The sequence below is a fragment of the Pongo abelii genome, chromosome X (genome assembly GCF_028885655.2).
Source record: "Pongo abelii isolate AG06213 chromosome X, NHGRI_mPonAbe1-v2.0_pri, whole genome shotgun sequence".
NCBI lineage: Eukaryota > Metazoa > Chordata > Mammalia > Primates > Hominidae > Pongo > Pongo abelii.
The window spans coordinates 130,103,594-130,175,682 of NC_072008.2; the positions used below are offsets into that span (position 1 = coordinate 130,103,594).

Genomic DNA, 72,089 nt, shown 5'->3' on the forward strand with positions numbered 1-72,089 from the left:
TTCTGTCTTTTCTTTCTTTCTCTTTTTCTCTCTCTTTCTCTCTCTCTTCTCTCTCCTTCACTCTTTCTCCCTTTCTCTCTGTCTCTCCTTCTCTCTCTTTTTCTCTCTCTCCTTCTCTTTTTCTCTTTCTTTCTTCTTTTCTTCTCTTCTCTTTCTTTCCTTTTCTTTCTTCTTTTCTGCAGGGTCTCACTCTGTCACCCAGGCTGGAGTGCAGTGGCAGAATCATAGCTCCCTGCAGCCTTCAACTCCTGGGCTCAAGCAATCCTCCCATCTCAGCCTCCTGAGTAGCTAGGACTACAGGCACATGGCACCATGCCCTGTTAATTAAACTTTTTTTGTTTTTTGGTAGAGATGGGGTCTTGCTATGTTGCCCAGGCTGGTCTCAAACTTCTGGGCTCAAGCTATCCTCCTGCCTTAGCCTCCAGTGCTTTTGAGATTCATCCATGTGTTAGTTCATTCCTTTGTATTGCCAGGTAATATTCCATTGTATGGATGTGTCACAATTTGTTTATCCATTCGCCAGCTGATGGACATTTGGGTTGTTCCCAGCTTTGAGTGATAATTAGTAAAGCTGCTATAGACATTTACTTACAGGCTTTTGTGTGAATGTGTATCTTCATTTCTCTTGGGTAAATAGCTAGACATTGGGTTACTGGGTCATATGGTAAGTGTATCTCTAGCTTTATAAAAAACTGCTAATGGGGTTCAGTACACGCTACTTCAAAATATGGCATCTTTGCATTTGAGAAAAAGCAGAAGCAGGAAAGTCACTCCCACCTTCCCCCTGCCCTTCTCCTCTGAAGCAGGTCAGAAAACCCAGGAAGGAAATCCAAAGTTGTAGGTCCTCCAACTTTGTTCTTTTGAACAAAATCCTTCCTAGGTTTTCTGCTCTTCCCCTGAAATAGGTCATAGGACCTTCATGTGAGAGGTGTCTTCCGTATACCTGGAGGAAAGGAACAGCGTTATCTCTGAAGACAAAGGGACACAGAATGAAATCTGAACAAACAGGCCTTGCTAAGTTTCCCCCAGTTTATTACCATTAGATCATACCCTTTTGTCTTTCTATCATATTTCTCCATGATTGTCCACTCTTCATCAAACCTACTATGAAATATACTCGGGTTTAACTATTTCTTTGGGTCTTCATTTCTTGATGAAGCCTTCCTTGTCATGTACAACTTATATTAAATAAACTTGTTTGCTTTTCTCTTGTTAATCTGGCTTTTGCTACAGGGGTCTCAGCCATGAAACTAGAATTGGTAGAGAAAGAGATTATTTTTCCTCCTCTATACTGTTAAACAGTTTCCAAAGCAGCTGTACTGTTATGAACTCCTACAAGCAATGCATAAAAATTCTAGTTGCTCTTCATCCTTGCTAATACTTGGATAATATCACTCCTTTTAATTTTAGCGATTCTAATAGATGTGTATTTTATCTCATTGTAGTTTTACTTTGCATTCTCCTAATGATGAATGACGTGAAGTGTCTTTTCATGTGCTTATTTGTCATCTGTATCTCTTCTTTGGTGAAGTGTCTATTCAAATCTTTTGCCCATTTTTTAAAAGCTTTATTGAGGTATAATAGACATATAAAAACTGCACACGTTTAATGTGTACAACTTGATGAGTTTGCACATGTGCATACTCTCATGATACTATCACCACAATCAAGGTAATAAACATATCCATCACCACCAAAAATTTTCTTGCATTTCCCCCCTTTTTTGTGGTAAGAATGCTTAACATGAGATCTACCATCTTGAGTTTTTAAGTGCAGAATACTGTCTTGTAAACTATAGGCACTATGTTGTACAGCAGATCTCTAGAACTTATTCATCCTTGCTGCCGATTTTTAAACTGGGTTGTTTGTTTTCTTATGATTGAGTTTTGAGAGTTAATTATATATTCTGAATACATGCCTCTTATCAGATATGTGATTTGCAAATATTTTCTTCTAGTCTGTGGCTCTCCTTTTCATTTTTCTAGTCTTATCTTTTGAAGAGTTTGTAATTTTCATGAAGCTCAATTTTCTTCCATTGTTCATGCTTTTTGGAGTCATATCTAATAGATCTTTGCCTAACTTGAGGCAAAGAGAGGCAAAGAAACAAACTCTTGAAAACAAAGAGTTTTCTCTCATGTTTTATTCTAGAAGCTTTATAGTGTTAGATTTACACTCATGTCTATGAGCCATTTTGAGTTAATTTTGTATATGATACAAGGTAAGGGCTGAGGCTCATTTTTTTTTTTTGCATATAGATGTCAAATTGTCACAGTAATATTTGTTGAAAAAACTATCCTTTCTTCACTGAATTGCTTTTGCACCTTTGTCAAAAATCAAGTGACCACATATATATGGGTCTACCTATAGACCTCTATTCTGTTCTGTTGATCTATATATTTAGCCTTATGCCAACACCACGCTGCCTTGTTTATTGCAGATTAGTAATAAGTCTTGAAGTTAAAATGTAGGTCCTCCAACTTTGTTCTTTTGAAAAATTGCCTTGGCTCTTTTATGTCCTTTGCTTTTTCCATAGAAAGTTTAGAATCAGCTTGTCATTTTCTACAAAGCAGCCTGCTGTCTTTTTGGTTGAGATTGTGTTGAATCTATAGACCAATTCGAGAAGAACTGACATTTTGACCCTATTGAGTCTCTGATCCATGAAAACAGAATGCCTCTCCAGTTTTTTTAGGTCCTCTTTATTTCATCAATGTTTTGTAGTTTTCAGCATACACATCTTGCACATATTTTGTAAATTTATTCCTAAGGATTTCATATTTATTATGTTATTATAAATGGTACTGTTATTAAATTTCTGTTTCCAATTGATATGCAATTAATTTTCGTATACTGACTCTGTATCCTATGACTTTGCCAAACTCAGTTCTAGTAGCTTGTTTGTACACTCTGGGATTCTTTAGTTAAATGATCATGATGTCTGTGAATAAAGACAGTTTTATTTCTTCCTTTTCAATATTTATGTCTTCTATTTCCTTTTCCTTGCTTAATTGCTCTGGTTAGAACCTCCAGTACAATGTTGAATAGAAGTGACAAGAGAAGACATCTTGTTCCTCTTCTTAGGGGAAAAAGCTTTCAGTCTTTTACCATTAAGCATGATGTTAGCTGTGGGTTTTTCATAGATGTGCTTGATCAGGTTGAGGATACTTCTTTCTATTCTTAGTTTCCTGAGAGTTTTTTTTTTTAAATCATAAATGGATCTGCATTTTATCAAAAAATTTTAATGCATCAGTTGAGATCATTCCTTGGATAAACACTACTTGATCATAAGGTATTATCCGTTTTTATGTATTGATGGATTTAATTTGCTAACATTTGGTGGGGAGATATTTTCTGTCTGTGTTCATGAAGAATATCGGTCTGTAGTTTTCTTGTGTCTTTGTCTGGTTTGGTATTCATTGGGTTTTGGATTGAAGTTATTTTTTAAGTAGTGGGGCTGAATTCAGGGCTGGTTTGAAGCAACAGTGCTTTATGAAGGCCAAGTTTCTCTTAGGCTTTCCTTTCTTTTGCTTTCCTTTACTTTGTTGGGCCACACTACTGACCTTTCTTCCTGCAACTGCAGATGGCGCTGGACCCTCAAATAGTCCCCCTGCTGCTCAGAGCTCTGGACTTCTATGTCTTTCTTCTTTGCTCCACTTCCAAAACAACAACACAATGCATAAAACAACAGAGACCTGCTTCTTGTGTGTGATAGTCAGCTAATCAGATACATCGAAACTCGTGCTGAAAGACCTGCAGTCATATCTTTCTCTATGCTTGGAGTTGACCTGATTGAGCTCCGAGGCGCCTGCATACACTGTCACCAGGGTCTAAGGGATGATGAGGGGATTACATCCAGTTTGTGAATGGGAGTACTTTCACATTGTCACCTGTACTTTGCAAAGATTTGAGAGTTCTCTGTAGTACGCTGAGTATTTAACAAGCATTCTGATGCTGAGTAATGATTACAGCTGTACATAAAATAGAAAGATTAGCGTCTCAGTTGCCTGCTTAATATGTAAATGTATCCAGTTATGTGTGAGTTCTTTTAATGAAGTAACTTGCACTTCTGCTTCCTACATTGAGAGTGATTGATGGAAAAACAAAACAAAACAAAACAACTCTACAACTCCATCAGAAATTAGTAGCCGGCAGGCTTTTTGGAAGAGCCCTCTGGGGCTGCCTGGCCTGGAGCTAAAAGGCAGTGGGACTGGGGCTTAGCCCTGGTTTTACAATTGATTTCTGCTTCTCTGGGCATTAGGAAGTAGACTTCCTTATCCCCCCATCCGAGCTCAGAGGGTTTTTGATGATGGATTGCAAAATAGCTCCACTCACCTGTTCACTTTGGATTGGTTCTCATTCCAACATACAGATATGGATGATAAAAGTAGAAACTACCAGGCACTGGTGCTGACTGCTTTGCTCATATTACTCCCTTTCATCATCACACCAATCTTGGAAGATATGCATTAATATAGCTCCACTTTACAGGTGGAGAAACTGAGGCACACAGAAGGTAAGTCCCTTGCCTAATCTCACTCTATCAGTTAGTGGTTAGACTGGGATTCAAATTCAGATTTCCATGGCTGTTGCCCCCAAACTCTTCTTATCATGACACTTCACTGTCTTTCTCACTGCTGAGGTTGGTGGCATCTGTCTGTGAGAATTATCTCACTTGCCTGTAACTGGATGAGCTTGAAAAGATAAGAAGTGTTCTGTGCATCTGTGATGAAGAGCTACAACCAGACAGTGGCTAGGGTTGAGCATCTCCTTCTGCACACTGCCACATACACTGCTTTCAGCCTTCCATGACAAGGGTAATGATTTGAACTGCATTTCTCCTAAAGTCTGGCTTAAGAAGAGTGTTAGACTTCTATCTGTTGTCTCTGTAGCAGTGAGAGGCTTCTTTCCCTCTGCAGAGGTCCCACAGTGAGTAGGGAATGTTTCTCCACTGACTGTCTCTAATTGGAAAAGATTTATGTATAGCACTTGTTATATATCAGTACTTCTCTAATCACTTTATAAATAGACACACGTCTGTTAACTCATATGATCCCCACAACCATCCTGTGAGAACTCTTATTATTTCCATTTCACAGATGGTTAAACTGAAGCACAGAGAAGTTAAGTAATTCACCAAAGTCCCCAAGCCAACGAGAGGCAGAATGCGGCTTTGAACCCAGAGAATGTAGTAACCCCAGACCTGTGCTGGTTCATAAGGTAGCCACTAGCTACAGGTGACTATTTAAATTTCAATTTAAATACGTTAAAATGAAATTAAATTAAAAATTCAGTTTCTCAATCACACCAGCCACATTTCAAGTACTTGATAACCACATGTGGCTAGTGGCTACTGTATGGGATGGCGCGTGTATAGAACACTGCCATCATCACAGAGAATTCTTATTGTACAGTGCTGGGCTAGAGTCTGTTCTTTTAATTTACATGGCGTGGCCCTCTCAGAATACAATCTGAGTATATCTCCCTATGTTGTTGAGTTGGTTTCCACTTATCTTTCTCTCCAATTTTCTATCCCTCTTCTTTTTTAACTTGAGTGATAAGATAGAATAGAATTTTTGACCCTTTGAAAACCAGGCTGTAAACTGTGACCTAAGCCTCTTCTACTAACCTACCCCTTCCCCACCACCCGGACCTCAGGCTCCTACTGATACTTTCATGTTCAAAGAGCTACAACCTCTACTCAGGATTTTGCGTTAGCCTTGCAGGCTCCTTCTGGAAGTCCCAAGTCATGGCAGGGAAGGAAAGGGGAAAGGATGCCAAGCGGGTGTAGCCCCCTTGCTATTTCTTTCTCCAGACTTTGCCCCTTATCAAATCAGTCTGATATGTTGTCTAGAAGGAAAGAAAAAAAATAAAGGAGCTTCCAAATAAGCACCACACAATAGAAGTCGACAGCAGTTCTCCTCTGCTACACTAACTTATATCGGCATTACGACAAAATTCCCCAGGGCTGGGACAAACAGACATGTGATTGATGATGATAACCGAAAGAGATTTTTGTGGGGTTTCAGAGGTGTAACAAAGTGGGGTACTCCTTACCAGAAGGTGTCTATAGGGTGGGGTTTTAGGGAAATTGACAAGGCTCTATGCTCCTCCACCCCTCAAATAAATCTCCCTCTAGGCCTTCCAGGAAGTCTGTAATGTCTCCTTCCCTTCAGAGGGAGCGTATGCTGTTTACTTGTTAGCCAACATATCACATCAGAGGGACACAGTATTGTTCATTCTCCCCCTAGGGCTCTGAGCAAGACAAGGGCAGGGTGGGGACATTCTGGATGGGTGGGGAGTCATTTGCTGAAAAGTTGCAGATGTACCAGACACACTTCAGTTAGTTCTTTTGTTGGCCTGTGGCCCTGTCTGCAGGTTCAAATTCAGGAAGGAAGCCTTGCAAAGACTCTCAATCACCACAATGCCCTTAAATTCATGCTTGTCAGGGCACACCAGGACCAGGATCTATCTTTCTTTCTCTTTTCTTTTCTCTTCTCTTCGCTTCTCTTTTCTTCTTTTCTTTTCTTTCTTTCTTCTTTCTTTCTTTCTTTCTTTCTTTCTTTCTTTCTTTCTTTCTTTCTTTCTTTCTTTCTTTCTCTTTCTCTGTCTCTTTCCTTTGTCTTTCTTTCTTTCTCTTTCTTCTCTCTCTCTCTTTCTCTCTTCTTTTTTTTTTCCCACAGGGTCTTACTCTGTCACCCAGGTTGGAGAGTAGTGGCGCAATCACAGCTCACTGTACCCTCTACCTCCTGGCTCAAGTGATTCTCCCACCTCAGCTTCCCGAGTAGCAGGAACTACAGGAGCACACCACCACACCTGGCTCATTTTAAGTTTTTTTTTGTAGAGATGGAGTCTCACCATGTTGCCCAGGCTGGTCTCGAACTCCTGGGTTCAAGCAATCCCTCAGCCTTGGCCTCCCAAAGTGCTGGGATTACAGGCATGAGCCACTGCTCCCGGCAATAATGAGCTTTCAAAAAGAGAAAGGGAGGCCACTGAATGGTTATTTGTCGTTAGGTTTTGGCATTTGTGGTTGATACAGCGGGTGCTTTGCTGCCATATTGCCATATTGACAGGGGGTGTGAAAGAGTGGTAACAAAGACTATTTATTCCACCAAGCACCCAGGCCCTAGGGGAGAGGTGACTTGGACAGCCCATGTCTGAGTTAGTGCTGTCCTTTCTTCTTGTTCCTATTCCTGGAAGCAACCTGTTGCCCTCATGTGTGCTGTTATAAAACTTTTTCTTTTTTTCTTTGGCACGATCTTGGCTCACTGCAACCTCCACCTTCCGGGTTCAAGCAATTCTACTGCCTCAGCCTCCCAAGTAGCTGGGATTACAGGCATGTGCCACCACGCCCAGCTAATTTTTTGTATTATTATTATTATTATTATTATTATTATTATTATTTTTGTAGAGACGGGGTTTCACCATGTTGGTCAGGCTGGTCTTGAACTCCTGACCTCAAGTGATCCACCTGCCTTGGCCTCCTAAAGTGCTTGGATTACAGGAGTGAGCCACTGCGCCCGGCCGTTATGAAACTTTTTCAATATGCTTTTCAGGGTCCATCATAATAGTAATAACAAGTCCTTGTGCTTGAATAGCTGGCTGCAGTTTGTGCAGCATTTTAAAATCCTTGATCACACCTCTCAGGAAAGCAGTATCATCTCCATTTTGATGATGAGATGGAGGCTGAGAGAGACCTCAAGGTTTCTATGCAAGGTAGTGTTTGAGTGGCACCTGACTGGAATCCCGGATATCTGGTTAACCTTCTGCAACCTGAAGCTTCTAGTACCTCATCCTCTGTCTCCTTTGTTGGGCCTTTGGGAGGGAATAGTTTGTTGCCCAGAACGGGAGACACCACAGCCGTCACAATGAGCTCTTTCATGGGGTCGAGTTGTTTAGAGGACTTGATAGTCCTAGCAGCTTCTCTGGCCTTTTTGTGCCTCACTTTTCAGAGCCCAGTGTCGTTCTTTTCTCTGGAGTCAGGAAGCCCCTCCAGAATTTTTTATTTTTTTTCCCACTGACCAAGGTCCAGAACAGGGAGTGTGGACACAGGAATCAAGGAATGTTCTGCAGTGGGCTGTCTTCTAACTTCCTGATATAGACGTCCAGCATGCCTTGCTGATTGATGATGTTCATGGAGATGAAGCCATCCTTTCAGGACCATGGTGTGCCTGAAATGGTAGGTTAACAAGTTTGAATTTTATCTTGTAGGCTGACATTAGCTATGGATGGGTCAGTGTGCTAAGGGTTAGAAGGAAACCCTGGGAACAAGCTGTGTGTTCTGGGATGTTGTTGCAGGAGGACAAGTAGGAAGCAGGGGGAGCTCTGCAGGGCTAAACAAGGTGAAGGAATACTCCTAGATGTGATGTAATAAATACTTTTTTTTTTAAACAGATTAATTGCTATAGCTGGCTTCTCACCTTCTAGCAGATGGTTACAATAAGCTGATCACAGTCCCCAAGTGTGTTGTAATTGTCTGTTTACTTGTCGTCTTTTTTTTTTTTTTTTTTTTGAGACAGAGTTTTACTCTGTCGCCCAGGCTGGAGTGCAGTGGCGCGATCTCGGCTCACTGCAACCTCCGCCTCCTGGGTTCAAGCAATTCTCCTGCCTGAGCTTCCTGAGTAGCTGGGAATACAGGCGTGCACCACCATGCCCGGCTAATTTTTTGTATTTTTAGTAGAGACAGGGTTTCACCATGTTGGCCAGGCTGGCCTCGAACTCCTGACCTCAGATGATCCACCCGCCTCAGCCTTTCAAAGTGCTGGGATTACTGGTGTAAGCCACTGTGCCTGGCCTGTTTATTTATCTTCTTCCCTGTTTTTCTGTGAATGTTAGGGGCAAAGGGGCCTAGTCTTATTTCCCAGTTCCGAGCACAGAAAGACTCAGAGTAAATGCTTGTTTGAATGATAGGAATTTTAGAACTTTGCTCGTGGAAACTGGCAACAAATTCCCAACAAGGACTGCCAATCCTTAGCAGAGTCTTTCCTGCTTGTATATTAGGCACCTGGGTGGAACCACCGGGGTCCTGTTTAGTGTGCTGGAGCAGGCTTTGACTAACTAGAAAGTAGTTGGTTAAATAAAACCCTGGTGGCTGGCAGAGGTAATTTCTCCCTAAGGGCCTGTTAGAGAAAGATTATTGTGACACTTATTAAAATGGTAAGGAAGACTTTCTTTAAGGCTGCTGCAATAAGGGACAGAGACTGAACTCAACTCTAAATACAACAAGGACCAGTGGGGATTTATAGCCAATCCATTTACAGAGTAAAGGGGTCAATGGATGGAAAATTACCAAGAGAAGCTTGATTATATCTGGCACTTGCCATACCACCACCTCCACTTGCACGCTCCATTCATAGGCAGGCACACCTGGTGGAAAGCTGAAGTGGATGCCAGTGTTTGCCCGGTAGAGTTGCCCATTAAAATCACCTGGGAAGCAGCTTGAAAAATACCTATGCCTGGGCTCTTTCCCACACCTAGTAAATGTGAACTAATGAGGAATTGGACAAGGCATCTATATGCTTAACAAGCTCCCTGCTGATTCTTATTATCAGCCAGCTTTGGGACCCACAGCTTTACACTATGGATTGACCGAGAGGACAATAGAGAGGGAATGGGAACTGGGTATTGGGAGGGGATAGAGAGGAGTAGGGAGAAATAGGGGAGGTTGGAGCAGATCCAGTGTCTATTTTGCTCCCTTTCTCCACAGACATGGGTTCCACCCTTGGGGGATGCAGAGAGAAGGCGGTAGGGCTACCAGGACTTGTCTGTCTACTCATAAAAATGGCAAAGTAAGTGAATACTGTCTAGAATATCTACCACCTTTGCTTCTCAGGCCTTCCCCTTCCCTCCCCGCCGTCTTTGGGAACTCTGTGGCCCCTCAGACATCTTTTATTTATTTATTTTTTTGAGACGGAGTTTCACTCTTGTTGCCCAGTCTGGAGTACAATGGTGTGATCTCGGCTCACCGTAACCTCTGCCTCCCAGGTTCAAGCAATTCTCCTGCTTCAGCCTCCCGAGTAGCTGGGATTACAGGCATGTGCCACAATGCCCGGCTAATTTTGTATTTTTAGTAGAGATGAGGTTTCTCCATGTTGGTCAGGCTGGTCTAGAACTTCCGACCTCAGGTGATCCGCCTGCCTCGGCCTCCCAAAGTGCTGGGATTACAGGCGTGAGCCACCACACCTGGCTACCCCTCAGACATCTAAGACCCTCACATTCTCTCTACTCTCTTCTGAACTAAAACTTGCTCTCTGATACAAAGGTATTTGAGGAAATAAAATAACCCCCCAAAAAGTAAAAGCTTTTCTCTTGGAATAGGCTGGTTAAGTATAGGTAAGGTTTGCATTGTTAAGGAAAACTGGCATTTTGAAAACAGACAAATCCAGAAATTAAAAGACTGGATGCCCCAAAGTAGGAATTTCAGGCATCTGAGAGGGGGCCGCAAGGTTGTGTGTGTGTGTGTGTGTGTGTGTGTGCATGCGTGTGCGCCTGTATGGAGGTGGAGGAGGGCTCTCTAGTATCTTACAAATGACACAGACATAGATAGCTTTCTTTGCCTATGCCTAAAGTCGGCTCAGCTACTTTGTTATGCCCCAGATTCCTAGGACTTTCTGGGAGATGTTAAGCAGAGTTCTTTTTCCTAAAAGGACAGAAAAATGAAAGGTTTAAAACTAAACCCTGACTCCCAGGTAAGATGCAACCCTTACTGAAATAGCACTATGTCAGCAAAACATGGTCTCATTGGCTCATTATCAGGCGAGGTCAGGACATTATTTCTGGCAGCTTCTGAAAGCCACAGCCTGTTAGGAAAAAAAAAAAATCTTCTTCCTGAGGGTTTAATACAGCTTGCTCTCAGTTCTCAGGAGCGCTCTCACTCGATCGCTCTCTCTTTTCTTGGGCCTCCTTTTAAAATGCTAATTAAATTTGCTTGATCTCCACTCCGCGCTCCCCCAGCTAATTTTGGAGATCAAGAAAGGGAGCTTGATGTGTATAATAGATGTGCTTGTCTTTCCACCTGAGCTACCTTTGTATTTCATTCCCTTTTATTACAGGAAATTGTGTCGGGGCCCTAAACACTAACATACATAACATTGATTGTATTCTGCATAACAAATTGGATTAGGATAATTACCACACAGATGTTAAAAAATCCTGAATGCAAATCAATGCAATTAGTCATGACTTAATATACTATAATTCACACATTGGAATGTCTTATTGTGATTATACTATTTTAGAACTAAATGCTTTAACAAAAAAAAATTCTTTTGCTCTGTGCTGCACGTGCTCTGAACAAGAAATTGTTTTATGCTAATCTGGAATTCCACCACTCAGAATTCTTATTAACTAATCAGATCCTTCAATTTCTCTTGCCCTCTTTTATATAGAGAAAGCCGCTTCTTTAGCAAGACAATTTCATGCGCAATTCAACTTGAATGCCACCATTATGAACAAAGGAATTTGCATGTGGATGCTTTTGACAAACATGGCTTTAGAAAACTCAGCCTTGGTGGTGGGGGGAAAGCCCTCCCCACTGATGGCCAGACCCCAAAACAAAGCAGATAGAGTGTAAGCAATTGGAATGGGTCCAAGTTAGTCGGCAAAAAGCAGACCTGTCACAAGGGCAGTGGGCTCAGAGCTGCCAGAAAGTGTTGTGCAGCTTGTGCCCAGCTGAGAGGGTGAGTGGGGGCTGAACTCCAGCCTGGAATTCATGCTCCAAGCTGTGCACCAAAAGCAATGCTGTCTCTGACCCCAGGAAAGGGCTCCTTTTCCTAATTCACACAAAAGTGCCTGTGGGTACAAGGCAGGAGTTCGGTCACAGAGGAAAAATAACAGCAGCTGGGACCCCTTGATTCTGAACTGTGAACTCAAATCCAATTCCTAAAGTCTTTTTTGGCTTATCCTACCTCCCAGTGTTCTGTGCTGGCTTAGAATTGCTTAGAGTTCAATGTGCTCATAGAACCTGTGATGTACATGGTACACTCTTTTTGCCTGTGATCTACATGGTACACTCTTTTTGCCTGTGATCTACATGGTACACTCTTTTTGGAATTGTTCTGTATCTGATTTATGTCAAAGCTTTGCAAACCCAACTGATCTGGGGGACCCTTGAGGGCTAGGCTTGTGCCATCATAATCCTCTCTGAAGTCCTCCCACCTAGGGTTACCAGATGTAGCAAATAAAAATACAGAATGCCAGTTAAATGTGAATTTCAGATATATAAAAAATGCTTTTTTGCCTGAGCACGGTGGCTCATGCCTGTAATGCCAGCACTTTGGGAGGCCAAGGCGAGCGGATCACTTGAGTACAGGAGTTCGAGACCAGCCTGGGCAACATAGGGAGACACCATCTTTACAAAAAATAAAAAAATTATCCGGGTGTGGTGGCCTGTGCCTATAGTCCCAGCTACTCAGGGGGATGAGGTGGGAGGATCACTTGAGCCCCGGGGTTGAGGCTGCAGTGATCTGAGATCACGCCACTGCACTCCAGCCTGGGTGACAGAGACACTGTCTCAAAAAGAAAAAAAAAAGCATTTTTAGCATAATTATATCCTATGCAATATTTTGGACATATTATATTAAAAATGGCCATTTATTTGAAATTCAAATTGAATTGGGTGTTCTGTGTTTTATCTGGCAACACCACCCCCACTCTGGCACAAAGCGCAGAGCTTCATGATTAAAATAAAACTAGGCCAGCGGTTCTTACACTTGAGTATGTAATCAGAATCACCTGGAGGTGAGTAAGACCTAGAGTGCTGGGGCCCCACCCCCAGAGTTTCTGATTCAGCAAGTCTGGAGTGTTGCCTGAAAATCTGCATTTCTAAAAAGTACCCAGGTGATGCTGCAGCTGATCTGGGGACCACACTTTGGGAACTGATGCTCTAGTATAAGCTTAATAAATAGATCCAATGGGGATGAGGCTCTTGTTCCTAAGTTGATATTAAGCGAGCAGAATGCTTCACAGACCTCATAGCAGGGTTTGTGGGCTCCCTGGCAATGTTTACTCAAGGTATGCATCTATTTAGCTCTGGTAACCTCAGCTCCCTCCCTGTGTAATCTCTCTTGATTGCATTCACTTGGCAATAGACAAAGTTGTGGTTTGTCTTTGTTGCATCCAGTCTTGTTTTCACTCTGTCAATTTTAACTCTTCTACCCTCCTCCCTGCCTCTTCAGGTGCCAATGACTTTCTAGTCTCTAACTTAGGGATGGCAAACCTACATGTTGTGAGTACTGGTGAAGAAGGACTCTACTTGTTTCCTAAGTAGGGAAGCAAGCTTTTGGAGGTGGTTGGCCACTTTTAGTGAACATATTGATTCCCTTTGAGGCTCTCTTTCTTTGTTCCGGGCAAGTCACCAAAATGGCCTTTTACTGAAATTGAGATCGAGATCCTGAATTTCAGACTGAATTTCTATTTGAGGCCCAAAGTTATTGTAACATGTTGGGATGATCTAGGCTGGTCCTGGCCAATTCCAGGGGTTGGGAAAAAGCAATAAATCTCTTGAGATAGAAGAAGACAGGACCAAGTGGCTGGTCTGTACAATGGGAGTCCTGAGGTGCAGGGAGGATTGAGGGATGTTTCTGCCAAATCTCTGAAGCTGCTGCTACGAGAATCCGCCTCAACACAGCCCCTCCAGTGGGCAGGTTTAAGCCACAAGCAAGGATTCATGTGTGGGAAAGAGTTGGAAAACCTCAGGACGACTTTATCTTGAAACATTTGTTGCAACCACGCCCCAGTATTCCTGTAGTGATAGTCTAGCCCAGGGGCCATGGCTGAGTGGTGGTATCCAGGTGTATATCTGATATCCTGTATTCTAAGGGACCCCAAGATAAAGGCTGAATTTCCCATCAATATGGGTTTGTAAAAACTCAGTCATGCTGGGCGTGGTGGCTCACGCCTGTAAAACTAGGACTTTGGGAGGCTGAGGCTGGTGGATCACCTGAGGTCAGGAGTTCGAGACCAACCTGGCCAACATGGTGAAACACTGTCTCTACTAAAAATACAAAAATTAGCTGGGCATGGTGACGGGCTCCTATAATCCCAGCTACTCGGGAGGCTGAGGCAGGAGAATCACTTGAACCTGGGGGGCGGAGGGTGCAGTGAGCTGAGATCTTGCCACTTCACCCCAGCCTAGGCAAAAGAGCAAAACTCCGTCTCAAAAAAACAAACAAAAAACTCAGTCGTAATAATTTGAACATTAAAAGAAATGTTAAAATATGTGTCCAGGTGATGGGATGCACACTACATGTGATATATATGTTTAAAACCACCTTTGTGAAAATTATAATAGTGAAAGAGATCTGACCTAACCGACTGTTATCTTGCCGTTAACCTCCAACCTGTTCATTCCTGGATATAGGCTGTGCTAACTATAGGAGGAATTTAGTTTATAGTTTAACTTTGAAACAAAGATGATAGCTCTTTGCCCAAACAAAGGCTCTCCTTGTCTGGGGACGAGACTGCCTTTGTAAAACTGACAAATTAGCCACGCGATTAGAAAGTATGGTTTAGGAGTCTTTCATCCAGAGGCCACAAGATTCCTAACCTCCCCAGTTGCTCTTCTGGATAACATCACTATTGTATAATCTAACATTGGTGTTTGGGATACTTTTCAGACACCGCATTCTGTCGGATCAGCTGGCGCCACCCAGACCAGAAATCTGACTCAACTAGTTCAGGAACTGAAGACAGCAAGAACTACCCCTTCACTCCAGGTGATTTCATCCCCAACCCGACCAATCAGTATTCTCCACTTCTTAGCCCCCTGCCTGCCAAATTATTATTATTGCTATTATTATTATTATTTTTTATTTTTATTTTTATTTTTATTTTTGAGACAGAGTCTCTGTCTGTTGCCCAGGCTGGAGTGCAGTGGCATCATCTTGGTTCACTGCAACCTCCGCCTCCTGGGTTCAAGAGATTCTTGGGCCTCAGCCTCCCAAGTTGCTGGGATTACAGGCACCCATCACTACACCCAGCTTATTTTTTGTATTTTTTAGTAGAGATGGCCAGACTGGTCTTGAACTCCTGACCTCAGGCGATCCACCTGCCTTGGCCTCCCAAACTACAGGCTTGAGCCACTGCTCCCGGCCCAAATTATTCCTAAAAAACCCTAGTCTCTGAAATTTCAGCGAGACTGATTTGAGTAATAAAACTCTGTTCTCCAGCCCTGCGTGGTGGCTCACGCCTGTAATCCCAGCACTTTTGGAGGCCAAGGCGGGCGGATCACAAGGTCAGGAGTTCACGACCAGCCTGACCAATATGGTGAAACCCCGTCTCTACTAAAAATACAAAAATTAGCCAGGTGTGGTGGCACGTGCCTGTAGTCCCAGCTGCTCAGGAGGCTGAGACAGGAGAATCCGTTGAACCCGGGAGGCGCAGGTTGCAGTGAGCAGAGATCGCGCCACTGCACTCCAGCCTGGGTGACAGAGCGAGACTCTGTCTCAAACAAAAAACAAAAAACAAACAAACAAAAAAACCCACCACCAACAAAAAACTCTGTTCTCCTGTTTAGTTGGCTGTATGTGTATGATTAAACTCTTTATTGCAATTCTCCTGTCTCAGTAAACCAGCTCTATCTTGGCAGCAGGCAAAAAGATTCTTGTTGTCTCCCTTTTTTGCATCCATAGTGGACACTGTTACTTGTTCATAGCCTTTCCCACGGAGTTTGGGTGTGCCCTTTGAATCCTTCTGTTAGGATATTCTTGGTTGCAAGTAACAGAAAACAAACTTATAGATAAATCCTTACCTAGCATTTACTATGTGCTAGGCAGGGGACTAAAGCCTTTATACACTGACAACATTTACAGATCCTTTTAAACCAGCCATAGAAGGTGGAGTAGTTATCCCAATTTTACATATTAAACAAAAAGGGGATTTGTATTCTTTTTCTATTTTTTTTTTGTTTTGAGACTGAGTCTCACTCTGTTGGCCAGGCTTGATTGCAGTGGTGCAATCTTGGTTCACTGCAACCTCTGCCTCCCGAGTTCAAGCGATTCTCGTGCCTCAGCCTCCCAAGTAGCTGGGATTACAGGTGCCCACCACCACACCTGGCTAATCTTTGTATTTTTAGTAGAGATGGGATTTCACCATGTTGGCCAGGCTAGTCTTGAACTCCTGGCCTCAAGTGATCAGCCCACTTCGGCCTCAAAACGCACTGGGATTATGGGTGTTAGCCACTGAGCCCGATCTTTTTTTTTTTTTTTTTTTCTTTTTAGTAGAGATGCAGGGTGTCTCACAAAACCCAAGTTCCTGAATATAGGTGACCTTCAAAGATAAACTGGACTACAGGATAAACACGATGTGGAGTCTCTCTCTACTGCTTGCTTCTGCACCCCTTTGTTCCTGTGTTTCATTCTTTTTTCTATAGACCAGCTTTTTCTTGTCCATATGGAGAAAAACATGGTAGGTAACATCACCTGGGTTTTACATGTTATGGATTTGACCATCCACAGAGAGAAACTGAGCTTTTTTTTGTTACAGTAGCTTCACAGTATTTTATTTTTTATTTTTTTAAATGGACAAAATTGTATATACTTATGGCATATAACATGATGTTTTGAAATGTGTGTACATTATGGAATGGCTAAATCAAATTAATATATCCATTCCTTCACACACTTATATATTTGAGATGAGTACACTTAAAATCTATTCTCTTAAAACATTTTAAGTATACAATCCATTGTTATTAACTGTAGTCACTGTGTTGTTGTTGTACAATATATCTTTTGAATGTATTCCTCCCATTTAACTGAAATTTTGTATCCTTTGACCAACATCTCCCCAATACCTTACCACCCAGCATGTGGTTACCACCATTCTGCTCTCTGCTTCTATGAGTTTAACTTTTTTAGATTCAACATATAAGTGAGATCAGGTGGTATTTCTCTTCTCAGAGAGAGAGAGAAACTCCCTTCCTTCCTTCCTTCCTTCCTTCCTCCCTCCCTCCCTCCCTCCCTCTCTCCCTCCCTCTCTCCCTCTCTCTCTCTTTCTCTTTCTTTCTTTTCTTTTCTTCCTTCCTTTCTTTCTTTCTCTCTCTCTCTTTCTTTCTTTCTTCCTTCCTTCCTTTCTTTCTTTCTTTCTTTCTTTCTTTCTTTCTTTCTTTCTTTCTTTCTTTCTTTCTTTCTTTCTTTCTTTCTTTCTTTCTTTCTTTCCTTCCTTCCTTCCTTCCTTCCTTCCTTCCTTCCTTCTTTCTTTCTTTTTCTTTCTCTCTTTCTTTTCTTGAGTTTCACTCTTGTCGCCCAGGCTGGAATGCAATGGCATGATCTTGGCTCACTGCAACCTCCGCATCCTGGGTTCAAGCAATTTTCCTGCCTCAGCCTCCCGAGTAGCTGGGATTACAGCCGCGTACCACTATGCCTGGCTAATTTTTGTATTTTTAGAAGAGATGGGGTTTCAGCATGTTGGCCAGGCTAGTCTTGAACTCTTGACCTCAGGTGATTCATCTGCCTCAGCCTCCCAAAGTGCTAGGATTACAGGCGTGAGCCACTGTGCCTGGCTGAAACTTATTTCTTAATTTAAAAATCTCCTGGGAAGAGATTTCTTGGCTCAATTTGTGTTAGGTGTGCAGCCGTGGATGCATTCTCCTAGGGATCAACCTTTACTGACCCAATGCAACTTGTGAGAGAGGGATATAGAAACCATGGACAGAGGGCTGTGAATCTCACTGTAGAAACATGCCGTTCCCTCAGGCACTGAATGGATATAGAAGGGAAGGGAAAAGCCCTTGAAATAAGTATTGGGAATAAAATACCTGCCCACAACACCTTAACACAGCATTCCATCTGGCTTCTGCCAAGTGATCAGAATTGATACACGCTACTATTTGTCATCTCTGCCCTGGCTGCCTCCTATCAGTATAGGAAATTGATGTGGTATTCTCGTTTGTACTGACTGTATTGGTCCAAGGAGAAGATCCTTATATCTGTCCAAGTTGCACACCCCACCCCCAACCCCCTTTCCCTGCCTTTGTAACGCCTTCCTGCTGTTATCCACTACTTCTTGACCTCATCCTGTATCATCCTGTAGGAGAACTCAGTCAACTGATTGCACTTCTAAGAAGCTTTTTCTAGACATGGTGCCAGAGCTGTTGTGGACAAGGAAATTGCCCTTGAGGAAGATGTGGCAGTTACAGGAGTGAGGCAGGATGGCTGTGTCATCAAGAAAGTTTGTCTGACAATTTAGGCAGGACCTCACAGGGTACTGGTTAGATCCAGAAGCTGAATTTTGTCAGAGTTACTTAGTGATCTGTAATCTCCTGGGCATAGACTCATGCTAACCAATGTAAATCACAAGGGATAGAGATATTAATACAAAGCTATAATTCCAACTTATTTTCAGGGGTACAGAGAACTGTTAATCAGGCTGGAGTTGGCATGTCAGCTGGTCAGGCTAGACCTGAAAGAAAAGCTAAATGATAGCAGAAGATTGTTTATGGAGCAAGGAATGAAAACTAGGGGCAGTTCCTTGGATGATCTTAATGGCATCTGCCATTCACCTGTGACAGCCCACCCTTGGGATAGATCAAAGAGGAGAGACAAAATACTCATATTTGTATGTGAAGATAAGCTCTCCTGGACTAGTTGAGCAACATATTGAGAGTTTCTTGTTCTTTGACTCATTTTCTAGATCTCTATCCACACTTGCCTCTACTTTGGTTAACACATCTATCTTAAGCCTCAAATTATCAAGCTATTAGCAGTGTTACCTCAAAACCAGAGTTCTGAGAAAGGAACATTATTCTGCAGGATGATAATTGATGTTTTTCAGTTAAAAATGTCTTTTACATGGTCGACATTGAGTTAAATAGGTTTCTTTCCCACAGGATGTCTGAGAGCCTTTAGTGAACCAATATACACTGTGAATTTCCAAAAGAAGCGTAGAGCCTGCAAATTTATTTGACCACTTAGTTGTATTTTTCAAAAGAAGTTATGCTGAGTGAAACATGCCAGGCACAGAAAGACAAATACTGCATCATTTCACTTACATGTGGAATCTAAAAAAGTTAAGCTCACAGAAGCAGAGAGTAGAATGGTGGTTACCAGAGGTTGGGATAGGGGGCAGGGATAGAGGTTGGGATAGGTTGGCATTAGAATGGGGAGATGTTGGTCAAAGGATACAAAATTTCAGTTGGACAGGAGGAACAAGTTTTCAAGATCTATTGTAAAACCATGGCTATCATAGTCAATAATAAAGCATATTTAAATTGCCAAAAGAATAAATTTTAAATGTTCGCACTACAAAAAAGTATATGAGGTGATAGAAATCCTAACTAGGTTAGTATAATCATTTCACAGTGTATACATATATCAAAGCATCACCTCGTACCCCATAAATATATACAATTGTTATTTGTCAATTAAAAGTAAACATTTTTAAAAAGTAATGAGGGAGAATGTCTTAGTTTCCTATCTCTGCTGCACAAACTTATTGGTTTAAAACACAAATTTGTTATTTTACAGTTCTGTAGTTCAGAAGTCCTGAAATCAAGGAGTCAGCAGAGCTGTGTTCCTTCTGGAGGCTCTGGAGGGGAATCTATTTCCTTGCTCTTCCCAGTTGCTAGGGATTACCCACATTTCTTGGCTTATGGCCCCTTTCTTCATCTTCAAAGCCAGTGACAGCATATCATCTTCAAATCTCTCTCTCTCTCTCTCTCCTCCCCTCACCCCCTCTCTACCTCCCACTTCTCTGCCCCTCCCTTTTGCTCTGTCATCATATCTCTACCTTCTGACTCTGATGCTTCTGCTTCCTTCTGTTATAAGGACTCTTGTGATTACATCTGTCCTACTAGATAATACAGATAATCATCCCACCTCAAGATCTTTAGCTTAATCTCATCTGCAAAGTCCTTTTTGCCATGTAAGGTAACATGTTGATAGGTTTCAGGGATTAGGATGTGAACCTCTTTGGAGAGAGTTATTATTTGACCTACCACAGGGAGCAATGGGAAATACTGGACTATGGTATTAAACATGCTAATACAATCATACTCTTCTAGGATTATGGTAGTGTCAAACTTGATCAGATTTGGGGAGTTCCTGACATTTCTCAGATACCTCTTTAGAGGCTGGAGTTGGCTTCTACACTACCGACAAGATCTAATGTTCTCTACTGGTGGGGCAGTGGCAGAAGCTCCTGAAGGGAGAAGGAGCAAGGGCTTGTGCACTGAAGAAGGGGATTTTCCCCAAGGCTTCTTCTCAGAAACATACCCTTCTCAAAAAGACCGAAGTCATGCAGAAGAATTCCGTGGCAGTGGGTTAAAGTTACCTGTTTAATCGAAAGTAGAGATAACCTATCACTTTCATTTCAAATGGAAACCTGGGTTCCAGAATGTCTTAAATGACAGTGTTACCAACCTGGGAAACCCCCCATTGACTGGTGAGCAAGAAAGTAAGGCTGAAAGTAGGTGATCTTTTTATGCCACCTAATGTATTTATGACAGGTGCTCTGCTGTGTTTGGAGAAATGGACACCCGAAGTTTTCGGCTTTCCTGCAGAGAATATGTGATCCCTTCTTTCTTTCTCTAAGGATATTTAACTGTATTTCATGATATGACAATAATAACTCTTGACTTTGATATAGTTTCTGCTAGGTCTGGGGTCCTGAGAACTGACTACATCACCAGAAATAAAACTGAAGACTGGATAGGGGTTATTGAGATTCCATTAAATACTGCCTTGGATAAGAACAGTAATTTCAGCTTAAGTGCTCGATTATGCTGAAGATTCTATTGCAGAGTACGAGTAACTTAGATTGAGAAATAATTCCTCATGTGGTTTTGGATCTGCTTGGGAAAATACATACCAGAGGTTTCCAGGCATCTCTTTCTTACCAAACCTCAATAGCCTTTTCTTCACTCCCATGTTTTTCTCATCCCCACTGACACTGACTACCCTAACTTTTTATATTTTTTTAATATTTTGGCTTCAGTGGCCCAGCCTTATATTAGTTTTCCTTCTATTCTTTTGACCACATCTCTGCTTTATTTCCTGGCTCTTCTTTTTTCTTCTTCATTATAACTGGATTCTCCTAAAGACACTCTCATGGACACTCTCCTCTTTATCTTTATGTACTCTTTCATCAATCCATCCATTAAACATTTAAAAAATATTTAAATATTTATGTTTGGAGACCTGTATTGTGCTCTGGGGATAGATAAACGTATTAGACACAATCCTTGCCTTCTGGGAGCTCAAAAACTGGGGAAAGAGACAGAAAATCAATGAAAATAGTATAGTGTAATATTTAGTATGAAATATATGTGACATGTTTTATGGAACTCCATGGTAGGGGCATCTATATGTCTCCAATTGGGTTGCTTTCATCTAGAAATAACAGAAAATTCAAAATGATTTAAGCAATGAGGACAAATATTTTTGATAACAAGAAATGTAAAGCCACAGAGGTTCCAGAGTTTGTCAATTCAGTAGCTTAAGGACATCATTAAGAACCCAAGTGTTTTCCATCTTTTCATTTTTCTCTTCTGCTATCTTTAGCATATCCCTTTCAGGATTGCAAGAAAGTTGCAGTGGTTGTAGGCATCACATGTAGAAATGATAATGTTCACCAAAGAAAAAGGTGTTACTTGCAGTGAATTTGATTTTATGAAAAACCTTTTTTTTTTTTTTTTTTGAGACAGGGTCTCACTCTGTAGTCCAGGCTGGAGTGCAGTGACATGATCATGGCTCACTGCAGCTGCGACTTACCAGGCTCAGGTCATTCTCCCACCTCAGCCTCCCAAGTGGCTGGGACTACAGGTGCATGCCACCATCCCAGCTAATTTAAAAAAAAAAAATTTTGTAGAGATGAGGTTTTGCTATGTTGCCCAGGCTGGTCTCGAACTCCTGGGCTCAAGCAATACTGCCTGCCTCAGCCCTCCCAAAGTGTTGGCATTACAGATGTGAGCCATCGCGCCCCACTGAAAAACCTCTTTTTGAAGCCTCCACTCAACTTCTTTCAAGGACCCATTAACTAGGATTACCAATTACTGGCAAAGAGAATAAAGATGCCTTGATTGATTGGTTTAGATCAGGGGATCTCAGCTTTGGCTGCATGTGAGAGACACCTGGAGGGCTTTTAAAAAGCTCATGCCCAAGCATATCCTAGAGCAATTAAATCAGAATCTCTGACTGTGGACCCAGGGATCCACATTTTAAAAACTCCCCATCTGATTCCCCTGTGCAGCTAAGGTTGAGAACTATTGGTTTAGACCAATCCCTCTGATTTGTGTCTCTGGAGAGGGAAGAGCTCCCAGTCTCCCTTTAAGAACCGGAGTGACTGCTATAGGAGAAAATTGAGATTCTATATGCAAGGAAGAAATGAGGAATAGCTTTTTGGTGGGCAAATCACAATGTCTGCCACAGTGACTAATCAACATTCATGATTTCAGTTAGCATTTCTGTGAGGAGACTGATGCTTCTAGCTTTGACCTCGTCTGAGTTTCAACTGTTTCCTGGCATTTCTACTTGGATTTTTTCGTCCACACCTCGATGTCAACTTGTTCCAAACCAAGTGTTCCAGCCTGCTCCCTCTCCTGATGACATTATTTTCATAACATGCTACTAGCATTCTCAGGATATTTCAGACTCAAATTCTTGGAATCTTTTCTTCTCTGTCTCCTTTATGACTATTTAAAAAGTCACCTCACCCTGTTTTCATTTTGTTTTCTGGAGATGTTTTTATTCCACTCTACTATATCCTCTTCCAGACTGGTTCAGACTGCCCTTGCAGCATCGTATACTTGCATTCTGTAACAGCTTCCTAGCTGGCTTCCTGATTCTAGCCTTAAACTTTTTCGGTTGATTCCGCATATCACTTGAAAGAGTTTAGACATATTGTAGACATCACTGTAGACATAGTGCTAAGATACTGCTTTCATTATGTCACTCTGCACAATGCCTTTTGATGGTTTCCAAATCCTACCTGTTTTCAGGGTCCTCCAAATTTCAGGGTTTTCCCATCTATTAAGGCCTGGTTCCAGCCCTAGTTCCTGTAGGAGGCATTTTCCATTTACTCCAGACCTCTTGGATCCACACAGATCTTGGTTCAACTCCTGACTATTACATAACTACCTATGTTTCCTTGGCAAATTGCATATGCTTTCTGAGTTTTAGTTTCCTCATCAGTAAAGTGGGAATAATACTAGGTGTTTTTTTTTTTTTTTTTTTTTTTTGAGACAGAGTCTTGCTTTGTCGCCCAGGCTGGAGTGCAGTGGCATGATCTCGGCTCACTGCAAACTTCGCCTCCTGGGTTCAAGCGATTCTCGTGGTTCAGCCTCCTGAGTAGCTGGGACTATAGGTATGCACTACCATGCCCAGCTAATTTTTGTATTGTTTGTGGGGACGGAGTTTTGTTATGTTGGCCAGGCTGGTCTCAAGCTCCTGACCTCAACTGATTCCCCCTGGCCTTGGCCTCCCAGAGTGCTGGGATTACAGGCGTGAGCCAACGTCCCAGGCCACTAGTTTTTATCTCATAGGGTTATTATCAGGATTAAATGAGCTCCTTTTCTCCCTGCCTTTTTTCTGACATCTTATGTTGCCTACTTTTTAGTACATAATGTAGCCTTTTATTGTCGAATGCCCTGTACCCTGGGCTCATTGTTTTTTGCATGTAAATATCTTTTCACTACAACTTGACAGACAAGTTCTTTTAAGGAAAGGCACTGTACTTGCCACTTTTCTTGTGTGCCCTCCTGAATTCTATTGTATGCTAAGCCCATATAGAAGGTATTCCACAATGTTTGTCCACTTTTTAAGTATTAAGTAGCACAAACAAAAAGTACTATGGGAGCTGGGAGAACAAATCTGTGTGCAGCTTAAGGAGATGGAACTTCTGTTCAGAGTTAATTTTTGCTGTCTGCCTTTCAGTCAGCAGCCTCCGTGCTTGGTTCCTGGCACTGAGTTTCAGGTGATCTTATTTGGATAGAAGAATCTCCATCCCAGTTTTCATTGTTTGCACTCTTGGAGCAAGGTGGAGATCTGACTTCTATGGCACTAAGCTTGCATTCAGTGGCCTGTTCATCATATCAGCAAAGGCCAATGTCTGTCTTCTGGTAGGATACGGTGATTTTCTCATTGGAACCTCCATTTGGGTATTGCTTTCTAAGTGTTACCAAAGTTGTTGCAAGGTGATAATGCAAATGAGGATAAACAAAAGCGTGACTATTTCTTGGAGAAAAAGGTATCATATATTTTGCTCTGTGGCTTCACATGGTTTTGGGTGTTTTTGTTGTTATTGTTTTGTTTACTTGTTTGATTCTCAAATTGTGATATTCCTCTTCCCTGTAACCTGTTTGAATTGGAATCTACATCACTGGGAGTTGGAAAAAAAAGCCTTGGGCAGAGAATTAGAAGACCTGAGTTTGTTTGTAGCTTTAGCCAAGTTAGTCCTTCTTATTGTGCCTCAGTTTCCTCATTTGCAAAATAGGAATAATGCCTGCCCTGCCTATTTCACATTGATGTGGAGAGAAAAGATGGCCAGCTGCATAAGCATGCTTAGGAAAGTGAAAAGCCTTTACAAATGTAAGGATGTATATATGTATGTATGTATGTATTTATTTGAGATGGAGTCTCGCTCTGTCGCCCAGGCTGGAGTGCAGTGGTATGATCTCAGCTCACTGCAACCTCCGCCTCCCCAGTTCAAGCGATTCTCCTGCCTTAGCCAACTGGGTAGCTGGGATTACAGGCGTGTGCCACCAAGCCTGGCTAATTTTCATACTTTTAGTAGAGTTGGGGTTTCACCATGTTGGTCAGGCTGGTCTCAAACTCCTGACCTCGTGATCCCACCTCAGCCTTCCAAAGTGCTGGGATTACAAGCATGAGCCACTGTGCCCGGTCGGATGTATTCTTTTAAACGGCATTTAAACACAATCTGGCTTCAAGGGAACACTCTTTAACCACTGGGAGTTGATAGATTTTGCTTTTGTTATTAAGGATAACACTTATATTATTGTCTAAAGGTATTTGATGGTTTTCCAACCCTTCTTCCAGTGTTTATACTTATGTATGTGTGGGGGTGGTGGCAGGCTTCCAAAAACTGTATTCCATATGATTTTACCTTATCATAGGGTCATATATGTGTGGTTTATATGAAAATTCTTATTTGCATTATAAGTAATCTCCCTTCCACGGTTCTTGTGGGTTTTAATGATTCATAATTAAATTTATTTTGAAATAAATAATTTCCATTCTCTGAACACTTTACCATGTATTAAAAACTGGCCTTATTCAATTTGATTTTATCTATGTTTATTTATATGGAGATAATGGTAGTCATTAAAAAAGTTTGAGATGAATTGGGGTTACTTTATTGCAATCTCCCTACGAAGTTATAATGAAAGCAAGTCTCAGACCAAATTTTGTCTTACACATTAACATTTATTAAATGAACATTGATTAATAGCAGTAACAAAAGAGCTCATATAAACAGTTTTTTAAGGTTGATGAAGTCCCAGCTCTCTGTCCTTTTAAAGGCTTTGACCAAAACATACCTCAACGAGTCACAGGAGGAAGGCACAATCACATTTTAGAAGCAGAATTTAAAAAAATCTTGTTTTTGGTCGAGTGCAGTAGCTCATGCCTGTAATCCCAGCATTTTGGGAGGCCGAGGCGGGTGGATCACCTGAGGTCAGGAGTTCGACACCAGCCTGGCCAATATGGTGAAACCCCGTTTCTACTAAAAATACAAAAAAATTAGCTGGTTGTGGTGGCATGCGCCTGTAGTCCCAGCTACTTGGGAGGCTGAGACAGGAGAATCACTTGAACCCAGGAGGCAGAGGTTGCAATGAGCCGAGATCACACCACTGCACTCCAGCCTGGGCCACAGAGTGAGACTCTGTCTCAAAAATAATAATAATACTTTTTTTATTGAAGTAACATTCACATAACATAAAATGAACCATTAACCATTTTAAAGCGTACAATTTGGTGGCATCTACTGCATTCACAATGTTGTATAAGCATCACCACTATCTAATTCCAGAACATTTAATCCTAAAAGGACACTTTGTACTTATTAAGCAGTGACTCCCCATTGCCTCTCCTTTAACCTCTGGCAACCACTAATCTACTTACTGTCTATACAGATCTACCTATTCTAAAAGTTTCTTATAAATGAAATCAGAGAATGATTTTGTGACTGTCTTCTTTCTCTTAGCATAATATTTTTAAGGTTCATCATGTTGTAGCATTTATGAATACATTATTCCTTTTTATTTTTTAAAATTTTATTTTATTTTTGAGACAGGGGTCTCACTCTGTCACCCAGGTTGGAGTGCAACGGTGTGATCTTGGCTCACTGCAACCTCTGCCTCCTGGGCTCAAGCCATCCTCCCACCTCATCCTCCTGTGTAGCTAGGACCACAGGTGTGCGCCACCATGTCCAACTAATTTTTTTGTATTTTTGGTAGAGACGGGGTTTCACCATGTTGCCCAGGCTGGTCTTGAAGAACTGTTGAGCTCAAGCAGTCCACCTACCTTGGCCTCCCAAAGTGCTGGGATTACAGGTATGAGCCACCATGCCCAGCCCATTCCTTTTTATGACTGAATAATATTCCACTCTATAGACATACCACATTTAAAAAATTCATTCATTCACTGATGGCCATTTGGGTTGCCTCCACATTTCAGCTATTATGAATAGGGTTGCTATGAATATTCATGTGCAATATTTGTTTGATTACCTATTTTCAATGATTTTGGGTATATACCTAGGAGCAGAATCACTGGGTCATATGGTAATTCTATATTTAATTTTTGAGAAACTGCTAAACTACTTTCCACTTGGCTGCAACATTTTACATTCCCACCAGCAATGTGTAGGGAGTTCCCATTTCTCTACATCCCCAACAACATGTATTATTATTATTATTATTATTTTAAATAGCCATCCTAGTGGGTGTGAAGTATCTCATTGTGGTTTTGATTTTCATTTCCCTGATGACTCATGATGTTGAGCATGTTTTCAGGTACTTACTGACAATTTGTGTATTTTCTTTGGGAAATGTCTATTTAGATCCTTTGCACTTGCCCTCAACTTTCTTTTTTTTTTTTTTTTTTTTTAAGAGACAGGGCCTCACTCTGTTGCCCAGGCTGGAGTGCAGTGGTGCAATTATAGCTCACTGCTGCAGCGTTAACTTCCTGAGCTCAACCGATCCTCTTGCCTCAGCTTCCCAAATAGCTGGGATTACACACCATACCCAACTAATTTTTAATTTTTTTGTAGAAATGGTGTCTCACCATGTTGCCTAGTCTGGCCTTAAACTTCTGGCCTCAAGTGATACTCCTGCCTTGGCCTCCCAAAGTGCTAGGTTGACAGGCATGAACCATCACACCTGAATGGCTTATTTTTATTTTTATTTATTTATTTTTGAGACATGGTCTTGCTCTGTCACCTAGGCTGGGGTGCAGTGGTATGATCATGGCTCACTGCAGCCTCAACTTCCTGGGTTCAAGGGATCCTCCCACTTCAGCCTCCCAAGTAGCTGGGAGTACAGGTATGTGCCAACACGCCTGGCTAACTTAAAAAAAAAAAATTTGTAGAGATGGGAATCTTACTATGTTGCCCAGACTGGTCTCGAACTCCTGGCCTCAAGCAATCCTCCCAACTTGGCCTCCCAAAATGTTGGGATTATAGGCATGAGCAACCATGCCCAGCCTGCCCTTTTTTTTTTTTTTTTGAGATAAGATCTTGCTCTGATGCCCAGGCTGGAGTGCAGTGTCATGATCACAGCTCGCTGCAGCCTCGACTTTCCGGGCTCAGACAATCCTCCCACTTCAGCTTCCTAGATAGCTGGGACCACAGGTGCATGCCACCACTCCTGGCTAATTTTTTGTAGACACAGGGTTTTGCCATGGTGTCCAGGCTGGTCTCGAAATCTTGGGCTCAAGCAATCTGCCCACCTCAGCCTTGTGAGGTGCTGGGATTACGGGTATGGGCCACCACACCTGGCCTCTGGCCTGCCCATTTTTAAATTGGGTTGTTTCTCCTTTTGTCATGGAGTTGTACTCTTTTTGTTCCTCAATCCCTCCATTGCTGCTTTCTTTTGTGATTAGCTGATTTTTTTTTTTAGTGTATAATTTTGATTCCCTTTTCATCTCTTTTAAAATATAGTTTTTAGGTTTTTTTTTCTTAGTGGTTACCATGGGGATAAAATTAGGATCTTAACTCTATACCAATCAAATTTGAATTAATACTTAGTTTCAATAGTATGCAAAAACTCTGCTCCTTTACATCTCTATCTCCCCATTTTGTGTTATTCACAAATTCCATATATATAGTATGTTTATTAACACAGTTTTGTAATTATTGTTTTATTTCTTTGTCTTTTAAATCATATGGAAACAAAAAAGAATGACAAAGAGAAAAAAGGAGGCATTACAAACTGTATATGCAACACCACCAGCTTTTACAATTACCTGTGCAACTACTTTTCCTTTTGTTCTTTATTTCTTCATGTGGATTTGGGTTACTGTCTGGTGTGCTTTCATTTCAACCTAGACAATCGTTATCCTATTGCATGTATTGTACAGGAAGTCTATTTGTGATGAACTTCCTCAAGTTTTTGTTTATTTGGGAATGTCTTAAATTTTCCTTTATTTTTTGCAGGATAGTTTTGCTGAATATATAATTATTGGTTTGCATTTTTTTCAAAAATTTAAATGTCCAACTGCCTCCATGGTTTCCGAATATAAACTGTTAGTCTTATTGAAGATCCCTCACATATGATGAATTACTTCTCTCTTGGTTTTCTGAAGATGCTCTCTTTGTCGTTTTTTACAATTTGACTATTATGTGTCTTGGTGTGGATATTTTTGGGTTTTTCATGTCCGGATTTTGTCATAATTTTTGGATGTGTAGATTCATATTTTTCATCCAGTTTGGGAAGTTTTTCACTGTTATTTCTTCCAATATTCTTTCTGCACCTTTCTGTCTCTCCTCTTCCTCTGGGAACCTGCTTATTCATATGTTGGTAAACTTGATGATGTCCCACAGGTCTCAGGGACCTGCTCATTTTTCTTCATTCTTTTCTCTTTCTGCTCCCTTGACTGAATGATTTCAACTGACATATCTTTAAGTTCCCTGATTTTTTCTTCACTTGTTCAATCAGCTATTAAATCTCTCTAGTGAATTTTTAATTTCCATTTCTATTTGTTTCTTTTAAAAAATAATTTCTATCTCTTCATTAATATTTTCTATTGTTGTTTTATTGGTTTCCTCTAGGTTTTTGCATATAGCTGATAAGTCATTTAAAGTCTGTATCTAGTAAGCCCAGTGCCAGGGCTTCCTAAGGAGTAGTTTCTTTCTTTGATTTTTTCTTTTCCGTAGATACACCGTACTTTCTTGTATCTGCAGTTCTTGTGTTTTTTGTTGAAAACTGAATATTTTGAATTTTATAGCATAGCAATTCTGGAAACCAGATTCTCTACCCTACCCAAAATTTGTTTTTGTTACCGATTGTGGGATGCTGTTACTTCTTTAGTGACCTTTCAAAACTGTTTTTGTAAAGTCTATATTCTTTGTCTTATGTAGTCCCTGAAGTCTCTGTTCTGGCACCCCAGTGGTCAGCTGGTGTTTTGATAGAGTTACCTTAAGTGTCTGGAGCAAATAAAAGATAAAAGAAAGAGAAAATAAAAAAGAAAAAGAATGACTCTCCCAGTCTGTCATTGCAGATTGGTTCTGTGTTGGGGTGCTCCTTCAATGCTTAGCCAGGCCATTTATCTCTGTCTTAGCTTTCACTTTCTACTTTCACAGAACTTAGGGGTAGCCAGAGGTTAAAGCTTAAAGTCTCCTCGGGCCTTTTCTGAGTAGGTTTCCCATACAGGGCATGTATATGTATTTCTTGATTCCTTGGTATACACAAGAGCTTTTTAAGGCCCTTATTCCCACATGTGGCTCCTTTCCTAACCTCTTTCTTTCCAGGATTATTGATCTGCCTGTTGCTTGTCCCGAATGCTTTTCCTTGCCCCAGGCTATTGTAGCTGGTGCCTTTATAAGCTTTTGTCTAGGAAACTACTCTAGTATTGGGAACTCTCTGAATTGGACAAAATAAAAGGTAACCTCTGTTCTGGTCCATGAGAAAAATGCCAGACAAATCAAGACTCAATTCTTTGAGAATAGGGTCCATATTGCTCCCTTTGGCACTGGCACTGGCTATTGGCATCGGAGGTATGGGCCTTAGTTCACATGGCCACTGCCAATTTGGTGTGTGAAGAATGGTAGGCGGGCAATTTAAAATAGCACTGTGCTCTTTTACCTCAAGGCAATCACTTCTTTCTCCTGGAGTGCAGTGGCTCAATCTTGGCTCACTGCAACCTCTGCCTCCTGGCTTCAAGCAATTCTCCTGCCTTAGCCTCCCGAGTAGCTGGGATTACAGGCGTGCACCACGATGCCCAGCTAATTTTGTAGTTTTAGTAGAGATGGGGTTTTGCCGTGTCGGCCAGGCTGGTCTCAAACTCCTGACCTCGGGTTATCTACCCGCCTCGGCCTCCCAAAGTTCTGGGATTACAGGCATGAGCCACTGCGCCCAGCCAAGAATACTTTTAAAAGAAATTTCTGAATGCCAAATGTTCTTTATGGTTGGAGGCTGGCCCATAAGTAGAATATGGTTAGATTGCTTCATTACCTGTCTTTGGTTCTTTTAGAAGCCTGCTATATAGCAAATCTCAAGTCCAAAGAGCATTTATGGGAACTCACAGGAGTGGTCTTTGTTGGAGGTGTCCAGGAAGATCTACACACCTCCAACCAGTGTGGCTTTAGTGCTTGTGTGGTCTGAGATTGGGCCATAAATTGAACTTGAGCCTCATTTTTTTCATCCGGCCCCGCCACTGGAGTACACCACTGCCTGCTCAGAATTTTAGTTTCTCTTGTCTGTCACAAGGCCCTAGGAATGTAGAGAAGATAAGATGCACTTTCGTGTTCAATAGAAGTGGAGAAGGATAGCCATTTAGGAAAGCAATTAGCGATTGATGACTGGAAGTAGTTGGAAACGTGAATTCAGTTTTTCCCTTGTAGTATATCTCATATCTTTTCTTGTAGTATAGCTCATGTTGTGGCTTAATGGGCCAACTTTTCACAGGCTCTGGAAAGCATATTCAGCTTTCTAGTAACATTTTCGAGTTAACCCCAACTGAAGATGTGGTCATCTACAGAATGAGATTTGAGGAAGCAGCTGGCAGTATACTTCTCCCTCCAAGTTCACTGCCAGTCATTCCACAATTTCTCAATTTCTTTGTGCCTTCAGGAAACTCCTAGCAAAATGCCAAGTTCGGTATGGGTTCTACTAAAGTCTTTTCAGAGTAGACTCCCCTGAAAAGTGACTTTCTTTCCTTTTCATCAACTTTTGGAGAGCAGTCAACAGCATGGGGACCATCAAAGTTACACTGAGGGAAATGAGGATATCAGAAACTTTCCAGATGGCTTGAAATGAATGCAGGTGTGCCTGGAACTCTGCCATTGCTCCTCATCCTGAAATGGTAGTCAGTAAATGCACTTCTGGTAAACAATTCCAATTTTAAATGTGCCAGTGGAATATGCCAGCTAAAGAAATCCAGGAATGAATCTGTTTGTTCAGCAAATAAGTCTCCCTGTTTTTGAAGTTTGCATTTTTATTGAGGTTTCTTAGATTCTTAAAGTGGTTTCAGAAAGTTTCATCACAAAAGATATTTAACCTAAGTAGACAAGCTGATTTAGATGGTGAGTTATATGCATATATGGACAAAGGAGGAGAGAAGGGGAAAGATTTGTATTGATGGGCTATGGTGTGTACACATGCATGTGTATCTGGCAGGTAGAGGTGACTAACATTTATTGATGTTTACTATGTGTCAGGAACTACACTAAGTGTTTTTCAGGAACCATTTTGTTTGACTCTCATGTCAACTCTGAGGTAGATACTATTATTCTCCTCTTACTGCTTAGAGAGGTTAAGTAATTTGCTCAAGGTCACAGTAGAATGGAGATTTGTTTCTAGGTAACAGGAGAGGCAGATCTAGCTGTGGGACCTTAGGCAAGTTATCTCTCTCTCTAGGCTTCAGTTTCCTCATCTGTTACATGAAAGGTTGTCTTTAGAGTACTTCTGGCTCTGACAGTCTATGATTCTATGTTTCTGGGCTGCTTCCTATGTTTTCTGGGTGTTGTTTCCTAAGGAGAGAAAGGCCAGAAGTCAACAGTGACTGACTGCTAGTAGGGATATTTCACAATGTAGTCAGAGACAGCAGGGTGCCATGGACAATACATTTGTTTGGGTTTTTGTGTTGCTGGTGGTGGTTTTTCATTACCTTGATCTGAGTTCTGGACGCTATTAAAACACTTTGTTCTCATCATTAACTTCTGTCTTAAGAAAGACGGAAACCCAGACCATTTATTGTAATTTTTCCCTGACTAAATTCTTATTTTTCAGTGCTTCTTATTTTCCCAAAGTGCTGTCCCTGTGAGTTCCATTCATTTAATGACAAATATTTATCGAGTGTCTGCTATGTGCGAAATATTTTTCTAGGCACTGAGGATACATTGATGAATAAAACAGACACATATTTCTGCCCTCATGGAACTTATATTTTAGTGTGGTGAACAGGAAATGAATGAAAGATAGTCATTCAGTATACAGTAGTATGTTAAATGGTGATAAATTCTATGATAGAAAATAGAGCAGAATGAGGGACTTGGGAGTGCTCAGTACAATTGCTTACTATGTCCTTGGGAAAATCAGTGCTAGTTTTTTTTTTTTTTTTTTTTTTTTTATCAGAGCATGGATAACAGGACATTTCTTACCTAGGCAAATAAGCATAGACTTTGGAGTTAGATAGACCTATTTTGATTTGCGACCTTGGGCAACTGTATCCCAGCTTTGCAATCTTGGGCAACTAATTTTCATTGAGCCTTGTATCAGCCAGTGTTCTATCAGAGCAGCAGAACCATTAGGAGTGATAGAAAGCAAAGGATTTATTATGGAGATCAGATCTTATGCAATTGTGGGAGCTGATTAAACAGTTCCTGTAAGACTGTTGTTCTGGGGCCGGGCACGGTGGCTCATGCCTGTAATCCCAGCACTTTGGGAAGCTGAGGCAGGCGGATTACCTGAGGTCAGGAGTTCGAGACCAGCCTGGCCAACATGGCAAAACCCTGTCTCTACTAAAAATACAAAAATTAGCCGGGCATGGTGGCGCACACCTGTAGTCCCAGCTACTTTGGAAGGCTGAGGCAGGAAGATCGGTAGAACCTGGGAGACAGAAGTTGCAGTGAGCCGAGATTGCGCCACTGCACTCCAGCCTGGGCAACAGAGTGAGACTCCATCTCAAAAAAAAAAAAAGACTGTTGTTCCGGTTCTGATGCTGGACCTGAAGTCAGCAGGGCAGATAGTCAAGAAAGATGGATGTGAAGTGGGAGGAGAGCAAGGTCACACTAGAATTTATGAGGATTAGCTGGAACCCAAATATACCTCTCACAGCCTCTAAGCCTCCAACTTCAAACTTGGAGGTATCGTGCAGGAGAAGCTGGTATGCTTCATCACAGAGCTAAACACACACGTGGCCCCTGAGTCAGAGAAGCTGAAGGAGGAAATCCCAGGGGAACTAGAGAAGTTGTGGCCTACGTGTGTTCTCTCAGAAATCAGAGAAGCTGGCCAGACGTGGTGGCTCATGTGGGTAAACCCAGCACTTTGGGAGGCTAAGGTGGGTGGATTGCTTGAGGCCAAGAGTTCGAGACCAGCCTGGCCAACATGGTGAAACCCTGTCTCCACTAAAGATACAAAAATTAGCTAGGTGTGGTGGCACGTGCCTGTAGTCCCAGCTACTAGGGAGGCTGAAGCAGGAGAATTGCTTGAACCCAGGAGGCAGAGGTTGTAGTAAGCCAAGATCATGCCACTGCACTTCAGCCTGGGCAACAGAGCAAGACTCTTCCCAAAAAAAGAAATCAGAGAATCTGAAAGAGGAGCTTTAGCAGTTGCTGTGGGCTCAGACATGCCCCAAGCCAAAGTTAAGAGCCAGGAGAGAAGAGACAAACATACTTAAGCTACAACCACACCAAGTACCCTCCTCTGATCTTCTGGGCCTAAGAAGATGAGGGCAGCTGCTTCACTTCTGCCTCCCAAGTTTCATGCAACATATATCTGGTGGTCCATGCTAACCCAGCCTATTTAGAATAGAGAAGGGAATTGTAGAGATTCTAGTTCCAGCTTAGCTTGGTTGACAGTGTACAAATCCATCACAAGCCTATATCTTAATGGGGATAATAATACCTAATTCATAGGATTTTGGGGAAGAATAAATGAGATAATCCATGTAAAAGTATCTAGCACATAGTAGATAATCAAAATTTTTTTTCTTTCTTTCTCCTACCCTTTGGCCAAGGAGTAGCATAATTTCAGGCCTCAGGGCCTGTGGAGAAGATTTAACGTATTTATTTATTGGGGGAGGGTGCTGTGGGGACTGTGAGGATACCTTTTTAAATTGTTAAATGATTATATCAGATTGCAAATTACTTGTTATAGCTATATTTGAGGTTGACTCTGTTTGAGGATGTGGAATATACACTGAATGCCCCAGGCCATTGAAGATACATTTAGCATACATACATATACAAACGATGAAAACAGATAGAAAGAAATTATATAAATTGGTGGAAAAACAAATTTAATTTATGAAGTCACAGAGTCAAAGAATGTCAGACCTGGTAGGAGCTTAGGAGGAGGTCAAATATTTCAATACTTAATTTTCACAGATGATAAACTGAGGCTCAGAGAGGAGAAGTAAATTGGGTAAATTCACTACTTGTTTGGTCAAGAAACATTTTTTATAGGATTTTTTTAGGCTCCTATAGAACTTGTTAAATATATTGTAAGGATATTGTTGAAGACTTCATACACTTTATTATTCAGTGTCTTCTATATGACATCCCCACATGAGAAATTTTAGAACTAAGTGCCAGGAAAAACTTTGTTTAACCCGAGGAACTGGTATGCTTTTATTCCTCATGGACAATATAAATCTGGTAAATGATCATGAGGAAACATGATCATTTTGCTTTGGCTGCCAGGATGTTCAGAGCCAAATTTGCAGCCCTAACTTTACTAACCATGTAGGTCTTTATGAGCCTCAATATAGATGTCTTACCTTTGCCTCTGGCTCTGTTGCTTTCTTTCTTCTTGTCTTGATTTTTAGTTAATATAATTTTTATATTTTTAGTTAATATGATTTTTATATTTAATGTGATATATATCACATTATATATTATATATTATATATAATATATATAAAATATATATAATATATATTATATAATATATATAATATATTATATATATATTCATATATATAATATATATACATATATATGAAATAAGTGGCCTCAAGTTCTTTGTGGTATGAGGAAGGATATGAGCACACAAATAGACAAATCCTATATTATTTGACCTCTGTGGTACAGTGAAAAAGCACTGGACATGGAATAAATTCTAGTCCAGGCTCTGCCATTTTAATAGACTTCTTTGAACTTCAGTTTCTTTGAGCAGCTTGGATATTGTAACTTCTGGTATGATTCAGAAGACAGCCTTTTTAGAAGAGTATAGAAGTGTCTAAAACCTTGTGTGTCTGCCCCTTATATAAAAAGTGTTTTGGGGAACTTGACTCTCAGTTAAGAGATTCAGGGTGATTTGAAATGAGGATTTTACTCAATTCTGGATAAGAAACCAGAGTTAGATTAAGTTTCTAGATTGGTGAGAGAATAGTACATAAAGTAGAATGTGTTCATTTATTTGCTTTGATTTTTAATTTTTTTAATTTAAAAAATTATACGGTAAAATTGACTTTTTGGTGAGTATGCATTCTATGAGTTTTAACACATGTATAGATTCACATAACCACCACAAGCAGGAAACAGAACAGTTCCATCTCCTCAGAAAACTCCCTCTGGCTCTCCTTTTATAGTCAAACTCTCCTCCCACACATATGCCTTGATTTTATTTATTTTAAAATGTCCTCCCCAACATTTTATGAGAATAGATTAAGATAAATTTGATCCAACCATTCACTTTATAGAGTTCCTACTGTATTCTCACCACTGTGGTAGGTTCTGCAGGCTGTGTAAGGAGTATCATATGTGGTCCAGGGCTTCAAGTATGTTACGATGTGGTTGGTAAGATCAGCTTAATACATTGGAAACAATTAGAGGAGCCTATAAGACACTGTATAAGCAAGTGTTAAATTGGTACAGATCAGAAGATGGGGAAACATCTGTCTGTGTTTGAATATAGGCTTCTGCAAGCGAATGACACACTACTCGTATTTGTATATATCTTTTTGTGTGAGGGCAGACTGAAATGTATTTACAAATGTAGAGTTAAGTTTTACCTCTAAAAGGGATATATTAGTCTAAACAGATGAAAGAGAATCACAGGATTGTGAGAGTATTTACAAAAGTCTTCAGAATCTATAGTCAAGGAAGTCTACCTAAGTGCAAAAAACTATTTTATTTTTATAAGATGTGGAGAGACAGATGATTGCCAAATGGCTTTGCTCTGTGTCCAGAGAAATTTAACGAAGCTGACAGCCAGATATCTATTGCAGAAGTCTGACTAGAATTTTCCATTATGAATACAGTGCATGTGAATTCTGAACATATGGCTTCCATCAGTGATCTATGAGGAGGTGATGGAATGTAGGTTGGCGAAGACAAGAGGAAGGCCAAGTCTCTGACTCTAAAGTGAGAGGCAGCTGGACCCCATATGTGTGTATGTTTAGACTTGGAGCCAGCTTTATGTCAAGGGAGTAGGCAGTCACCCAAGCCTCATGATTTGTAGGGTGTAGAGAAAGGATCTTCCTTTGCCAAATTCTTTCCCTACAGGCAAGCCCCAAAGCCTGAACTTTCCATTAGAGAAAGAAACAAAATATTGTGTCTTCCAGAGCCCCTCTTTAAAATATAAGGAGCTGGGTAGGGGGTGGGACACCAACCCATTAAGCTGGAAATAGCTATCAGAGTCTTGATGTAGAGCAGTTTATCTAATAAGCCTAGTGAAACTGGAGGGAAGAGTAGGACCCATGAGATGGGGTAGGTCTGTGTGTCTGTGGGTGTGTGCATGTGTCTTCATGTACACACATGCTGGAAGTCAGTGTGTTTGCAGAAAACCTGGCCCCCATACAGATTAGAATGGTAATATTTAGTGCACATTTACATATTCCAGCTCATTTGCTACATGTTGGGTGCCTGCAATGGTTTACTCTCCAAGGTGGCAGGCCTCCCTGGTATCAACCAGGATACAGGTTACTGCAGAGATTTGTTAAGAATCGATTAAGAAGACAACCTTCTGAAGTACCCTTGGCCTGAATATCTCGAAGGGCCTTTTAAGACACCTTCCAGCCAGCCCTCACAGAAAGTGGGGGTAAAGTCAGGAGTGTGAAGCCCATGACATGAATGGAGAGAATAGCTATTAAAGAAGTTGTCACTTCTCTAAAGATAACCTAGATATTTAGGGTACAAGCAGGACTGTCTGGTGTGTATGTGATGAGAGCCAGAAGCCCCACCCTTTCTGAGCAAATGAGGTGATAAGAAGAGCAGAACTTTCTGACCATGTCCTTTATACCTGACACCCTAGGTATGGTCCTGTCTTGCATCCTGAAAACTGTCCTTACTTCTCAACAAAATTGCCTCTGGAGTCCTCTTTTCAAGCTATTTTTAGCAATTAGTCCAACCTTGCTAAGCTGGGAAAACACATAAAGCTTATTTTTCTTTTGAAAATGAAGGAAAAGGTATTCCAAGAAGCTATGAAGATGTGCAGGATCTCACTAAATGTTGGATTTGACTATTTGAAATGTGCAAGACTAATCAGTTCAGAGGATTGTCCAACCCTTGGAATATGGAAGAGCATTGGACCTACAGAGAAGGAGCTTCACAAAACTTAAAATCTAGTGCCAAAATGTCTGCTGCATTCATTGATCCTCTTTGACATAAAAGTGTTAATTTGGTCGAGTACAGTGGCTCACACCTGTTACCCCAGCACTTTGGGAGGCCAAGGCGAGTGGATCACGAGGTCAGGAGTTCGAGACCAGCCTGACCAACATGGTGAAACTAACTCCGTCTCTACTAAAAATACAAAAAAATTAGCTGGGCGTGGTGGCGCGTGCTTGTAATTCCAGCTACTCAGGAGGCTGAGGCAGGAGAATCGCTTGAACCCGGGAGGTGGAGGTTGCAGTGAGCCAAGATCGCACCACTGCACTCCAGCCTTGGTAACAAAGTGAGACTCCGTCTCAAAAAAAAAAAAAAAAAAAAGTGTTAATTTATCTTACAATTTGGTGTGATTTCGGTAATTATATAACTGAGCCTTTTGTATTAAAAAGGCAAGTACTTTGCAGATTGGTTTGGGGTGGAGAAAATCAACAAAACCCCATGTGGGTGTGGTGCTGGCTTTTCTGAGTTCATTGTTGGACGGAAAATTCAGACTACTTCTCAGCCTGAGTCATCTGAAAAAATTGGATTTGCTAATTTGCAGGTGGAAAATGTAATGTGCCTGTTAATTTCTTCAGATGATGACATTTAAAGGTGAAAGTGATAATGGTGCTGGGAAGGTGTACCTGGGGATCATGGGCTTTATGGTGCTGGGTCAGAGCTGCCATTGAGGTCAGGTGAATTGGCTTTGGTCAAAGGGCAGAAGCCAGGGCTCTAGTATAATTTCCCTGTAGATTGATAATGGAAATTTCCCATTACAACTTGTGGGCATATGATGTAATTGGAGATTCATAAATAGATTTCTTGGGCCCTGAGACCTACTTTCTGTTGGCCAAATTTGCGTTTGTAACTTTTGGATGGTATCCAGGAATGGGGACACTACCAACTTTCTCAATAGCCTGTTCCATTTTTAGAGAGGTCAAGAAACTCTTATTTCTAGCCATGCTGCTCCTACTTAAATCTACCCATTTCTTCTTGGTCAGTGTTTCATTTACATGAGAATAACTTCTCAGCATTATTCTCTTCAAATTCATTCATGGACTATTGGACCACACTCCTCAAGTCTTCTCTAGGCTAAATAACTTTCTGTAGTGATAATGTAGGCCTTTCTCAATTCACTCATGAAGAAATGAGTCTTTAGGATTCTTGCTTTTACAATAATAATGATAACAATAACAATAGCTAATAATTGCCCTTTCTTTTTAGAAAAAGCTGACATTTATGGAGTGCTTACTAATTGCCGGGCAGTGTACTAAGGATTTTACATGTGTTGGTTCATTTTATCTTCCTGATAACCCAGTGCAGGTACGAGCTACTGTTTTGTTCTTTTAAAGATTAGGAACTTGAAAGTGAGAGTTAATTTGTCCAGGTTCATACTGTAAGTTTAACCAGTATCTTTCTGTGATGCTCTATGGCTTCCCTGATCATTGAGATTATTCTGGCTTTTTTGTATTTATTGTTCATATATGTCTGTGTACACACGCACACTCTCACACACATACATACACAAACATATGGGAAAATAACTGTGGGTAAATTTGCTAGATGCATGTCATGCTGCTTTGTGCCATGCCGAGGTACTAACATCTTTAAAGGAAAGAGTAGCTGACCTTCATCTGTACTGAAATTATTCCCTTAGGAATATTTCATTTCTCTTTTCCATTAATAAGCTGCCTTGAAGAGCAAATTAGTTCTATGAAGGATGCTACATTAAGTTTCAAAGTGCTAGAGCCAAAGGAATTTTAATATTTTCACCTTTATTCTGTCCACATATGTTGTAGATGATAAAATTTTACAGCAATTCCTACTCTGTGCATTGCCTCTCAGACCTAGAGGCTGTCAGGTGATGGCTAAGAGGAACCACTGCATATCCCAAGAGAATGGACTACTGTATAGGCCACTTTGTAGCCCTTTACAGTCTAGTAGGAGAAATGGGCATAAGCATATGTTGTAGGTGAGAACAAACCATGCTGCGTGTGGTACCTGTGTACTACGTACATTTTCAGAGTTGCTCCTGGCTGTTGGAGGAGAGAGTGAAGTGTACATTTTCAGGGGATTTAATAGTACCTGAAAGTTCAGAAATCCAGGATGTGACATTTGGTTTCGGATTTGAAGGCAAGGAACCAAGGAAGAGTAGAGGAATTCCTGAAGTGGAATTCATTAGTTTTGTATCGGAATTGAGCTGTCAGTCACAGATTGGCACTGCTGTGTGCCATGATGGGCTGGAGGCAGAAGGAAGAGCAGCAAGACTTGGATCCTAAACCTGTCTTTGCTACTTTGGAGGTGTGTAACCTTGGGCGAGTTAAATCTTACCTCTCGGCCTCAGTTTCCCCACTTGTAAAGTGAGCACAAGACCATATGTACCTCATAGGCTTATAATGGTTAAAAAGATTAATAAATGGGAGATGGCTTTGAGTCTAGAAAGAAAATTAGAAACGTTAGCAATCACTAATAATTACATTTTAGATGTACTCTAGATGAATTTTTTATTAGCTTTTTTTTTCAAAACTAAGTCTATTACTTTCCCAAATATGTCTCACAGTATAGAATTGAAAAATATTGTTTTTAGCACATGATAGAATAAAGTTTAGCCACTGATCCTATTTTGCCTCCTTTAGCCCAAGCTCTGAGCAGACTTGGGATGGCCTTCCCCTGGCTGGGGAGAAGGAATGAGTTTCTCAACTCTTTTCTTTTTTTTTTTTTTTTTTGGAGACAGAGTCTTGCTCTGTCATCCAGGCTGGAGTGCAGTCATGCAATCTTGGCTCACTGCAACCTCAACCTCCCAGGTTCAAGTGATTCTCCTGCCTCAGCCTACCAAGTAGCTGGGATTACAGGCACGCGTCACCACGCCCGGCAAATTTTTGTATTTTTAGTAGAGACGGGATTTCACCATGTTGGCCAGGCTGGTCTCAAACCCCTGACCTCAGGTGATCTGCCCACCTCAGCCTCTCAAAGTGCTGGGATTACAGGCGTGAGCCACCCTGCCCGACCATTAGTTTTTCAACTCTTAAATTAATGCACTGCCTGCCACTCACCTACTCATTTGGCTTTAAAGCTCATGGCTTGCCCTTAATCAATAGCTTAGGACAGTGGTCTCCAAAGTGGGGATGTATGGATCCACGGGGGTTGTGCAAGATGATTTATTTGGGTGTGGAGAAAACATTAAAATTTCTATTTACTTTTTCTATTTTTTTTTTTTTAGAGCCCAGGGTCTAAGAAAAAACAAAACAAAACAAAACAACTCCTGGGCTCAAGTGATCCTCCTAACTCAGCCTTCTGAATAGCTGGGACTATAGGTGGATTCCACCATGCTTGGCTTACTTCCTAGTGTTTAATCTTTGAACTGACACTGCTACTCATTTGGACCTGTGTTAGAGATGTGTCACGTACGTTTGTCAGCACCCTGCAGAAAGAGTAGGGGTTTCATAATTCAAAGTGATTTTCAGCAATGGCCTCACTCGTTTTTTGCTTTCAGTATATTGCAAAATACTGTGGTTTACCTGTGCAGGGAGAAGGCTATAGTTTATATAATCTTAACTGATAGACTCTTTTATATGGTTTGTAAGGAGATGGAGAATGACCATGAAAATCTTTAGTGCCACTCTGAGATCTCACTAGTTATCTTGAGGAAAATATTTAAAAAATTGTTCAACTTAGGGATGAGTTACAATATTTTCCTTCTAAACAAAGACAAGTGTTCCAAATTTGCTTATCTTTTCTTGCTGAGCAGTTGGCAATACCCAGAAGATATTGTTTTTTAAAAAGTGAATTTTAATAATGAGTGAAAAGTAAATGCTTTAAAAAAACGTATCTTAAAAATGGATGCTGAAAAATGTTTCTATCTTCTCTGTGGTTTTCTTGCTTTGCCACCTACCATAAAAACCCCTAGTACCTGCATAATTTTAAAAGTTGGAAATAAACATTTCTAACCTCTTTAAAGCTTTTTCAAAGGAAGGATTTTGGCAAATTTTGATCCCATTTGTTAAAAATGGCAATATATCACGCCTTCTGATGAGTTTGCAGGCACAACTGATTGACATCGGGAAATAAGAAAATTTGTTAGACAAATTACAGCAAACACGTTTGAATAATTGAAGGATGAAGTAAAAAACACATTCAGGATTACATATTAAGCATAGACAATGATGTACTTCTGTTTGAATCTATGTATCTTTATGAGCTCTCTTTTTCAACCAAGATATTTATTAAAACCTAGTAAATAATCTGATTTAGAACAAGTCCTTCAAATTGCTGTAACGTAAGATTTAAAAAATTAAACAATGTTGGCTGGGCGCGGTGGCTCACCCTGTAATCCCAGCACTTTGGGAGGCTGAGACGGGCGGATCACGAGGTCAGGAGATCGAGACCATCCTGGCTAACACGGTGAAACCCCGTCTCTACTAAAAATACAGAAAAATTAGCCAGGCGTAGTGGCGGGTGCCTGTAGTCCCAGCTACTCGGGAGGCTGAGGCAGGAGAATGGCGTGAACCCAGGGGGCGGAGCTTGCAGTGAGCCGAGATCGCGCCACTGCACTCCAGCCTGGGTGACTGAGCGAGACTCTGTCTCAAAAAAAATAAAATTAAACAATGTTGAGTCATATAACTTTAATTTGATAAATTATGTCAAATAATTTTAAGTGAGAACAAAACCATTTTTGTACCATTTAGAAAGTCTTAAGTATTGCTAATTTTTAATAATTCTTTTAAAATTCATATTTCTGTATATGTTTATATCATAATGTATGCAATAATATAGTTGTACTATATAAATAATTTGTAAATAAATAAACTCATATTTAATTTTGGGGTGGCATGGGCTTTACAAACCTGATTGTGTTAAAATTTGGAGGCCGCTAAACTAGACTACTAGCTGCTCTAGACACTTGATTGCAAACACAGCCTTGAGTTATCTGCTACAGTTACTAGGCAAGAGCCTGGCTGAGAGAGCTGAAATTTAGGTAAGGGACATGCTAACCATCCCTCCCACTGACTCAAATAGGTATTATGCATTCAATCCTTGGCTCAAGCTAGACCATTGATAGGCTACATATCTAGCTTAAGGATAGGTTAAGGTGAAATAGTAGAGCAGGCAAGGTGCTAGAAGGAGAGTATGGGTCAATAACTGGAGAAGGAGAAGCCAGGTGCGGTGGCTAACGCCTGTAATTCCAGGACTTTGGGAGGCCAAGGCGGGTGGATTGCCAGAGCTCAGGAGTTCGCGACCAGCCTGGGCAACACGGTGAAACCCTGTCTCTACTAAAATACAAAAAATTAGCTGGGCATGGCGGCGTGCGCCTGTAGTCCCAGCTACTTGGGAGGCTGAGGGAGAACTGCTTGAACCCAGGAGGCAGAGGTTGCCGTGAGCTGAGATCACGCCAGGGCACTCCAGCCTGGGTGACAGAGCGAGACTCTGTCTCAAAAACAAATCAATCAAACAAACAAAAATAAAATAACTGGAGAAGGAGAAATGAATCAAGGTATGGAAGGATTGAAATTTTGTGACACTCTCCATCTCCAGATTGACCCACCTCAGGTCTTAGAAAGGTCATCCCGAGATAATACTCTACAGCACATCTCATTCCCCTTATGAACCTGCCTCTAGTCAGTCACACAAAGCACACAAGACCACAAAGAAGACAAAGTGCTGAATGGTATTATCTTCTCTTGTTCCTTAATCGTTTTACACATGTAAACCCTGGATAATGTGGTAGTAGTTAAAAGCGAGAACATCAGACAGACCTTAATTTGAATCCTGGTTCCACTGGTTGCTTGCTGGCTCTGACTTCTTTTGAATCCTAGTTTCTTCATCCACAAAATGAAGATACTAATACCTACCTCTCAGGGTAGTTGACAGAATTAAATTCATAGGAAGCATTTAGTAAATAATATGGCATGTATCAGGTACTAATAATGATGGCATTATTCACCAGATTGTTACCTCCTGATGGTTGGAAGCATGCTATGTGCTCTTTTTTTTTTCTATACCCACAATGCCTAACATAGATCTAAGTATACACTGGGCACGCTCATTTACTACTTGTTGAACTGAATAGAATTAGTGGGAAAGACGTGTCAGGACAAAGTTGATTTAGGAATCTAGTGCAATCTGACATTAGAGACTTTCAACTAATTTACTTTCCTTATCTCTGCTGTACGAACTTATTTTGTGTCAACTTTTATTTTAGATTCAGGAATACATGTGCAGGTTTGTTACATGAGTGTATTGCATAATGCTGAGGTTTGTGGTATGAATGATTGCATCACCCAGGAAGTGAGCATGGTACCCAATAGGTAGTTTTTCAGCCTCTGTCCCTTCCCTCCCTCTCCCCTCCAGTAGTCCCCAGTGTCTACTGTTCCCATCTTTATGCCATGTATACCCAATGTTTAGCTTCTGCTTATAAGTGAGAACATGAAGCATTTGATTTTCTGTTTCTGTGTTAATTTACTTAGGATAATGGCCTCTAGCTGCATCCATGTTGCTGCAAAGGATATGAATTCATTCTTGTTTATGGCTATGTAGTATTTTGTGGTGTATATATATATATACTACATTTTCTTTATCCAATCTACCATTGATGGGCACCTAGGTTGATTCCATTCTTTGCTATTGTGAATAGCCCTCTGATGAACATACGAGTGCATGTGTTTTTTTTGGTAGAATGATTTATTTTCCTTTGGGTATATACCCAGTAATGAGATTGCTGGGTTGAATTGTAGTTCTATTTTATGTTCTTTGAGAAATCTGCAAGCTGCTTTCCACAGTGGCTGAACTAATTTACATTCCCACCAACAGTATATAAGCATTCCCTTTTCTCCACAGCCTTGCCAACATCTGTTAATTTTTGACTTTTTCTTTTGAGACAGGGACTTGCTCTGTTATCCAAGATGGAGCGCACTGGTGCCATCATGGCTCACTGCAGCCTTGACCTCCCAGGCTCAAGTGATCTTTCCACCTCAACCTCTCAAGTAGCTGAGACTATGGGCACATGCCACCATACCTGGCTAATTTTTAAAATTTTTGTAGAGATGGGGTTTGCCGTGTTGCCCAGGTTGTCTTGAACTCCAGGGCTCAAATGATCCTCTCACCTTGGCCTCCCAAAGTGCTGGGATTACAGGTGTGAGCTGTGCCTGGTTGACTTTTTTTTTTTTTTTTGAGACAAGGTCTCAATCTGTCATTCAGGCTGGAGTGCAGTGGCGCAATCACAGTTTACTGCAGCCTTGACCTGCAGAGCTCAAGTGATGTTCCTACCTCAGCCTTCAGATAGCTGGGATTACAGGTATGCACCACCACGTCCAGCTAAATATTTGATTTTTCTGTAGAGACTGGGTTTTGCTATGTTGCATAGGCTGGTCTTGAACTCCTGGGCTCAAGTGATCCTCCTGTCTTGGCCTCCCAAAGTGCTGAGATTATAGGCATGAGCCACCATGCCCAGCCTTTTTGACTTTTTAATAATAGCTATTGTGACTGGTGTGAGATGATATCTCCTTGTGGTTTTGATTTGCATTTCTCTGATAATTAGTGATGTTGAGCATTTTTTCATATGTTCAGTATGTCTTCTTTTGAGTAGTGTCTGTCCATGTCCTTTGGCCACTTTTTAATGGGGTTGTTTTTTGCCTGTTGAATTGTTTAAGGTTCTTACAGACTCTAGATATTAGACCTTTGTCAGATGCATAGTTTGGGAAATAACTTACTTTTGAAAGGCATTCTGAATTTTTTCTAACCCCAAATCTTATTGCAATAACTCTTCTCATATATTTATACATATTTCTTCCTTTTAGGGGGAAAATAAAAATCGTCCCATTTTCATCAGTGGTATCAGTTTTCTCTTCATCAGTGAAGTTTGAAATATTTGACTTTATCATCTCCTTCAATCCTAGTAGAAGAATGCTAGCAATATCATTTTGCTTCTCTCTGCATAAAACTATTCATAAATGGCTCCTTTCTGTCTGCTAGTGAAGCCCAAACTCTGAACCTGGCACTGAAGGCCTGGCATTTAACCAGGCCCCATCTGACCTATCCAAATCTGTTTCCAACAAAGCTTTCTGTTGCAGACAGGCGAGTCTTACCACTGGGGTCTAAGCACTATGCGCAACTCAAACTGTTTTCTTTTGCTAGGTTAGGATATCCCATTTCTAAATGTGAGGCTTTACCTAGCTACTAATGCCCCACTGAGTTCTTCAAGATTGCTCACTAGCTATATCACTCATTTGGATTCTTAGCTCTTTGTTTCATGTGTATATCTGTTTTCCACAAATAAGATTTGACCCACCTGAGGGCAGGGAGAGGGTCTTATTTCTTATTTCCCATTGTGCCATGTATTGTGCAGAGCACATGGTAAATGATTAAGATGAAAGAACCATGAAGGTGCTTTTTAAACCTAAATAGCCATGGATTATCGAAATTAATCTGTGCATATAATAATCATTTACTGAGTACCTACTGCGCTGGATAACTAGGATGGATGTAAGGACTTCGTAAGTATCCTTTAGGGACTCGCAAAAATTCATAGGGAGAGGAAATTGATAAAAGACTAGATTTTCTGCAGTTAAGTGGGATGAATGCTCAGATTTGGTCATTAAAGTTTTGTGTGACCTCACACACCCATATAATTACAGATATTTAGGTTGTTGATATATTAACCTAATTGAAGCAAGAATGTGCCCATCAGAAGGGACTTGTTAATATCTTTATTGCTCACTATTATATCTTAGTGTCCAGAACACAGAATTTAGCATATAGCAGTATTTTAAAGGACACTGTTGAATGAACAGTAAGACTTCTGGAGAATTGAATTTACTCTGGGTATGCTGTCAAAGTAAGGCTCCTGGGACCATAAGGCTGAAGGTCACACAATGGAAAGTTCACTGAGTTGTTGCTACTCTGTAAGATTCTTGGAAAACACCTAGCCAGGCTCCCAAAGAGACCTCAGTCTGTCCCTTTCTATTAGAAACTTCTTTAAAAGCACTTTTTGGCAGTAATAACACCTTTTCCTCTTATCTGAAAGCTAAAGTAACTTTATACAATTTTCATAAATAATGAAAACACTAATCTTAGTTTATCTTCTTTTCCATATCTTGCCTACATTCACTGTGTTACATTTTGTAAATATCACTCTGAGACAACCTACATTAGTTAGTCTGCATCTCTTACTTGTGGTATTTGACACTCAAGTTTTCAGTTGGACACCTTCTTCACTTTTAGCAACCTCATAGTAAACCACACCAAACTATGAGAAAACAGTTATTCCATCACCTCAGAAAGAAGGTAATATGGGAGTCATTTAAAAATAAGTGTAAAAAAACTCAAACCAATTGCTGTTGCTGTTATTGCTACCCACTATAGGGAGGGAAAGGTCCTTAAATGTTGAGAATCATTTTCATTCCACTCTGCAGAACCAAATCATCTGGTCTGTGTGCTGAGTCCAAAAAACACTGCTGCATATTTTCCTCAAGGAACAAACCAGGGAAAGGGAATCTGAAAAATCACAATAGGTTTTTTTTTTTTGTTGTTGTTGTTGTTGTTTTTAAACAGAGTCTCACTTTGTTGCCCAGGCTGGAGTGCAGTGGTGTGATCTCGGCTCACTGCAATCTCCACCTCCCAGGTTCAAACGATTCTCCTGCTTCAGCTGCCCAAGTAGCTGGGACTACAGGTAAGTGCCACCACACCTGGCTAATTTTTGTATTTTTAGTAGAGATGGGGTTTCACCATGTTGGTCAGGCTGGTCTTGAACTCCTGACCTGAAGTGATCCACCCTCCTCGACCTCCCAAAGTGCTGGGATTACAGGCGTGAGGCCACCACATCTGGCTCACAGCAGGTTTTTAGGTGAAAAGAACTTACAGGAAAGAACCTCCTTGAAAATAAAGGTTATATGTGATGAAAGTACTGCTTTCCAGCCACTGCCTCGTCTGTTTTCTCTCTTATATTAAATGGCAGTAGAGGTCAAATGCCGTTTGCTTCTCTGTTTGTTCATGACCTATTTTCAGCACTATTTCCTTCATTTCAGCCTGTAGGTTGCTATTCCTCAGTGGAAAGAGTGTGGAAGCAAACATAGGATGGAGACTGACATCTTGTGTGTTACTGGATGCTTTCACTCAGCCATATCAACATTGGTCCTATTGCTGGCTCTAGGAACAAGCATTGTACTCTGGGTTCTGTCTGAGTTGCTCTTCACTTGGCTCTTGGTGTGTTTAACTCCTCATTCTTCATGCCTCAGCCTATATGTCACTTCTTCAAAGAGGTCTACCTTGACCATCCTATCTAACGTGTCCACCCCCTCCCCAAGCTCAGTCACTGTCCATATTGGATTCCTTTGATTTCTTTCATAGTAACTTATCTAACTTAACTATCTGAAGTGATCTAGTTTATTTACTTGTTTTTCCTCTCTTCCCTCCCTAGTAGGATATAACCTTGATGTAGGGATTATGTCTGCCTCATTCAGATGTTGTATATACCCAATGCTTAGCGTGGTGTCTGGGGCATTCTAGGTGATCAGGAGCTATTTGTTCAATAAATGAATGAGCGAGAAGAACAGAGTGCAATGCAGGACTGTCATAATTTTTCTTTTTCATGGTGGGTATAGCCGCAGAACAGAGTCTGCCAAGATTTGTCATGCTCACTGACCTCTCCACACATCTGCTGATTCACACAAGAACAAATGATATAAGTGAAAGAGGCAGAATTGTCTCTTTAGTGATTCTAAAGTTGGATGTGAAACTTGAAGGGCTTGGGAGTACAGGTAGCATTTTCATTTCTTTCACAGGGTAAAAAGAATGACATAGGCAGATAATGAAAGATACAGGAACTTGACTGGGCAAGGTGACTCATGCCTGTAAGCCCAACACTTTGGGAGGCCATGGTGGCCTGATCACTTGAGGCCAGGAGTTTGAGACCAGCCTGGCCAACATGGTGAAACCCTGTCTCTACTTAAAAAAAAAAAAAAAAAATTAGCCAGGTGTGGTGGTGCACGCCTATAATTACAGTTACCTGGGAGGCTGAAGTGAGAGGATCACTTGAATCTAGGAGGTGGAGGTTGCAGTGAGCCAAGATTGAGCCACTGCCCTTCAGCCTTGGTGACATAGTGAGACTCTGTCTCAAAAAAAAAAAAAAAAAGATACAGGAAGTTAACAGTAGACTACATTCATAATGTTGAGCAGGATCTAATATTCTGAAGTGTGCAATAATAGGTTGCTGGTAAAGAATGAAATATAGGACCAGGCCTAGTGGCTCATGCCTGTAATCCCAGCACTTTGGGAGGTCGAGGTGGGCAGATCACTCAAGGCCAGGAGTTTGAGAGCAGCCTGGCCAACATGGTGGAACCCTATCTCTATTAAAAATAAAAAAATTAGCCAGGTGTGGTGATGGGTGCCTGTAATCCCAGCTACTAGGGAGGCTGAGACAGGAAAATCACTTGAACCCGGGAGGCGGAGATTGCAGTGAGTTGAGGTTTCACCACTGCACTCCAGCTTGGGCAACAGAGCAAGACTCCATCTCAAAAAAAAAAAAAAAAGAAACATATTTTGTGAAGACAAAAATAATCTATTTGTCAGGAGATTCACAAATCTCATCAAAAGTGTAAATTTCTAGATTTAACTAAACCAGGTGCCTAGTTAAATTTGAATTTTGAATATCAAACAAACAATGAATAATTTTTTTTAGTATAATATGCCTCATACAATATTTGGTGTCCTGTCTTTTATCTGGCAACCCTGTGAAGAGTATTTTCATCCAGTTCTCATTACTCTGTATCATTCATAGGGATATTATAAGAACATTATCAGATGCCTGGCTGACTTCTAGACTTACACTCCTAATTAGACTGGGGCAAAAACAATTGTAGTTTTGCCATTAAAAGTGCAAAAAACTGGAATTACTGTTGCACCAACCTAATAGGAAACAAATTTGTTAGTTTTATAACATCTCATATATACTATACATTACTTAAATAAATGGTTTTATACGACACTTAGCTTGTGACTACTTTGATGCAGGCCAGAGTCTGGCAACATTTCCCAAACCATACTCCATAAAACCATAGGGTCCAATAAATGGTCAAATATATTTACAGAATGAACTGCCCTCTTAGTCGCAGTGCACATTAGGATATTAAAGGTGCTGAAAGTCCTGCAGAAAAGGCCTGCATATACATACTTCCCCCAAATTTGCTTCTGTTTTGAGGCGCCATGCACTCCAACAGAATTATCTCCCTCTGGGATTCTCATCCTCACCTCATGTGACCAGCCTTACCGAATGCTTTGACTCTGTCATTGGGCCAGGTTCTGTACTGGCTGACTTTCACATTTCCCTCTAGGGGCAAGGAATACAGAAACCTAAGATTTGGGCCCTGAAGAAACATTATTTCATAGTCTTCCTGAGGGTCTCATTGCTTATTCTCAGGTGTGTTGGCAAGCCAGAGCTGTTCAGGAGCCTTCTGAGGTTCCGGGGCCTGCTTGCACGTGTGCCCAGCTTAGAAGAAATCCCATAATAGGACTCGTTCATTGTATTAGACATATTTTGTTGTCATGGTTTTTAAAGTACAGTACAACAATATTTGTATGGAAAAAACCGTGCTTATCATAGGACGTAATTTGTGCATAATTTTCTAGATGGAGTCCAGAATACATCTGTTTCAAAGGTAAACTTAATGACGTTTGTTTCATAAATACCATCATTCTTTGCTGTCAGTCCTCTGTGAACACTCTAGCCTCTGACATTCAGTGAAGCAATAAAGAAATCAAACATGCCTACCTAACCTTTATGAAAATTTTTAAAATTATGGTTTAATTTTTAATCTCTCCCATGGCAGCAGTAAAATAAATGATATAAATCTCAACAGGACTGTCTACTTCACAGTAACACTTAGGGTATGGCCTAAACAGGCAAGAATTCCTCTTAATCATAAACTGATGTGGCACAGATCTGGGCAAAGGGAGGGTGGTAGATGTTGACATTTCGCATTTCCTGGGAACCCAGAGGGTAGAGAGTGGAGAGGCAGTTTTGAAATGCCCTGTGCTAACAGTTTGGGTATAAATACAATGTCTTGTTCTTCCTTGCCACTGAATTTTTCTTTCTTGTGATTAAAACAAAACAAATAAAAACCAAGAAAACTCAAAACACAGAAAACAACCACCAGGCCAAAAAGAAGTGTAAAGACAAGGAAAAGCATGTATTTTTAACTTTTAAAAGGAAATGAAATAATCCACTCAGTCTAAAAGGATGCGATTTAAGGTTTAGAGTCCATTGTGAAATCTCTTACACAATTAGCTAAGGTCTGCAGCACAAAGCTATGGATAAATTTAGGGATGCCAAATTAAATACAATGGTTTATTGAGTTAAAATGATACTAACATAATACACTGTAGATATAGTAGCTAGTTTCTCAATGTTTCCACAGTTTAAAGAGCAAACATAAAAAAAATTCTATTAGGTTGGTGCAAAAGCAATTGCGGTTTTGCCATTAAAGTGCAAAAAACTGCAATTACTGTTGCACCAACCGAATAGGAAACAAATTTGTTAGTTTTATAACATCTCATATATACTATGCATTACTTAAATGAATGGTTTTATATGACACTTAGCTGGTGAATACTTTGATGCAGGCCAGAGCCTGACCCGTAAATAGGTGCTCGGTACATGTATCTCAAATCTATGAATGTCCTATATATAATTATAGCTTTAAGACAATATAATCAAATCTATGAGCAGTTGTTCATCTGATCAAATTTTTCTGGAATCTCTGGCAACTCAGCTGATTTAGATTATATCGACAGGGTTCATCAACCCTGACACTATTGACATTTTGGGCCAGATAGTTCTTTGCTCTAGGTTCTAGCCTTTGCATTATAGAGTGTTTAACAGCATATCTGGCCTCTACCCACCAAGATGCTAATAGTACATCCTAACTGTGTTGACCAAAAGTATCTCCAGACATTGTCAAATGTCCCTGTGGGAAGGAGAAAGTAAAATAGTCCTCAGTTAAAAATCACTGGGTTATAAGTGCCCATCAGTGACAGAATGGATAAAGAAAATGTGGCACATATATACCATGGAATACTATGCAGCCATAAAAAAGAATGAGATGTCTTTTATGGGAACATGGATGGAGCTGGAGGCTATTATCCTCAGCAAACTAACACAGGAACAGAAAACCAAATACCAATATGTTCTCACTTCTAAGTGGGAGCTAAATGATGACAACTTATGAATACAAGAAGGAAACAACAAACACTGGGGTCTACTTGAGGGTGGAGGGTGAGAGGAGAAAGAGGAGCAGAAAAGATAACTATTGGGTACTGGGCTTAATTCCTGAGTGATGAAATAATCTGTACAACAAACCCCTGTGACATGAGTTTACCTACGTAACCTTCCCATGTACCCCTGAACCTAAAATAAAAGTTAAAAAATAAATAAATAAAAATCACTGGGTTAGAAGACAGTACAGGTTTAGGCCGAGAGTTCCCATGAGTTGACTCTAATCCTCTACAGATTACCTGGTTCTGCCACACTTGTTTTGACAGATGGAATCCAAAGACTTTCATGACTGCAAGAGGTGGAGAATCAAGAAGACAGGCCAGGCCAAATGTCCATTAGTAGATGAATGGATAAACAAAGTGTAACACATCCATAAAATTGAATAATATTCATCCTTAAAAAGGAATGAAGTAATGATACATGCTACAATGTGGATGAACCTTGAAAACATGCTAAATGAAAGAAGCCAGACATTTCGTTTATGTGAAATATTTAAAATAGATAAATCTATCAAGATAGAAAGCAGTTTGTTGGTTGCCAAGGGCTGGGAGAGGGGGAATGGGAATACTGCTTAATGAATGTGGTGTTTCCTTTTGACGTGATGGGAATGTTTTGGAAGTACATAGAGATGGTAGCTGCACAACATTGTAAATGTTGTGTGTGTAATATCCATTTACATGCATATTACATTTATTTACAATGTAAATGTAAATGCCGCTGAATTCTTCAGTTTAAAATTGTTAATTTTATGTTATACGAATTTCAACTTGATAAATTTAAATAAAGGAGAGGCCAGACAGACACAGCAGAGGCCCAATCTAAGGAGAAGAAAGTGAATCATGGGAAGTAGAATTGCCTGTTTTTTAAAGCTGTGTTTCATGGAGTGCTGAGGGTTCTGAGGAGCTTCACTGGGGTCATAGGGAAGGTGGAAAACAGATGGGGCCCCAGGCTCCCATCCTCTCTCTTGCTTTAATCAAGGTTAGCTATCCCTAATGATTATTGGAGACTTTTGAAGCTGAAAGCACAACTTCCTTCACAGCGTTCTTCTAAAAATCCAATGAGACAATGTGTTTAAAGTTGCTAGCACATAGAAAGTGTTCAATAAATAGCGACGATTATTTGTTTTAGGTCTCTGCAGACAGGCATCTTCCTCTCCTCTTGGATCCTCAACCCCCATGCAAAGACAGGCTAATTTGAGCTCTTTGCCAGCAATGCCTCCTCTCCTTTCACTGGGTAAGTTAAAATCTACTCTTTTCATCAGATTTATATCAAAACCAATCATGCCTCTGACCGTGGTACATAAAATAGGTTCACTTTTGAGGCCAGCTGAAGGTCAAAATTGATCATGACACCCAGTTTTACAATCACATGGCACAAATTGGCACAAGGAAATGACTAGCCAAAAGAAGTGCAGCCTGGCACGGTGGCTCGCACCTGTAATCCCAGCACTTCGGGAGGCGGATCACTTGAGATCTGGAGTTTGAGACCAGCCTGGTCAATATGGTGAAACTCCATCTCTACTAAAAATACAAAAATTAGCCTGGCGTGGTGGTACACGCCTCTAATCCTAGCTACTTGGCAAACTGAGGCAGGAGAATCACTTGAACCCAGGAGGCGGAGGCTGCAGTGAGCCGAGATCATGCCATTGCACTCCAGCCTGGGTGACAGAGCGAGACCCTGTCTCAAAAAACAATTAAAAGAAGTGCTTCAGTGTCCTGGACATGGGAGAGACATTTAAAGAGGTAAGCTGTTCCTCTTTTAGTGAGAATTTGAAAGGAACAAATGAAAAACCCAAATAGTTCAGGGTTAAAACTTAGCACTCCCACTCTGCTTCTTTAAAATACAATCTTGATAACTCATGACATGTTTCATAGAGGGAACTATGAGTATGTGTGAGTGTGTAAAGGGATGTGAAGAAGAAATGTGCCTGTGAAGAGAGAGACATGAGTTGAAGGGGCTTTGAAATGGAATGCATCTTGAGTTATCTCAAATTCCACACTGGACTTAGGTGGCTCTTTCTGCTCTTTATGAAAAACAAAACAAAAAGGCTTTGGAATGCATCTTCTCCATTAGTATTAGACCCAGTTATTTTATATAAATATGAAAGAAGCAAATGGAGTGCTTTGTTCTGGGAGTGGAATTATGTTTCTCCTTCTGATGTTGTCTTCCCAGCAGATGCAAGAGGCGTTAGGAGAGGTGAGGTAGAATATTCAGTATACAGAATAACAAGTAAATGTATACTTGATCCACTGCTGCCCCTCAGACTTCCTCTTTCTTGGTCTTTCTCTAGTGGTATTGACAGGTATTGGCTTTATATCAGATCCAGAGAGAGCTGGAGGGAGCTGTGAACTGACTTTAAACATCAGCTAATGAAAATATAATGCCTCTATTTTAGGAGAGCTAAAATTGAATATAGATAAGCATCTTTTATTGTTTGATTTGAACATTACATTTCATTAGTAAATAGTGTAAGCTTTGTTATTCTGAGGAAGAGGTGTCAGAGGGGCCTCTGGCACTTTCTCTCATGGCAAAGCACCGGCTCCTTTTGAGGGGAGGAGGGTGGTTCTTTGAGCTGGTCAACCTTGTGTGCTCTGCCTCCCTGCAGCCTGCCTGCTCCAGTCTAGCAGAGACTTCAGCTGGCTGCAAAATGTGGCCACCAGGGGCATATGCTCTGGTATCTATAAACAGACCAGAGATAAAGAAATCAGGACCTGGGCAAGGACTCTCGTATTCAAGCATACAGTAGGCATTGTGAGCATAGTAGAAGCATAAACGAAGCTCTGACAAGGTTTCTTGTCTCGGGGAGTAGAGCAGAAGCCTCCACTTTTTCCAATAACTTTGCAGTGTCAGATGCCTTAACAGTTCAGAGGCAGATCCCAGGAGGGAGAGGGCCAAACCCTGTGACTCTTCTCCAGTTCCAGGAAAATGAATAAGAATGATTGATTTTTCAGAAAGGGAGCCATGTGCAAAAGAGGGCTCTTGACCCCAAGAGGCAGCAAGGGGAGGGAGGAGGAAACAGATGTTCGAGTAACAGCAAAGGGACCCGGGAGGCTGTAATGCTGTGTCAATGATGTAATGCTCAATTGAAATGACTCCCAGAGATGCGTGGGCTGTCCCTTGCCCGGGGAGTGAAGAGTATTCCCATGCAGGTGCAGGTACCTGAGTCCCAGACAGCAAGTCACAGATGAACTTGTGCTTGCTTCAATTTTCTTTGTCTGTTTGGCCCAGTCTGGACCTTAGCTCCTAGATGCTGACTACTCTGGGGATAAAGACTGAAAAAGCTTTGAAATGTGATTCAGGAAGAGCCAAAAAACCAGGGCCAGAGAAAGAGTGGTGATAGAGCTATGACAACATGTTTATAGCTCTCCCAGCCTTATGCTTTCTTAGATCGCTTTCCTTGGACTGAAGCCCCCATTGGATAAGACCCCAGAGCTTTTCTTATCTATGAATTTCTTCTGGAAAATCGCAGCCGTGCATAGATCCTCCACAAGGTCTGGACTGTACCTCAACCCTGACTTCAGATGCCATGGAAGAAAAGAATACTTGTAGAAACCCTGTCATTTCCTTGCTTTAAACCTTCTGGTGGTCTACTAACACTTGTCCCCCAGCTTCATCTTGTGCCTCCAGTTATTATTCTCTTGTCTCCCTGGCTTTCTGTCAGTTTCTAGAACACTCCAGGCTTTATCATACAGCAGGGATTTGGCACTAGCTCCTACTCCTCTTATTCAGTTCTCAGAGCCTTGCCAATGCCTAGTACATACCTGGAACCAAGGAAACACTGAGTGGGAGCAGACAGTAGTGGGGCAACTGTGTTTATTTTGGCCTATAGATGTTTGCTGGAGAGGTCAGGTTTGGTGATGGGGATGAAGATAAAGGGGGAGGAATTCTGTAAGTAAAAGGAACAAGTGTAGAGCAGAGTGAGAAGAAGAGGGGTCGTGGGTGACCCTTGGGTTTCATCTGTTATCCATGGGGCAGAGCTGAAGCACATGGCTGGGCTTTAGTGCTGGGACTTCACTGAGAGGGGCCACTCTAACCTAAACCAAGGAGGAAAACACCAGGGCAGATTCATTTATTGTCATAATCTAAAAAAGCCAGATAGCAGCCCGTGGTATTGGTAGGGAGAATTTCACTTATACTTTCAGTCAAGAAGCTGATTATTGAACAATTGTCTCTTCATGGCTTATCTCTATCTGTGAGAGGGATGTTTTCCCAAATTCCCTTCCACCCTTGGCTGGAATTGATTCCTCTTTCATATGCTCACAGTACTAGGAACTTCTCTCCATCAAGTCACTGGTGTCAGTATACTACGCTTGGCAGATGTGAGTCTCTCTTCCCTATTCATCTGTGAGGTCAGTGAGGAAAGGAACCGTATCACTAACAGGTGCCTGACAAGTGCTAGGGTTTGTTGTTGGATGAGTGAATGAAATGTTCCTTGATCATCAGTATGGCTGCCTCTTGCCTTACCATGCTCACTCACTCACTCATTTGCTCATTGATTAAAGAAATATTTTTTGAGGAACTGTTATGTGTCAAGCCTTCTGCTAGGTGTTAAGGCTACAAAGGCAGAAAAAGACGCTTCTCTTTCCTTGCAGTGCTCACTGTCCAGTGGAGGAGACAGACAAGCTAACAGGTTATTGTAAGGCAGCGTGGTGAGTGCTAACAGAAAGTGAAATGTTCCCTGGTGGCAAAGACGTTATGGCATTGAAGAGTATGCCAGGCAAAGGAAATAGCATAGGCAAAGGCCTGGAGGCAAGGCAGCATGGTATCTTTGAACAATTGAAAAAAATGTAGTTTAGCTAGAGTAGAAAATACATCTGAGGGTTGTAGATCTGCTGCCAGCCAGAACTTGTGGCTTTGGAAGTTACGCATTTTGGGTCAGCCATCACCCAGGCGAGTGAGACAAGCACTCTGACCACTAGGCCCATAGACTACATCTTCAAAGAGCCCACAGAGTCAATCCACCTGTCATTCTGTCCAACAACAGCAACAACAACAACACACACACACACACCCCTACCTTACTACAAACAAAGTGAAAAAACAAATATTAGTATACAGACTATATTGAGAATTCCTGTAAATCAAGAAGAAAAAGGCAAGCAACCCAATAGAAGAATAGGAAAAAAAAAAAAAAAAAAAAAAAAAAAAAAAAAAAAGGAAATCCAGAGTAGTAAACACAAATGGCCAATAAATAAAAGAAAAAAATGCTCCCCATTGCTAATCAAGGAAATACAAATGAACTACGAGAGGTCATTTTATACCTCTCAGGCTGACAAAAATTAAAAGTTTGACAGTACCAAGTGTTGGTTAGAGGGTGGAGCAAAGAGAGGTCTCTTTTATTGTTGGGTAGGATGTAAATTGGCTTTAGACACTTGAGAGAGGAGTTTGACAATATCTAGTAAACTTGGCAACATGTATACAATCCAGCATTAACACTTCTTGGTATATATCTAGATATATTCTTGTACATATGGACAAGGACCATTCATTTGAGCATTGTTTCTAACGGCAAAAAAAAAAAAAAAATGAAAACAATCTAGGTGTCCATTAATAGGAGTATGAATATACAAAATAAGGTATATTCCTATAATAGACTTTTATATAGTAGGTAAAAGGAATGATCTAGATCCATAGGCAGCAAAATGCCAGATGAATAAAGCAAGTTGCAGTGTATGTACATTTTAAAACACTCCCGAACTAAACTCTGTGTTGTTAATGGATACATATGAGTGCACTTAAAGTATAGAAGGTATTTTGAAATAATGCACACAAAATTCACAATGGTTATTGCCTTTGAGGAGTGGGAAAGATAATGGGTTTGAGAGTGGGTCCAAGGTGATCTGACTTTATCTATAAGGTTTTCTTTCTTTTATATATGAAGAGTAGTATGTTGATAAATATTTAACAACCGGTCCTCCAGGAATTAAAAAGAAAAAAAACACTGATTCATAGCATTTGAGGATTTCTGTGTTGAAATACTCCCACTATGGCTGATTTTAAGCTACCAAAGGTTTAGCAACCAGCTGGCAAAATTCCTGAAAATTTAACACACAGTTACCAAGAACAAGTATGAGCTGGCACAGCACAACGTTCTATGTGTGCATATGTGTGTTGTATGTGTATAAAAACTTGAAGCATTGATGGCAATATTAACAGTCCTCAGTTTTGTATACTGGAAACATCGGTATTTAGTTAGTTTCTGAAGTTTTATGTATATATTAGATTTCTTGTAAAAAAGGAGACAGTTCTATAAGAATCAGAGTGGGTAAAAATATCTGACGGATTAAATTATAACTGGACATAGTGTAAAGCAGGGCTTTGTTCTAGATGCCCTCCTCTATATCTTCAACTTTAATAACTGAATACTCATTGAATATATTGAATAAACACAGTAAGTCAAGCATCTTCCTCTCTGCTGGTTACATGATTTTATGAACCAAGAGCAGCCTTTAGAAATAGCTAACTTTTATGATTGAATTAAAAAAACACTCAAAAGAAAAAACACCAGTTAACTGAAGAGAATGGTTTAAATAATTCCCTGGTATCTCAATACTTTTTTGACATGCTATTGGAATACGTTTCACTTCATTGATGCACCATAAAAACAATTGCTAGATTGTTTGTACAATGTATTTTTTAATGAGCCTCAAAGTCTTAGAGCAGTGATGATACAAATCCTACTTTATATATGCTATTACTACTTTCTGTTACCACAACTGAAAGAGGCTCAACTGTTATTGTGGAAGGAACGGAGCAGTTAAATGTAATAACAGGTTCCCCTGTTTCCCATTCATCTGTTATTTAGTGAGTGCCTAAAACGCATCTAGTTCCTCTGGCTTTAGAACAGTCCATTGAAGCATACACAATGAGGAAGCTATTCTTTCCTTATTGATTTCATCTTTCATTTTGACTTCTGGAGATCAAAATGGGAAAACAGGAATCCAGAGAGAAATGCCTCAAAATGCCTCCTTTTTCCCACTTCCCTCAACCTCAAACATTTAGAAAATATTTTAGAAATAATATTATAATCAGAAATTAACTTTGTAAATAAATTTTATATATCTTTTTTTTTTTTTTTTTTTTTTTGAGATAGGGTCTCACTCTATCACCCAGGCTGGAGCGCAGTGGCGCGATATCAGCTCCCTGCAACCTCTGCCTCCCAGGTCCAAGCAATTTTCCTGCCTCAGCCTCGTGAATAGCTGGGATTGTAGGCACGCGCCACCATGCCCTGCTAATTGTTTGTATTTTTAGTAGAGATGAGGTTTTGCCATGTTGGCCAGGCTGGTATTGAAATCCTGACCTCAAGTGATTCGCCCGCATAGGCCTCCCAAAGTGCTGAGATTATAGGCGTGAGCCACCACGCCTGGCAAGTTTTATATATCTATATTATAAATGTATTTATATTAATAAAATATTTTATAAGTAAATTATATTTGTAATGTTACAAATTATATTTCTAAAAATTACAAAATAATAAATTTATTTGTAGAATAAATTAGAAATTTACATTTTATAAACAAATAACCCTGGAATAAATTGTATATTTATCAAGGAAATTTCTGCTTTGGAATTAGATATAAAGAAAATTATTAGTTGCTATGACAATTACTTTCAATAAAAAGTCTTATTATATTAAATATTTACATAAAATATAAGTAAACCCTGCCCACAGAGAAGTGCCACACATATGATATACATTGTATGTTCTTGACTGTGTGTACCCTACAGAATACTTTTAATTTTTTTTTTTGAGATGGAGTCTCACTCTGTCACCCAGGGTGGAGTGCTATGGCACGATCTCGGCTCACTGCAATCTCCAACCCCTGGCTCAAGCGATTCTCCTTCTTCAGCCTCCTGAGTAACTGGGACTACAGGTGTGTGCCACCATGACTGGCTAATTTTTTATATTTTTAGTAGAGATGGGGTTTCACCATGTTGGCCAGGCTGGTCTTGACTCCTGACCTCAGACGATCCGCCTGCCTTAACCCCCCAAAGTGCTGGGATTACAGGTGTGAGCACACTTTTTAGACGATTTTCCCATAGAACCAGATCATTGTAAGCAAAGATTTACTCATATTCCTGACTAATTGAGATTCCAGTTCTCACTTAGCACAAGACACTGAAAATGTTGTATTTTCTTATCTTTAATATAGCCTATGTGTTCTAATCTTCAAATTGTATAGATGAGGGGGAATTATTTTGAAGGCAATAATTTGAGATCTGTACCACTTATTTTTCATATTTTGTTTTCTTTATTAAAAATGTTTCTCAGGATAGAAGTTATATTTGTTCTTTGTAGGAAAAAGGAAAGTACGTAGGAAATAAAAGGGAATTTTTGCTTTTTAAAGGAATTTTCACTTTTTGCATTTTACACTTCTATCCTCCTTGAATGTAATACTTTGAGCTTCTATTACTTTTGTAATTAAAAACAGTAAAGAGCCTGGTGTGATTCTGTCCTGCGCAGCTGTTCTCTGGAGGCAGTAGTTGTTTATCTCCACCCACCTCATTTCTCACCTAAGTGCACGTTACCACCCCATGGAAGGTTTGATGGACGTGGACATGAGCCCCCTGAGGCCCCAGAATGATCTTTTTAATTGTGAACTAAAGGTGGACAAAGATTATCACTTTAAATTTGATAATGATGAAAATGAGCACCAGTTGTCTTTAAGAATGGTCAGTTTAGGGGCTGGTGCAAAGAGTGACTTGCACATTGTTGAAGCAGAGCCAATGAATTATGAAGGCAGTCCAATTAAAGTAATATGGGCAACTTTGAAAATGTCTGTACAGTAAATGGTTTCCGTTGGGGGCTTTGAAATAACACCACCACTGGTCTTATGGTTGAATTGTGGTTCAGGGCCAGTGCATATTAGTGGACAGCACTTAGTAGCTGTGGAGGAAAATGCAGAGTCAGAAGACGAAGAGGAGGAGGATGTGAAACTCTTAAGTATATCTGGAAAGTGATCTGTCCCTGGAGGTGGTAGCAAGTTTCCACGGAAAAAAGTAAAACTTGCTGCTGATGGTGAAGAAGAAGATGATGATAATGAAGACGATGATGATGATTTTGATGATCAGGAAACTGAAGAAAAAGCACCAGTGAAGAAATCTGTAACGAGATACTCCAGCCAAAAATACACAAAAGTCAAACCAGAATGGAAAAGACTCAAAACCATCAACACCAAGATCAAAAGGACAAGAATCCTTCAAAAAACAGAAAAAATCTCCTAAAACACCAAAAGGACCTAGCTCTGTAGAAGACATTAAAGCAAAAATGCAAGCAAGTACAGAAAAAGGTGGTTCTCTTCCCAATGTGGAAGCCAAATTCATCAATTATGTGAAGAATTGCTTCCAGATGACTGACCAGGAGGCTATTCAAGATCTCTGGCAGTGGTGGAAGTCTCTTGAAGCAAATAGTTTAAACAATTTATTAAAAATTTTCTGTCTTATTTCATTTCTGTAACAGTTGATATCTGGCTATCCTTTTTATAATGCAGAGTGAGAACTTTCTCTACTGTGTTTGATAAATGTTGTCCAGGTTCCATTGCCAAGAATGTGTTGTCCAAAATGCCTGTTTAGTTTTTAAAGATCGAACTCTGCCCTTTGCTTGTTTTTTGTATGGAATGTTATGATAGGACATAGTAGTAACAGTGGTCAGACATGGAAATGGTGGGGAAACAAAAATACACGTGTGAAATAAAACTTAGTATTTTAATAAAGTAAAAACAAAACCAAGAATCAGTAAAGGAGGCTTGGCATGGTGGCTCATCCCTGTAATCTCAGTGCTTTGGGAGGCTGAGACAGGAGGATTGCTTGAGGCCAGGAATTCAAGACCAGCCTGGGCAACACAGCAAGATCTGTCTCTAAAAAAAAAATAGCCAGGCATGGTGGCACGTGCCTGTAGTCTCAGCTAGTAGAGAGGTTGAGACAGGAGCATCACGTGAGCCCAGGAGTTCATGGCTACAGTGAGCTATGATTACACCACTGCACTCCAGCCTGGGCAACAGAGTGAGATCCCTTTGCTAAACAACAACAACAACAACAACAAAAACAAGTAAAGAAAAACATATATATTTTAATATTCTTTCACTAGGTAATAAATAATGACCCAAAGATGAGTTAGACTTAGTAACAAAATAAAGTTTAAAAAAATTGTTTCATTGATATAAAAACAACAAAAATAATGCACTATCAATACCCAGGAATTAGCATCCTTAACTTTTAATGTATTTTCCTTCCAACAATTTATGTATACCTAACATATATATTACATAATATATTCATGGTCTTTAATCTTCACTGTGTATTAAAATCACAAGGGAATGTTTTTTAAAAATACTAGTGCTAGGATCCCATACCCAGACCATTTTAATCAGAATCTCTGGGTGTGAGATCCAGGCATGGTTACTTTTAGAAGTTCCCCAGGTGATTTTAACGTGCAGTTTCAGTTGAGTACTACTGTAATATATCTATATATTGCGTCATTTTGAATTTTTGGGTTGCAAGGAACAGAATCACTAATAAAACTGGTTTTAAAAATAAAATGTTTTTTTTTTGGTTACTGTTACTTGAAAAGTCTAGAGGCAATGAAGGCTTCTGGCACCGTGTGATTAGGACTCCAGCTAAGTTTCTCTGAAATTCTCTTGACAGGTCTCCTCAATGTGCCAGCGTCTCTGATGGTTCAAATCTAGGGGGAAAAAGGAACATAGGTTCCTGTGACTCATAGAAGCTTTGAATAAAAGTCTTAAGTTTTACTCTGATTGAACCAATATGAACTAAAAACTGTGGCAAGATGACTACTGTGGGCTCTTGCCTTGGGCTTAATGTTACTCACCCATGAACTATGACAAGGAGGGAAATCTGTATGCTTTTAGAGAGGGGACAAAGGAAATTGGATATTGGATAGGCAATCAATGAATGTTCAGTACATATATGTTTAGCCACTTTGTGTTATACTACATATAGTTTATTATCCTGATTTAAAAATGTACATATTATATTTTAATACATTTTGAAATATGGTTTTTAATTAGCTACATAATATTGTATCATATGAATGTAATGTCATTTACATTCATATGATTTACATTCACACCTGGCGCTACAGGTGTGAGCCACTGTACCTGGTCACATTATTTGTTTTTGAAAAATCATAACAAACAAAATATAAATGCTTATTGAGTGAATATGAAATTCATAAATATATATATCAAATATCCCAATATCTGGCATATTTTCTATTTCATCTCCAGGTTTACATTCACAAAGATTTCCTGGCTAATTACTCAAGACTAGCTAACATAAGAGTGGTAATAAATTCACTCATGGTCCTTCTTGTTTATACTTCAAACAAAGTTTCTAGCATGAATATCCAGGAGTGGCAAACAGGCATTTCTCTTACTGGTAAGGTTTCCTAACACAATTAATTAATTAGAATATATGATCTGCATGACATAGACCTTTGCTTTTTTTTTTTTTTTTTTTTTTTTTTTTGAGACGGACTTTCACTCTTATCACCCAGGCTGGAGTGCAGTGGCAGAATCTCAGCTCACTGCAACCTCTGCCTCCCAGGTTCAAGTGATTCTCCTGCCTCAGCCTCCCAAGTAGCTAGGATTATAGGCACCTGCCACTATGCCTGGTTAATTTTTGTATTTTTAGCAGAGATGGGGTTTCATCATGTTGGCCAGGCTGCTCTTGAACTCCTGAGCTCAAGTGATATACCCACCTTGGCCTCCCAGAGTGCTGGGATTACAGGTGTGAGTCACCATGCCTGGCCTCCTTTGCCCTTTTTTTGTATATATATTTTTTTCTGATGGAACAATCAATGGCCTTAAACTAGTTATGACCATATGACCAAGTTTACCTGGGACCATGCTCGTTAATGTCTGTTGTGCTGGAATAATTATTAATAATGCCCTATCAACTCTCAAAAGTATTCTGGTTTAGAGGATAAATTATATGGCCATCTTTCTTTAAACATAAATATCTGTCCATTTATCTGATCATATCCTTAAGATAGATTCTTGGAAAAAGAATTTCTGGTTCAAAGAACAGAAACATTTTAAGGTTTTGATACACATTGACAACCTTTTTTTCCCTAGAAATTATGCCTATTTAATATTCCAACCAGCAGTGCACAAGTTAGACCATCTCACAAAATTCTGTCAGTCAGCACTGAGTATTACCTTCCTTCTTTTTTTTAACATTTGCCAATTTGATAGGAAAAAAGGCAAATATGTTAATAATTTGATTAGTAGTTCCTTGGTTATTGGTGAGTCTGAATATTATTTCTGGATGCTTCGTGACCATTTTTATATCTTAGTTTATGGCTTGTTTATGTCCTTTGCTCATTAAGAGCCCTTTGTATATGAATACTTTGTCTACCATATTTGTTGAGAAAATTTTCTTGTTTATATTTTGTTTATTGTCTTTTAAAATAACATTACAGACTTTACCTATATATATATATATTTTTTTTTTTTTTTTTTTTTTTGAGACAGAGTCATGCTCTGTTGCCCAGGCTGGAGTGCAGTGATGTGATTTCAGCCCACTGCAACCTCTGCCTCCCAGATTCAAGTGATTCTCCTGCCTCAGCCTCCTGAGTAGTTGGGATTACAGGTGCGTGCCACCATGCCTGACTAATTTTTTGTATTTTTATTGCAGACAGGGTTTTGCCTTATTGGTCAGGCTGGTCTCAAACTCCTGGCCTCAAGTTATCCACCTGTCTTGGCTTCCCAAAGCATTAGGATTAAAGACTTTGCTTATAAATTTATCTATAAACACTTTCCTTTGTTATTTTTTTCATTGCCATTATGCTAGAAAAGTCCTTTATCATCCTGAGATCAGATTGATATTCCACCTTACGTTTATAATCTACCTTAAATTTTCTTCTAGAATTTCAGTTTTCTTTTTTCTTTTTTGTGGAGATAGGGGTCTCACTCTGTCACCCAGGCTGGTGTGCAGTGGCATGATCATAACTCACTGTAGCCTTGAACTCTTGGCCTCAAGCAATCCTTCCGCCTCAGCCTCCCAGGTAGCTGAAAGCACAGGTGTCAGCCACTATGCCTGGCTAATTTTTAATTTGTTTTGTAGATATGGGGTCTCACTATTCTGCTTAGGCTGGTCTTGAACTCCTGGGCTCAAGCAGTCCTCCTGCCTTGGCCTCCTAAAGTTCTGGGATTATAGGTGTGAGCCCCTGGCCTAGAATTTCAGTTTTTTGAAATTAACTTTTGAATACATTTGGAATTTATTTTGGCATAAACTTTGAAGAGATGTTCTCACTTTATTTTGTCTTTCCAATAGTTAAATAATGTTTTTCAATATCAATTTGATTGAAGTTGCCATATAGCTATAACTTAAGGGAGTAATTGACACCTTTATGGTTATCAGCCTTGTGCTTGTTATCCAGGCACTTGTATGTCTCTCCATTCATCCAAGTCTTTTTTTCTTTGTATCTTTCATTTTATCCATGGTATTTTCTTCAAACAGGCCTTGCATACTTCTTAGTGAGATTATTTCTAGTGATTTCATATAATATACTGGTAAGGTAAATAGACACTTCCTCCCATTATATTTTCTCACAGGTGGTTGCTGTTGTATAGGAAACCTGCTGATTTTGTATATTTATTTTGTATATAGCTACTTATTAGTTTTCATGGATTTTCTGTTGATTGATTCTATTGGTGTTTTAGGAAGACCAATTATTTATTTATTTATTTATTTATTTATTTATTTATTTATTTGAGATGGAATCTCACTCTTTCTCCCAGGCTGGAGTGCAGTGGTGCTATCTCAGCTTGCTGCAAACTCCGCCTCCTGGGTTCAAGAGATTCTCCTGCCTCAGCCTCCCGAGTAGCTGGGATGACAGGCATGAGCCTCCGTGCTGGGCTGGAAGACAAATATTAATCTGTAAGAATTATAATTGTGTATCCTTTCTAATAGTTATGCTTCAAATTTTTTTTTTATATTTTACTAATAGCACTTTTAGAAAAGTATACCTAATGCTAATTGTAGGGGGGATTCTTGTTTTGTTCCTGACTTTAAAGGGAATGACTCTACTGTTGTAATTTTTTTTTTTTCTGAGACAGAGTCTTGCACTGTCACCCAGGCTGGAGTGCAATGGCGCGATCTCGGCTCACTGCAACCTCCGCCTCCCGGGTTCAAGCAATTCTCATGCCTCCCAAGTAGCTGGGATTATAGGCATGAGCTACCATGCCTGGCTTTGTTTTACTCTTAAATAAGATGTTGGCATTTGAATTAAGAAATATATTTTTATCTTTATTAAGAAACATCGTTCTATTTCAAGTTTAAGAGTTTTTTCATTTCTTTTTTTCAAAATTGAATTTAACCAAATGTATTTCTGCCTTTTATGTTTATAAACACAATATTTTCTTCCTTTGCTTTACTGATGTGATGAACAGTATAAATCCGTTTCATTATAATGAACTATCCTGGTATTCCTGAAATAAACCATATTTAGTTATATAGTGTTCTTTTTATATGCTGTTAGATTCATTTTACAGGCACTTTTAATAGGATTTTTGTGCCTATACTCATAAATAAAAATGGTCTATTGTTTGTGTGGAAAGATCATGGAAATGATCTATTCCATAACCCAGGGAACTCTGGTGATGGGCTTTCATTATTAGGATTGGTTATTTCTTTACGTTCCACCATCCTTCTCCCACTTACTTCTCATTTATTAACCACTCCTTTACTCTTTATCCTCTTGTAAGCTTACCTCCATTCCCGGTACTGTATTGAAACCATTCAGGTCTACGTGTCCAGTGACCTTTTTATTGCCCAGATGATCTTTTCTCAGCTCTCATGGTCCTTGCTTTCTCTGTAATAATTGACACTGTTGATATCTTTAAATTCTCTCTTCTCTTGGCTTCTGGCACTGTGCACTCTCCTTTCTTGCTCTTCCATCTCTAACAAGTCCTGTCTCATGGTCCCTTAATTCTCATCTTCTTTAAAACCCCTTAAAGTTGAACATTTCTTTCCCCAGGTCCTGTCTTCAGCCTTTACTCTTTTCTTTACCCACTCTTAGTAATTGAGTTCATTTCTGTGTCTTCGACTATGCACATGCCACCTGGGAAATTTCCTAGTATAGTTACTATTACATGTTAGGTGATCAAGAAATGTTACTTCAGTTTGGGCTTCAAATCTGTATGTCTGGGCTTGACAACTCCTAAGTCTCAGTTTTGAATTTCCAACTGACTTTTGAATGTTTTTGGTGGGATATCCTTCTCACACCTCAAGTTCACCGTGTGCACATCAGAACTCACCAACTTTCCCGCTCTCATTTCCTTCTTCCCAATTTCACTATTTCTATTAGTTGTAGCACTTTGTTCTGCCATAACTCAATGGTTCTGGTGTAAGACAATGTCTCATGGTGGGAGCTGTGGAGATTGACAATACCTGCTTTGTTTTACAGAGTGAATGTACCAGCAAGTTATTGTCATGCAAAAATATTGACCCAATATTGCCAGATATCAAGATTTTTCAGGAGAAGCTGGACATTAACAAAACATCTTTAATGTCAATTTTCAAATGTTTACAACTAATTCAGTTTTAAAAAAATTGAGTCCATCCTCTAGTGGATGCTGAGGTTTGAAAAAAAAGAAAAAAAATGAGTCTAAAACAAAACCTATCTATGGGCTAATTTTGACCTATGGGCTACCAATTTGCAATCTCCATGCCAAAGAGTTTTCAGAATCATAGGTTGTTTTTTGTTTTTTTGTTTTTGTTTTTGAGACAGAGTCTCACTCTGTCCCCCAAGCTGGAGTGCAGTGGCATTGGCTTACTGCAAACTCTGTCTCCCGGGTTCAAACGATTCTCATGCCTCAGTGTCCCAAGTAGCTGGGATTATAGGTGCCTACCATCACGCCCGGCTCATTTTTGTATTTTTAGTAGAGATGGGGTTTCAGCATGTTGGCCAGGCTGGTCTTGAACTCCTAACCTCAGGTGATCCACTTGCCTCGGCCTCTCAAAATTCTGGTATTACAGGCGTGAACCACTGTGCCCGGCCAGAATAATAGTTTTAATACTTTTTTTCCTGTAGGTGTTTTAAATAATTGGCTTTACTTTATTTCGTCATGGAGCTTGCATTATTTTTCCTTTATATATATTATTAATTAATACATAATAATTGTGCATATTTATGGGGTATATAGTGATGTTTTGATACATATAATATATAGTGATCAGATCAGGGTAATTAGCATCCCACCATCTCAAACATTTATTATTTCTTTGTGTGGAGAACATTCAATATTCTCCTTCTAGCTATTTTTAAATATAGAATAAATTATTGTTAACTATAGTCATCCTACAATGGTATAGACTACTAGAACTTATTTCTCCTATCTAGCTATAATTTGCAATCCTTTCAGAGATCTCTCCCTTTCCTCCCTTCTGCCTCTCTTCTTGGCCTCTAGTATCCTTTGCTCTACTTTTTCCTTCTATGAGATCAACTTTTTTTAGTTTCCCCATACAAGCAAGAATATTTTCTTTATTAGTCCATTTTCACACGGCTATAAAGAACACCTGAGTCTGGGTAATTTATAAAGAAAAGAGGTTTAATTGACTCACAGTTCCACATGGCTGGGGAGACCTCAGGAAACTTAAATCATGGCAGGAGGCAAAAGGGAAGCAAGGCATGTCTTACATGGCAGCAGGCAAGAGAAAGGGGAGGAACTACCAAACACTTTTAAATCATCAGATCTCATGAGAACTCACTATCACAAGAACAGCATGGGTGAAACCACCCCCATGATCCAATCACTTCCCACCAGGCCCCTCCCTTGACATGTGGGGATTACAGTTCGAGATGAAATTTGCGTGGTGACACAGAGCCAAACCATATCCCATATGGTGTTTAACTTTCTGTTCCTAGTTTATTTCACTTAATGTCCTCCAGTTCCATCCACATTGTGAATGACAGGATTCCATTCCTTTTTTTTTTTTTTTGTGATATAGGGTATTGCTCAGTTACCCAGGCTAGAGTACAGTGGCTCGATCACAACTCACTGTGGCCTTGACCTCCCAAGCCCAGGTGATTCTCCTGCCTCAGCCTCCTGAGTAGCTGTGACTACAAGTGTGCACCTCCATGCGTGGCTAATTTTTATATTTTTTGTAGAGATGGGTTTTTGCCATGTTGCCCAGGTTGTTCTTGAACTCCTGGGCTCAAGTGATCCTCCCACCTCAGCCTCCCAAAGTGCTGGGATTACAGGTGTGAGCCACTGCACCTGGCCCTAGGATTTCATTATCTTTTATGGCTTAATAGTATTCCACTGTGCATATATACCACATTTTCTTTATCTACTCATCTGTTGTTGGTCATCTAGGTTGATGCAATTTCTTGGCTGTTGTGAATAGTGCTGGAATAAACATAGTGTGGATGTCTCTTTAATCAGTTTTATTGACATATAATTTATGTAATATAAAATGCATATGGTTTAAATGTGTAAGTTAATGAAGTCTTTGAATGTATAACAAATGTATATGCCTATGTAATCACTACCCCAATCATGATGAACAATATTTCCTTGTTCATTTCTGGTAAATCTTTCCCTACCCACAGCTGCTGTTCTGATTTATGCTACCATAGTTTAGTTTTGCCTGTTACAGAACTTCATATAAATGGAAACAAACAGCATACACACTTCTGTATCTGCCTTCTTTCACTCAGCATAACGTTTCTGAGATTCATTCATGTTATCGTGCATCTCTGTCATTTTTTAAATTGACATATAGTATTTCATTTTACAAATATACTACAATTTGTCTACTTGGTTTCTTGTTGATGGGTGTTTTGGGATTGTTTCCTATAGGAATTTTAAGTAAAAGTAGAGTTTAAAAAAATAACTATAAATATGCAGTTAAAAAACCTAGACATCACTGAACAAATCCAGCTTTTGATTTTAGTTAGCTTTTGTTCAAGAGTAAGTTGCTTTTCTGTTTTACTCACTGCTGTTTTCTTTAGCTTGGGTTTTTTTCCACATCCCTATCACCATTATCATTCATCATCCATTGTTACTGTAAACAATCCACCAGAGTTCACCGTAAATAGAACAGGTGTGACCCTAGCAACCTCTCCTTCATTTGAGGTACCAGTTCCTGATGGCAGTGCTATCTGGTTATAACCTTTATAGGTCTATGTCATGCAGATCATATATTCTAATTAATTAATTGTATTAGGAAACCTTACTAGTAAAAGAAATGCCTGTTTGCCATTCCTGGATATTCATGCTAGAAACCTTGTTTGAAGTATAAACAAGAAGGACCGTGAGTGAATTTATTACCACTCTTATGTTAGCTAGTCTTGAATAATTAGCCAGGAAATCTATGTAAATGTAAACTTGGAGATGAAATAGAAAATATGCCAGATATTGGGATATTTGATATATATATATTTATGAATTTCATATTCACTCAATAAGCATTTATATTTTGTTTGTTATGATTTTTCAAAAACAAATAATGTGACCAGGTACAGTGGCTCACACCTGTAGCGCCAGCACTTTGGGAGGCCAAGGCAAGAAGATAGCTTGAGGTGAGGTGTTCAAGACCAGGCTGGGCAATGTAGCAACACCTTGTCTCTAAAAAAATAGCAATAATTAAAAAAAACGCACTTCAGATACTGTTGAAACACCTTCCATACTATTTCATAATTCTATTTCCTTCTCCCCTTCTTAGTGAAGACCACTGTCCTGAATTTGATATGTAACATTTTCATGCATATATGTGTATGTGTGTATATACATATATATACATTTTTAATAAATACATATCCATGAATGATTTTTAGGAGTTTTCCCTTATCAAACATTATACAAATGGCATTATCTTGCATTTATTATTTTGTAGCTAGCTCTTTTGCTCAACCTTATGTCTGTGAAAGTTCTCATGCTGATATATATAGTTCTAATTCATTTTAATGTCTCTGTAGTATTCAACTGAATGAATGTGCCACAATTTATTCATCCATTCGCCTGTTGATCGTCACTTAGGTGGTTCCTAATTTGGTTATTACAAACAATGCAGCGATTGTCATTTTTATGCTAGTCTACTTATATACACATGGAAGAGATTCTCTGGGTTTTTACCTAGAAGTGGAATTGTTAGGTTTTGGGATATGTGCACCCTGCCCATCCTCCCTACCAGATGTTTTCATAGCTTATTAACAATTATTTCACTTCAGTTTCTCTGAGAATTTATGAGTGCCTTGTAATAGAGTTTAGACTAAGCCAATATAACAGAGTTACAAAATACAGTGGTCCAAACAAAATAGAGTTAGTTTTCCCATGTATTATAGTCTAGAGTCCAGTTCAGGTAGGTGGCTTTGCTACGTGAATGCAGGCTCCTTGTGTCATATAGCTCTGACATTCCCCAGGCAAAGTTCTGCAAACTACAGTCCTTAGGCCAAATCCTGCCTACCACTTGACTTTTTAACAGCCATGAGCTAAGAGTCATCCTTATATTTTTAAGTGGTTAAAAAAGAAACAGAAGAATATTTCATAACACATGAAAACTATAAATTTCAGTGTTTAAAGTTCGATTGGAGCACTGCCATTTCTATTCATTTCCATATTGTCTAGGAGTGCTTTTGAATTACAGCATCAGTATTGAATAGTTGGGGCAGAGGCTATATTGCCCACAAAGCCTAAAATATTTATTATCTGGTCCTTTACAGAAATAATTTGCTGACCCTTACCTTAGGATGTTGTCCATGTCTACATGGTTCAAGCTAGATAATCACCACAACTTTATTCCAGCAATGGGAGGGAGGAATGAGGAGTGGAGGACAGCCAATTTCCTTTTCAAAAGATTTAATCTTCTCTTGTCTCATTGGCCAGAACTTAGTTATCATTTTCTCTTATTGTTCTAATTTCTTCAACTTTATTTTCCAGCTTTAGTT

General features: G+C 40.0%; 1 long non-coding RNA gene and 1 pseudogene across 1 annotated transcript; both read left to right on the forward strand.

Annotated features, from left to right (window-relative positions):
• The first annotated feature begins 7,855 nt into the window (after nt 1-7,855).
• On the forward strand, nt 7,856-53,404 carry LOC129053037 (uncharacterized). Its single transcript, XR_008518165.1, has 5 exons — nt 7,856-8,173; nt 9,701-9,782; nt 14,610-14,708; nt 26,402-26,497; nt 53,303-53,404. It is a non-coding gene; the product is annotated as an uncharacterized LOC129053037 (long non-coding RNA).
• Nucleotides 53,405-60,655: 7,251 nt separating this feature from the next.
• Nucleotides 60,656-61,754, forward strand: LOC100450099 (nucleophosmin-like; annotated as a pseudogene).
• Nucleotides 61,755-72,089: the final 10,335 nt, after the last annotated feature.